The sequence below is a fragment of the Lepidochelys kempii genome, chromosome 7 (genome assembly GCF_965140265.1).
Source record: "Lepidochelys kempii isolate rLepKem1 chromosome 7, rLepKem1.hap2, whole genome shotgun sequence".
Lineage (NCBI taxonomy): Eukaryota > Metazoa > Chordata > Testudines > Cheloniidae > Lepidochelys > Lepidochelys kempii.
Genome location: NC_133262.1, coordinates 51,188,238 through 51,258,537, shown reverse-complemented (window position 1 = coordinate 51,258,537; position 70,300 = coordinate 51,188,238). Strand labels below are relative to the sequence as shown.

The 70,300-nt window shown below is 54.6% G+C and overlaps 1 protein-coding gene across 6 annotated transcripts; it reads right to left on the bottom strand.

The window, feature by feature from the left end:
• Positions 1-42,317: 42,317 nt before the first annotated feature.
• On the bottom strand, positions 42,318-67,942 carry CDHR4 (cadherin related family member 4). 6 transcript variants are annotated; one of them, XM_073352667.1, is made up of 20 exons: positions 67,841-67,942; positions 67,432-67,452; positions 64,650-64,852; positions 63,351-63,516; positions 62,898-62,986; positions 62,345-62,440; positions 61,857-61,960; positions 55,354-55,490; positions 54,792-54,975; positions 54,234-54,384; positions 53,689-53,785; positions 52,227-52,445; positions 51,479-51,618; positions 49,932-50,082; positions 49,244-49,458; positions 48,500-48,639; positions 48,266-48,307; positions 45,591-45,678; positions 44,867-44,900; positions 43,516-43,650 (listed from the first exon to the last, which is right to left on the bottom strand). In XM_073352667.1, the coding sequence occupies exons 1-20, from the start codon at positions 67,893-67,895 to the stop codon at positions 43,595-43,597; spliced, it is 2,388 nt and encodes a 795-aa protein (XP_073208768.1). In that variant the 5' UTR covers positions 67,896-67,942; the 3' UTR covers positions 43,516-43,594. The 6 variants fall into 6 exon arrangements, with proteins under 6 accessions (XP_073208764.1, XP_073208766.1, XP_073208765.1 ...); XM_073352663.1 differs by lacking the exon at positions 45,591-45,678 and having other exon boundaries at positions 42,318-43,650; XM_073352665.1 differs by lacking the exon at positions 45,591-45,678 and having other exon boundaries at positions 42,318-43,650; positions 49,932-50,040.
• Between the last annotated feature and the right edge of the window lie 2,358 nt (positions 67,943-70,300).

Sequence of the window (70,300 nt, the reverse complement as noted above, 5' to 3'; positions counted from 1 at the left end):
CCTGTCCCTGCTGCTACTCACCATTTTGGGAGTCTTGTGGCTTATGTGTGCTTGCCTAGGGTCAACCAGATACTGACAGTTGTGTGAGTACCAGCTGTGTTTTAAAGCACTGAAAGAGTGCTGTCTATGTAGCAAACAATACTGCTTCTGTAAAATGTTGTATTTAAACTTCACACAGATGACCTTGGGAGACCAGCCTCCCTCTTTGTTATCGGCGGCAGAGCGGTTGCGAAGAATTCGAAAACGGTGAAGAAGTAAGGAGGACTTTATGCGTGAGGTTATCATCCACTCCGCTGCTGAGAAAAAGGAATTGAAGGAGTGGTGGGACAGTGAGAAGACGGAATGAAAGGAGAACGCAGCACACCAGAAAGAAGCCACGGAGGGGCTCTTAACAGTCATGGAGCGTCAAGCGGACATGCTCCAGAGGTACTAGCTCTTCAAACCGAGCAGCTCCACGCCCACCTTCCCCTGCAGCCACTGTCGGAAAACTCTTTCCCAATGCACCACACACACACACACACACACACACACACATCGCCAACACACTCTTATCAACCTCCTGGATCCACTCTCTACCCGCAGCATTCCACTCCTCCCTCCTCAAAGTCCAGCAGTGTGGACTCCCAATACCCACTACACTCAACACTTGCCCAGGTTTGGGTATGATCCCTGGACATACACAAATCTGTAGCCGTGCTGAGACCCCCCTCCTCCTCTTGAGACCTTCCATACCCTCCATTCTCCCCCATCCTGCTCCCGACTGATGATTTTTTTCATTGGACTCTCTCTTCCGGTTGTTGTCTTTCAGTAAAAGAATTGTGTTTGTTTGAAAGCAATCTTTATTCTATTAAGTGAAAGCAAAAAGAGCACTGCAAAGTAACATAGATACAGCTATGTTAAGTTCCCTTCTTGCATCATGTGCACCAATCACCTCCTAGCATTACAAGCACTGCAATCTCGAGTATAGGTTTCAGCTTCAAATTGCTGCCTCAAAGCATCCCTGATCCTTATGGTCCCGTGCTGTGCCCTTCTAATAGCCCTGGTCTCTGGCTGTTCAAAGCTAGCCTCCAGGTGCTGAGCCTTTGCGGTTCAGCCCTGAGTGAAGCATTCACCCGTCCCTTCAAAAATATTATGTAGCGCACAGCACACGGCTATAAGCATAGGAATATGATCATCGGCCACGTCCAGCTTCCCATACACGGATTGCTGGGTCTGTTTGGAGGTTGGATCAGAAAACACTGCTGACCCTATACGGAGCCTGAATCAGACCCGGTACTAGGATCATAGCCCCCATAGGGTTGGGAGGGACCGCAAGGGTCACCTAGTTCTAGTCTGGGCCCTGCCAAGATGCAGGATTGACTCTGGCTGCCAAACTTTTGGGTCAGCATCAAAATCAGAACATTAAAAATTAGATTTAACACAAGCCCAGGCAGTCCAAATTCTGTGCGGTGCATTTATTACCACACCTGCTTGCACGCTACAGAGAGCTGCTAGTGAAATGTCAGTTACACGACAAATGAAAGTACTGTGCCATGGATCTGTGTGGCTCCCGGAAACAGCAGGATCTGGTTCCCCCTCTCTGGCTCTTACTAAGATGTAAGATGGCTCTTCATGCGGCCCCTACCACAAGCGCCGCCAATGGGAGCTGTAGGGACGGTGCTGGACAGGGCACATGCTGCTGCTTCCAGAGATGCTTGAGGTAAGCGCCACCCGGAGACTGCACCCCAACCTCCTCCAGTGCACCAACTCCCTGCCCCAGCCCTCATCCCCCTCCTGCACCCTGAACGCTTCATTTCTGGCACCACCCCAGAGCCCGCAGCCCCAGCCGTATCCTTCCCCCCCCCACACACCCCAACCCCCAATTTTCTGAGCATTAATGGCCCGCCATACAATTTCCGTACCGACATGTGATCCTCGGGCCAAAAAGTTTGCCCATCTCTGATCTAAACGAATATCTGACTATGTAGCTGTCGTGACAACGTTGAACTGGATCTGGGCTGTACATCCAGCAGCAGTGTTCAGATTTTTTGATTCAATCGCAGGCTTTAGGGTGCTGTAAAAGGTTTCACCATATAGTTCACCTCCTTGTTTGATGACCTTGAGAGGCCTATCCCAGGCAGCTTGCAACTTATTCTTCTTCACGGGGATGAGAAGCATCACCTGGTCCCCAGTGGCACAGGAGGGGCCCCCGCTTTTCTGCTTCCCTTAGGCCCTGACTTGGTTTCTCCTGTCCAAACCCATAAGCTCAGTGAGATTTTCCCGGAAAATCAGTACGTATTCCACCACAGATTCTCCATGGGGAGAGGGCTTCCCTTCCCCGTCGTCCCTCATCAAGTCCAAGGGTCCCCTCACTCTTCTCTCATAAAGCAACTCGAATGGGGAAAACCCTGTGGATTCCTGGGGAACTTCCCTGTATGCGAACAGCACGTAGGGTAAATACTTGTCCCACTCCTGCGGGTGCTGGGCCATAAATGTTTTCAGCATCATCTTTAGAGTCCCATTGAACCTCTCCATCAGCCCATAGGACTGAGGGTGACATGCAGTGGCCCAGGTGTGCCTGATCCCCACACTTCTCCCACAAGCACTGGAGCAGGGCTGACATGAAGTTGGACTGCTGGTCTTTAAGGACCTCCTTGGGGAACCCCACTCTGCTGAAAATGGTCAGCAGTACATCTGCCACGGTGCCTTCCTCGATAGAGGACTAGGCCACTGCATCGGGGTACCACCACCAGAATGTATTTCTTCCCAGCGCGGATTGCCTTGCTGAGGGGCCCCACTATTTCCATGATGAGAAGGCTGTATGATGGGCAAATGTCTCAGAGATGCTTTGCACTTAACCCAGGCCTTCCCCACCCTCTGGCAGGAGTCACAGGACCTGCAATACTGTTGGACAGCGTCCAAGACCCGAGCCAGTAAAAGTTCTGCAGCAGCCGCTGCCTGGCGTGCTGGCTGCCCTGATGCCTCAAAAGGGGAACATCATGGGCCAGACTGGGGAATCACAAACTGACTCCCGGCTTTACAAGGTTCAGTCTGCCCCCAAACCAGCCCATTCCCTTCTCTCACAGGAAGCTCTCCCAGCTGTTCTCCCCAGGGGTCCGGCACCACTGTGGCCAGCAAAGGCCCTCAGCTTCTTTAAGGAGGGATCCGCCTACAGCTCAATCTGGAATTCCGCTGCTGGGTTTGGGGCCACAGCCCTGGCTGGCTATGCATTGGTTTCCCCATCTTGGGACAGAGGCTCAGGCCCAGCCCTTTTGAACCCTACCCTTGGTGCTTTGCTCCCCACATTGGGAGGGTTCGCACTGCTGGCTCAGGACAGGGTGTCCCTCACTGGCTCTGACTCTGGGGAAGGATCAGGGTGCTCTGAGTGCCACCCGGCCAGTCCCCCAAGTCAATACCCATTAGTTCCTCCAGGAGTAGCTTATCATGCCCCCCAAACTCTTTGGGGGCCCTCCTTAGGCACCCCCCCCGTTCAGATGCATCCTTGCTACAGGAATCTTGTCGAGGGGCCTGAACACACCTCTCAGGGTCAGCTATGCATCAGGCACTCGCTGGTCTGGGTCTACCGCCTCTGGCCTGGCCAGTGTCACCTCTCTGCCTGTGTCCCAGAACCCCTGGACGCTCCTTCCGCCCACCTCAATGGGGATGAGCTCGCGATTTTTCCATGAGGCATGTTTCATTCTCACCCGGGGGATTGAGTACAGGTGCTCTGGAACTGGAGCCCCCCCTTCCCCTGCTCCTCTGCGCTGGCGTTCTCCTCTCCCTGACTCTGCCATGTTGACTGCGGCCCCCTGGACTGGTGGTGCCCCCTCTCGGTGGGCTTCCGCCCAGTTGACATTCTGAGGATTCTGCTTGGCCTGCAGTTCCTTCATCTTCAGGCATTGCGCCACTTTGTGTCTTTTTCGGCCACAGTAATTACATTTCAGGTCCCTCAAGTCCCACGAGTGGGGGGGTTGGCCCGCTCTGGCTCATGGGCACCCCTGAGTTGGGCTTCTTGGAGTCGCAACTTTGAGAGGTCTCTGGGTGACCCACCCTTCTGACTCCCCGATATCGGTCTCCTTCGCGCCCCCCCCCCCCATCTGCTGTCCACAAACTCATCTGCTAGTGCCCAGTGCTTTGGGTCCACTAACCACATCTTAAGGTCTGGAGAAGAGATGTCATACAGCTGCTTCAATCCCTCGGAGGTAGTGGCCCCTGTACCCTTCCCCCACTTGCGGAGATATTCCCACAGCAGGTTGGTGACCTCCTTGTAAGTGACACTTGGGGTCTTGCGTACACCCCAGAATCGTACACCTTGGGGATCAGTTCAAACTTCAGTAGCAAAGCCTGTTTGAACAGGTCATAGTTCCCCATCTCAATACCATCCATTTAGCTCAATCCCTCCTTGGCCTTGGAACCGAGCAGGGGGCGGTTACACAGCGGAGCCTGTCTGCAGGGTCAATCTGGATCAGATCACAAGCCTTGAAGGATGTGAAGGACGTGAAGTAGGCATTAATATCCCCCCTCCTTAAACTGGGGTGACAATTTGGTGTCTAGATTCTCTGCAGAACTGGCATCTTGGGTCCTTCTTCATTTACTCCCCTGGCAGGCCCTCTGTCCACCAGTCTCTGCTCCTCCAGTTCCAACTCCTTCGCTTTCAGCTCCTTCACTTTCAGCTCCAGCTCCAGACTCCACAGTTTCTGATTGGGGCGCCCCCGCACCGCGCTCCCCCCCCCCCGCTGACTGGGGAATTGACTCCCGGCTGCTACTTGTCACCATGCAAGGCACTAAATTTAGCCGTATGGAGTGGAAATCCATCAACTTGAACAAAAAAAATTGCACAGATACAGACAGACATCATCTTTCTCCCCAAGTGCAAACAGATGGACATCATACCAAACGGACTGAAGGTAAAAAATCCGTTGCAATCGACTTACTACACTGACTACGGTGAGAGACTGTGCCACACACTCTCAAAGAAACTGAGGAACCTATCTGATCAGCATCCTGTACAGCAAACAGAAGATCAAGAATGAGCTCTCAAAACTAGAAACTCTCATACAAAACCAACCTTGCACACAAAATTCCACGTGGCTGGACTTTACAAAAACGAGACAAGCCATTTACAACGCACAATTCACTTCTCTACAGAGGAAAAAGGACAGTAAACTATCTAAACTCCTACATGCTACAACAGTGGTTCCCTCAACTCACTTAACAATATCATTAATCGATCCAACCACACACTTAGCTCGGCAGAAGAGTCGGTCCTATCTCTTTCTGCCCCACCACTCCCAAGAACATGATACAGTTCTGCGGTGATCAGGAAGCCTACTTTCATGGTCTCAGACTAAGGAATATTTTCAACGCACCACTGAACAGTGCACTGACCGACAGGAACCCTCCTACGGGGTGGATTCCGCCTGATGGTGGATATGACAGACTGGACTTCTACATAGTATGCTTCCGCAGACGTGCACAGGCTGAAATTGTGAGCCACCCCTGTACTAGAGCCTGTGCTGCAGGGAGCGGGGCAGGACTTAGCAGTGCCTTATCTGAAAGTGTTGTCTTTGATGTCCTGTCCCTGGAAATGGTCAGGGGCTCTGTCCTTCCCCCACCCTCCCAGGAAAGCCCCAGTGTCCTGTTAGTTTTTGTTTTGTAGCAGAATAATAAAGGGACACTTCAGACAGCAGTGGGTCCATGCACTCCAACCGTGGTTTCTGCCTGTCGGTGTGTCCGTCTGCTCCCCCCACGGCTATCTGTTTCTTTGACTCTGGGAGCCAGTCTTACCCTGCTCTGCTATGAGACCCCACCCCCCACCCCACCCGTGGGCTGTTCACACACAGCCTCTGGCATGTAAGCTGCTCCAAGCTAGTTGCAATTGAATGATACTAGCCAATATCTCCGGTCCCAGACATAACCCTGGGAACTTCCGTCTTGCAGTGTCCAGTTATGGCCGCTGGACACTGCAAGCTTATATGAGTTCATCAAGTTAACAAAGAAATTGATATGTACCAGGCTTGTTATGCCAAGGGGAGTCTCTGCTACAAATGCACTGCTTCAGGTAGAATAAACAAATGTATTAACTATAAAGCTAGATCTAAAGTGATTTTAAGTCGAGGCATAACAAGTCAGAGTGGTTACGAAAATAAAATAAAATATAAGCACAGTCTAAACTCTCAACCCTTTAGATTGGGCAGCAACTAGATTAAGCAGTTTTTCTCACCCTACTGGATATTGCAGTCCTTAATATACAGATTTGTTCCTTAAACCTGGGCCAAACTCCTGTGTTGGAGTCTTGTGTTCTTCTCAGTGTCCTGCCTGGTTGCTTGCAGAAGAGGTGGGGCAGGAGAAGGGCCCAGTATGTGTCCATTCTCCCTGTTTTACACTCTCAGTCCATGTGCTTGTAGAACAAATGGAATGTCTCTCCAAGCAAGGTTGAGCAATTCCCCTGGTGGGGCCTCATGCAGGTGACTCATTGCATTGTAGCTCCCTTGCTTCTCACCCCCTCCCTCCCATGTTTGCACTGCGAAATGAAAGTTGGCGCCTGTGCGATGCTGGTAAACCCAGACTTTGACAAGCCCTTTATGGTGTTCACCGATGCCTCGTACACAGCGCTGGGTGCACGTGCTAATGCAGGTTGATGGAACGCGGGAGAGACACTCCATCATGTACCTGTACAGGAAGCTGCTGCCCTCGGAGCAGACTTATCCAGCAATAGAAAGGGAATGTCTGGCCATGGTGTGATCCCTTACAAATCTGCAGCCGTATCTGTTTGGGCGCCGCTTCACCGTGTACACTAACCATTCACCCCTGAGGTGGCTACACTAGATGAAACGGGCCAATGCCAAGCTCCTGAGGTGGGGTCTCCAGCTTCAGGATTATGACATGGAGGTGGTCCACTTTAAGGGGAGTGCCAAGATTGTAGCCGATGCTTTGTCCCAGAAATGCGGGACAGAACTTACGCAGGCCACTGGCCAAAGTGCCCTACCCAGTTCCGGTCTCTGAGGAGGAAGAGCTGTGACAAAGTGGGGTTTTATTCATCTTGTTTTGTTGCGTATGAGTTGGGCGTGTGATTTTTACTGAGGACCTCAGGGCAGGTGAGGCTACCCAGCCGTTTGCACCTATGTGACCCGGTGACACATTTTCCCTGGGAAGCAAGACAAAGAGACGGAGAAGGGGCAACAGGGGGGTGTTGGAAGCTGGCAGTCTGCATTAGGAGACTGGAAGAGGGCTAGTGCAGCGCGTCTGGCCCAGGACTTGAAAGATAGACTTGGCTGAAAGTCGCTGATTTCTGTGCTAACAAGTTCTGTCCTACGCTGTGTTACTGTCCACTAATAAACCTTCTGTTTTATTGGCTGACTGAGAGTCATGCCTGACTGCGGAGTTGAGGTGCAGGACCCTCTGGCTTCCCCAGGAACCCCACCCGGGCAGACTCACTGTGGGAAGTGCACGGTGTGGATGGGGATGCTGAATGCTCCAAGGTCAGACCCAGGAAAGGTGAAGATGTTTAAGCTTCTTGCCTGGAGACAGTATGCTCTGAGAGAGGAGGCATGCTCCCCCAGAGTCTTGGCTGGCGTCAGACGGAGTAGTTCCAGAGCATCGCCCCGGTGATTCCATGACACACCGGCAGACGTGACTCTCAGCCAAGCTGGTAAAAACAGAAGGTTTATTAGTCGACAGGAACGCAGCGCAGGACAGAACTTCTTAGCACTTCTTAGCTTCTCCCCCTGAGCCCCAAGCCAGCCGAGACTCGCTTCGAACTGCCTGGCCCCTGCCCTACCTGTTGCTCCTCCTCTGGCCTTTCTCTCGCTTCCCAGGCCAAGAGTATCCTCGTCGCATCCCCCTCCTGGGTCTCAACTTACAAAGGGGTGTCCATAACTTCCATACAGAAAGCTGGAGCATCTCCAAAATTTGCACACGTTTATTCCCACCACCTAGACATTGGTGCAATACACAGGGAAAGTTAGGGACACACAGCATTCATGTCAAACAGTAAGCCTCATATACAACATAACAAGGGGAAATCCCATCACATGTCTCCCCTCTTCCCCTCTTCGAGACCTAACTGAGCGGGGTCACTTTAGCCAGTGACCTGGGGAAGTTCAGGTCTCCCTCTCCGGCACAAAGCATCAGCCAAAACACTTTCACTCCCTTTAACCACTATGGACCACCTCCATATCGTAATCCTTTAATGACAGACTCCACTTCAGGAGCTTGGCATTGGCCCCTCTCATCTGATGCAGCCATGGCAGGGCGAGTAGTCTGTGCACACAGTGAAGCGCTGCCCAAATAGATCCGGCTGCAGCCTTGTAAGAGCCCACTCCATGGCCAGGCATTCCTTCTCTATGGCTGCATAGCCCTGCTCCCAGGGCAGCAGCTTCCTGCTCAGGTACATGATGTGGTGTTTCGCCCCCTTTGCATGGGCCTGCCTCGGCACCGTGCCAAGTCCTGTGTCTGGGGCATCGGTGAACACCATAAAGGACTTGTCAAAGTCTGGGTTTCCCAGCACCGGGCCCTTGACCAGATCCTCCTTCAGTGTGCAGAGAGCCCTCTGGCACTGCTCCGATCAGACCAGCTTGTCTGGCTTACCCTTCTTGGGAGCTGACACAGAGCTAAAGTGGGGCACAAGCCTCTGGTAGTGCCCCGCCATCCCAATAAAGCCCTGGGTCTGTTTCATAGTCTGGAGAGCAGGCCAATCGCTGGTCGCCCCGACATTGGCTGGCTCTGGCTTTAGGCAGCCGCTCTCTACCTTGTGGCTCAGGTACGACACCTCTGCCATCCCCACCTTGCACTTCCTAGCTTTTACAGTCGGCCCTGAATCCTGGAGGTAACTCAGCCCCCTAATCACCTGGGACACATGGTCCTCCCAGGTCTGACTAATGGCACAAATATTATCAATGTACGCTAGGGTAAAATTCTCCATCCCCATCAGTAATTGATCCGTCTGGCACCGGTAGGTGACCGACCCTTCCTTAAGGCTGAAAGGTAGGACTTGTACAGCCCCAAAGAGGTAACAAAAGCAGGTTTCAACCTGGCATCTGGATCGAAAGGCACCTGCCAGTAGCCTTTGGTGACATCCTTGGTCATGGGTACTGAGTCCCCCCCACTTGTCTAGGCTCTCATCAGGAGTAGGTATGTGCAGGCGCCAGACATGGTGATGGCATTGAGAGTCGGATCGACCCATCTTTCCTGTGGACCGGCACAAGTGACAGGCCCCCGGGGCTGGTGGATGGCTGGATCACGCCCTAAAGTCAGTATGTCTCCGACCTCTCCCACCAGGTCCTTGGCTGTTTTCCCAGTGACCCAGAATTGGGAGCATCTTACAGGAGGGTGGACTCCTGTCTCCACCTGGTGAACAGCTAGGTTAGCGAGGCCAGGCTGGTTCCAAAGCAGCTGTCGTTACAAATCATAGACGATTAGGGTTGGAAGAGAACTCAGGAGGTGATCTAGTCCAACCCCCGATCAAAGAAGGACCAACACAACCTAAATCATCCCAGCCCGGGCTTCGTCAAGCGGGGCCTTAAAAATGTCTAAGGATGGAGATTTCACCACCTTCCTCGGTAAACCATTCCAGTGGTTCACAACCCTCCTAGTGAAATAGTGTTTCCTAATATGGAACCTAGACGTCCCCCACTGCAACTTGAGACCATTACTCCTTGTTCTGTCATCTGCCACCACTAAGAACAGTTATGATCCATCCTCTTTTGAAGGCTGCTATCAACTCCCCTCTCACTCCTCTCTTCTGCAGACTAAACAAGTCCCGTTCCCTCAGCCTCTCCTCATAAGTCATGTGCCCCAGCCCCCTAATAATTTTCGCTGCCCTCCGCTGGACTCTCTCCAATTTGTCCACATCCTTTCTGTAGTGGGGGGGGGCCCAAAACTGGACGCAATACTCCAGATGTGGCCTCACCAGTGCCTAATAGCGGGGAATAATCACTTCCCTCGGTCTGCTGGCAATGCTCCTCCTAATGCAGCCCAATATGTGGTTAGCCTTCTTGGTAACAAGGGCACACTGCTCACTCGTATCCAGCTTCTCAGCCACTGTAATCCCCAGGTCCTTTTCTGCAGAACTGCTGCTTAGCCAGACAGTCCCCAGCCTGTGGTGGTTCATGGGATTCTTACGTGCTAAGTGCTAAGTGCATTTTTCCTTGTTGAACCTCATCAAATTAATTTTGTCCCAATCCTCCAATTTGGCTAGGTTACTCTGTACCCTATCCCTAACTGTGACGTGTTCATTCACAGAGACCTCCTTCCTTGGACTGTTACCTGATGTTACAGAAATTACCTCTGAGCCTGTTTTCCCTGCCAGCTTGGGACTTCCAGAACCCTACCTTGTTGAGCCAGACACGCTAGTCTGCTGCAACACAGACCCAGGGTCTGGGCCACACCCCCAAAGCTGCAGACTTTGAAAACAGCTCAGCAGGTTACCTGTCTCCAGCACCCACGTCCCAATAGGAGCCAAACCCCAAACAAATCCATTGTACTTGTTATAAAGCTTATACAGGGTAAATTCATAAATTGTTCACCCTCAATATCACTGATAGAGAGATATGCACAGCTGTTTGCTCCCCCAGGTATTCATCACTTACTCTGGGTTTATTAATAAACAAAAGTGATTTTATTAAATATAAAAGTAGGATTCAAGTGGTTTGAAGTAACAACAGACAGAACAAAAGAAGTCACCAAGCAAAAATAAAGCAAAAACACACAAGTCTAAGCCTAAAAGCATTAAGAAACGGATAACAGGTAATAGCTCACCCGCAGAGACATTCCAATAAACTTCTTTCACAGACTCCTTCCTAGTCTGGGCCCAATCCTTTCCCTGGTACAGTCCTAGTTAGTTCCAGCAGACATCTCAGGTGGTAAGAAGGGGTTTTCTCATGGCCGGCAGCCTCTTTTGTCCTATTCCACCCCCTTTTATAGCTTCTGCACAAGATAGGAATCCATAGGTACACACGCGCCATTCACATAGGGCCAGGGCAGAAGCCGCAGGCTTAGAGAACACTGTCCCTTGATTCCCTGCTCACCCTCAGCAGCGAGATATCACCCATAATGATCACCTCCTGTGGAAAGTGTGGAGACAGGAATGATTATCAGGCCCACCCTACAGTGCTGGCTCTCCCCAAGTGCCCAAGAGCCAAGTGTCCAGTGTACAGCAGGGTCCCGAAACAGTGATTTACCCTGTCCCTGCTGCTACTCACCATTTTGGGAGTCTTGTGGCTTATGTGTGCTTGCCTGGGGTCAACCAGATACTGACAGTTGTGTGAGTACCAGCTGTGTTTTAAAGCACTGAAAGAGTGCTGTCTATGTAGCAAACAATACTGCTTCTGTAAAATGTTGTATTTAAACTTCACACAGATGACCTTGGGAGACCAGCCTCCCTCTTTGTTATCGGCGGCAGAGCGGTTGCGAAGAATTCGAAAACGGTGAAGAAGTAAGGAGGACTTTATGCGTGAGGTTATCATCCACTCCGCTGCTGAGAAAAAGGAATTGAAGGAGTGGTGGGACAGTGAGAAGACGGAATGAAAGGAGAACGCAGCACACCAGAAAGAAGCCACGGAGGGGCTCTTAACAGTCATGGAGCGTCAAGCGGACATGCTCCAGAGGTACTAGCTCTTCAAACCGAGCAGCTCCACGCCCACCTTCCCCTGCAGCCACTGTCGGAAAACTCTTTCCCAAAGCACCACACACACACACACACACACACACACACACACATCGCCAACACACTCTTATCAACCTCCTGGATCCACTCTCTACCCGCAGCATTCCACTCCTCCCTCCTCAAAGTCCAGCAGTGTGGACTCCCAATACCCATTACACTCAACACTTGACCAGGTTTGGGTATGATCCCTGGACATACACAAATCTGTAGCCGTGCTGAGACCCCCCTCCTCCTCTTGAGACCTTCCATACCCTCCATTCTCCCCCATCCTGCTCCCGACTGATGATTTTTTTCATTGGACTCTCTCTTCCGGTTGTTGTCTTTCAGTAAAAGAATTGTGTTTGTTTGAAAGCAATCTTTATTCTATTAAGTGAAAGCAAAAAGAGCACTGCAAAGTAACATAGATACAGCTATGTTAAGTTCCCTTCTTGCATCATGTGCACCAATCACCTCCTAGCATTACAAGCACTGCAATCTCGAGTATAGGTTTCAGCTTCAAATTGCTGCCTCAAAGCATCCCTGATCCTTATGGTCCCGTGCTGTGCCCTTCTAATAGCCCTGGTCTCTGGCTGTTCAAAGCTAGCCTCCAGGTGCTGAGCCTTTGCGGTTCAGCCCTGAGTGAAGCATTCACCCGTCCCTTCAAAAATATTATGTAGCGCACAGCACACGGCTATAAGCATAGGAATATGATCATCGGCCACGTCCAGCTTCCCATACACGGATTGCTGGGTCTGTTTGGAGGTTGGATCAGAAAACACTGCTGACCCTATACGGAGCCTGAATCAGACCCGGTACTAGGATCATAGCCCCCATAGGGTTGGGAGGGACCGCAAGGGTCACCTAGTTCTAGTCTGGGCCCTGCCAAGATGCAGGATTGACTCTGGCTGCCAAACTTTTGGGTCAGCATCAAAATCAGAACATTAAAAATTAGATTTAACACAAGCCCAGGCAGTCCAAATTCTGTGCGGTGCATTTATTACCACACCTGCTTGCACGCTACAGAGAGCTGCTAGTGAAATGTCAGTTACACGACAAATGAAAGTACTGTGCCATGGATCTGTGTGGCTCCCGGAAACAGCAGGATCTGGTTCCCCCTCTCTGGCTCTTACTAAGATGTAAGATGGCTCTTCATGCGGCCCCTACCACAAGCGCCGCCAATGGGAGCTGTAGGGACGGTGCTGGACAGGGCACATGCTGCTGCTTCCAGAGATGCTTGAGGTAAGCGCCACCCGGAGACTGCACCCCAACCTCCTCCAGTGCACCAACTCCCTGCCCCAGCCCTCATCCCCCTCCTGCACCCTGAACGCTTCATTTCTGGCACCACCCCAGAGCCCGCAGCCCCAGCCGTATCCTTCCCCCCCACACACACCCCAACCCCCAATTTTCTGAGCATTAATGGCCCGCCATACAATTTCCGTACCGACATGTGATCCTCGGGCCAAAAAGTTTGCCCATCTCTGATCTAAACGAATATCTGACTATGTAGCTGTCGTGACAACGTTGAACTGGATCTGGGCTGTACATCCAGCAGCAGTGTTCAGATTTTTTGATTCAATCGCAGGCTTTAGGGTGCTGTAAAAGGTTTCACCATATAGTTCACCTCCTTGTTTGATGACCTTGAGAGGCCTATCCCAGGCAGCTTGCAACTTATTCTTCTTCACGGGGATGAGAAGCATCACCTGGTCCCCAGTGGCACAGGAGGGGCCCCCGCTTTTCTGCTTCCCTTAGGCCCTGACTTGGTTTCTCCTGTCCAAACCCATAAGCTCAGTGAGATTTTCCCGGAAAATCAGTACGTATTCCACCACAGATTCTCCATGGGGAGAGGGCTTCCCTTCCCCGTCGTCCCTCATCAAGTCCAAGGGTCCCCTCACTCTTCTCTCATAAAGCAACTCGAATGGGGAAAACCCTGTGGATTCCTGGGGAACTTCCCTGTATGCGAACAGCACGTAGGGTAAATACTTGTCCCACTCCTGCGGGTGCTGGGCCATAAATGTTTTCAGCATCATCTTTAGAGTCCCATTGAACCTCTCCATCAGCCCATAGGACTGAGGGTGACATGCAGTGGCCCAGGTGTGCCTGATCCCCACACTTCTCCCACAAGCACTGGAGCAGGGCTGACATGAAGTTGGACTGCTGGTCTTTAAGGACCTCCTTGGGGAACCCCACTCTGCTGAAAATGGTCAGCAGTACATCTGCCACGGTGCCTTCCTCGATAGAGGACTAGGCCACTGCATCGGGGTACCACCACCAGAATGTATTTCTTCCCAGCGCGGATTGCCTTGCTGAGGGGCCCCACTATTTCCATGATGAGAAGGCTGTATGATGGGCAAATGTCTCAGAGATGCTTTGCACTTAACCCAGGCCTTCCCCACCCTCTGGCAGGAGTCACAGGACCTGCAATACTGTTGGACAGCGTCCAAGACCCGAGCCAGTAAAAGTTCTGCAGCAGCCGCTGCCTGGCGTGCTGGCTGCCCTGATGCCTCAAAAGGGGAACATCATGGGCCAGACTGGGGAATCACAAACTGACTCCCGGCTTTACAAGGTTCAGTCTGCCCCCAAACCAGCCCATTCCCTTCTCTCACAGGAAGCTCTCCCAGCTGTTCTCCCCAGGGGTCCGGCACCCCTGTGGCCAGCAAAGGCCCTCAGCTCCTTTAAGGAGGGATCCGCCTACAGCTCAATCTGGAATTCCGCTGCTGGGTTTGGGGCCACAGCCCTGGCTGGCTATGCATTGGTTTCCCCATCTTGGGACAGAGGCTCAGGCCCAGCCCTTTTGAACCCTACCCTTGGTGCTTTGCTCCCCACATTGGGAGGGTTCGCACTGCTGGCTCAGGACAGGGTGTCCCTCACTGGCTCTGACTCTGGGGAAGGATCAGGGTGCTCTGAGTGCCACCCGGCCAGTCCCCCAAGTCAATACCCATTAGTTCCTCCAGGAGTAGCTTATCATGCCCCCCAAACTCTTTGGGGGCCCTCCTTAGGCACCCCCCCCGTTCAGATGCATCCTTGCTACAGGAATCTTGTCGAGGGGCCTGAACACACCTCTCAGGGTCAGCTATGCATCAGGCACTCGCTGGTCTGGGTCTACCGCCTCTGGCCTGGCCAGTGTCACCTCTCTGCCTGTGTCCCAGAACCCCTGGACGCTCCTTCCACCCACCTCAATGGGGATGAGCTCGCGATTTTTCCATGAGGCATGTTTCATTCTCACCCGGGGGATTGAGTACAGGTGCTCTGGAACTGGAGCCCCACCTTCCCCTGCTCCTCTGCGCTGGCGTTCTCCTCTCCCTGACTCTGCCATGTTGACTGCGGCCCCCTGGACTGGTGGTGCCCCCTCTCGGTGGGCTTCCGCCCAGTTGACATTCTGAGGATTCTGCTTGGCCTGCAGTTCCTTCATCTTCAGGCATTGCGCCACTTTGTGTCTTTTTCGGCCACAGTAATTACATTTCAGGTCCCTCAAGTCCCACGAGTGGGGGGGTTGGCCCGCTCTGGTTCATGGGCACCCCTGAGTTGGGCTTCTTGGAGTCGCAACTTTGAGAGGTCTCTGGGTGACCCACCCTTCTGACTCCCCGATATCGGTCTCCTTCGCGCCCCCCCCCCATCTGCTGTCCACAAACTCATCTGCTAGTGCCCAGTGCTTTGGGTCCACTAACCACATCTTAAGGTCTGGAGAAGAGATGTCATACAGCTGCTTCAATCCCTCGGAGGTAGTGGCCCCTGTACCCTTCCCCCACTTGCGGAGATATTCCCACAGCAGGTTGGTGACCTCCTTGTAAGTGACACTTGGGGTCTTGCGTACACCCCAGAATCGTACACCTTGGGGATCAGTTCAAACTTCAGTAGCAAAGCCTGTTTGAACAGGTCATAGTTCCCCATCTCAATACCATCCATTTAGCTCAATCCCTCCTTGGCCTTGGAACCGAGCAGGGGGCGGTTACACAGCGGAGCCTGTCTGCAGGGTCAATCTGGATCAGATCACAAGCCTTGAAGGATGTGAAGGACGTGAAGTAGGCATTAATATCCCCCCTCCTTAAACTGGGGTGACAATTTGGTGTCTAGATTCTCTGCAGAACTGGCATCTTGGGTCCTTCTTCATTTACTCCCCTGGCAGGCCCTCTGTCCACCAGTCTCTGCTCCTCCAGTTCCAGCTCCTTCGCTTTCAGCTCCTTCACTTTCAGCTCCAGCTCCAGACTCCACAGTTTCTGATTGGGGCGCCCCCGCACCGCGCTCCCCCCCCCCCCGCTGACTGGGGAATTGACTCCCGGCTGCTACTTGTCACCATGCAAGGCACTAAATTTAGCCGTATGGAGTGGAAATCCATCAACTTGAACAAAAAAAATTGCACAGATACAGACAGACATCATCTTTCTCCCCAAGTGCAAACAGATGGACATCATACCAAACGGACTGAAGGTAAAAAATCCGTTGCAATCGACTTACTACACTGACTACGGTGAGAGACTGTGCCACACACTCTCAAAGAAACTGAGGAACCTATCTGATCAGCATCCTGTACAGCAAACAGAAGATCAAGAATGAGCTCTCAAAACTAGAAACTCTCATACAAAACCAACCTTGCACACAAAATTCCACGTGGCTGGACTTTACAAAAACAAGACAAGCCATTTACAACGCACAATTCACTTCTCTACAGAGGAAAAAGGACAGTAAACTATCTAAACTCCTACATGCTACAACAGTGGTTCCCTCAACTCACTTAACAATATCATTAATCGATCCAACCACACACTTAGCTCGGCAGAAGAGTCGGTCCTATCTCTTTCTGCCCCACCACTCCCAAGAACATGATACAGTTCTGCGGTGATCAGGAAGCCTACTTTCATGGTCTCAGACTAAGGAATATTTTCAACGCACCACTGAACAGTGCACTGACCGACAGGAACCCTCCTACGGGGTGGATTCCGCCTGATGGTGGATATGACAGACTGGACTTCTACATAGTATGCTTCCGCAGACGTGCACAGGCTGAAATTGTGAGCCACCCCTGTACTAGAGCCTGTGCTGCAGGGAGCGGGGCAGGGCTTAGCAGTGCCTTATCTGAAAGTGTTGTCTTTGATGTCCTGTCCCTGGAAATGGTCAGGGGCTCTGTCCTTCCCCCACCCTCCCAGGAAAGCCCCAGTGTCCTGTTAGTTTTTGTTTTGTAGCAGAATAATAAAGGGACACTTCAGACAGCAGTGGGTCCATGCACTCCAACCGTGGTTTCTGCCTGTCGGTGTGTCCGTCTGCTCCCCCCACGGCTATCTGTTTCTTTGACTCTGGGAGCCAGTCTTACCCTGCTCTGCTGTGAGACCCCCCCCCACCCCTGGGCTGTTCACACACAGCCTCTGGCATGTAAGCTGCTCCAAGCTAGTTGCAATTGAATGATACTAGCCAATATCTCCGGTCCCAGACATAACCCTGGGAACTTCCGTCTTGCAGTGTCCAGTTATGGCCGCTGGACACTGCAAGCTTATATGAGTTCATCAAGTTAACAAAGAAATTGATATGTACCAGGCTTGTTATGCCAAGGGGAGTCTCTGCTACAAATGCACTGCTTCAGGTAGAATAAACAAATGTATTAACTATAAAGCTAGATCTAAAGTGATTTTAAGTCGAGGCATAACAAGTCAGAGTGGTTACGAAAATAAAATAAAATATAAGCACAGTCTAAACTCTCAACCCTTTAGATTGGGCAGCAACTAGATTAAGCAGTTTTTCTCACCCTACTGGATATTGCAGTCCTTAATATACAGATTTGTTCCTTAAACCTGGGCCAAACTCCTGTGTTGGAGTCTTGTGTTCTTCTCAGTGTCCTGCCTGGTTGCTTGCAGAAGAGGTGGGGCAGGAGAAGGGCCCAGTATGTGTCCATTCTCCCTGTTTTACACTCTCAGTCCATGTGCTTGTAGAACAAATGGAATGTCTCTCCAAGCAAGGTTGAGCAATTCCCCTGGTGGGGCCTCATGCAGGTGACTCATTGCATTGTAGCTCCCTTGCTTCTCACCCCCTCCCTCCCATGTTTGCACTGCGAAATGAAAGTTGGCGCCTGTGCGATGCTGGTAAACCCAGACTTTGACAAGCCCTTTATGGTGTTCACCGATGCCTCGTACACAGCGCTGGGTGCACGTGCTAATGCAGGTTGATGGAACGCGGGAGAGACACTCCATCATGTACCTGTACAGGAAGCTGCTGCCCTCGGAGCAGACTTATCCAGCAATAGAAAGGGAATGTCTGGCCATGGTGTGATCCCTTACAAATCTGCAGCCGTATCTGTTTGGGCGCCGCTTCACCGTGTACACTAACCATTCACCCCTGAGGTGGCTACACTAGATGAAACGGGCCAATGCCAAGCTCCTGAGGTGGGGTCTCCAGCTTCAGGATTATGACATGGAGGTGGTCCACGTTAAGGGGAGTGCCAAGATTGTAGCCGATGCTTTGTCCCAGAAATGCGGGACAGAACTTACGCAGGCCACTGGCCAAAGTGCCCTACCCAGTTCCGGTCTCTGAGGAGGAAGAGCTGTGACAAAGTGGGGTTTTATTCATCTTGTTTTGTTGCGTATGAGTTGGGCGTGTGATTTTTACTGAGGACCTCAGGGCAGGTGAGGCTACCCAGCCGTTTGCACCTATGTGACCCGGTGACACATTTTCCCTGGGAAGCAAGACAAAGAGACGGAGAAGGGGCAACAGGGGGGTGTTGGAAGCTGGCAGTCTGCATTAGGAGACTGGAAGAGGGCTAGTGCAGCGCGTCTGGCCCAGGACTTGAAAGATAGACTTGGCTGAAAGTCGCTGATTTCTGTGCTAACAAGTTCTGTCCTACGCTGTGTTACTGTCCACTAATAAACCTTCTGTTTTATTGGCTGACTGAGAGTCATGCCTGACTGCGGAGTTGAGGTGCAGGACCCTCTGGCTTCCCCAGGAACCCCACCCGGGCAGACTCACTGTGGGAAGTGCACGGTGTGGATGGGGATGCTGAATGCTCCAAGGTCAGACCCAGGAAAGGTGAAGATGTTTAAGCTTCTTGCCTGGAGACAGTATGCTCTGAGAGAGGAGGCATGCTCCCCCAGAGTCTTGGCTGGCGTCAGACGGAGTAGTTCCAGAGCATCGCCCCGGTGATTCCATGACACACCGGCAGACGTGACTCTCAGCCAAGCTGGTAAAAACAGAAGGTTTATTAGTCGACAGGAACGCAGCGCAGGACAGAACTTCTTAGCACTTCTTAGCTTCTCCCCCTGAGCCCCAAGCCAGCCGAGACTCGCTTCGAACTGCCTGGCCCCTGCCCTACCTGTTGCTCCTCCTCTGGCCTTTCTCTCGCTTCCCAGGCCAAGAGTATCCTCGTCGCATCCCCCTCCTGGGTCTCAACTTACAAAGGGGTGTCCATAACTTCCATACAGAAAGCTGGAGCATCTCCAAAAATTGCACACGTTTATTCCCACCACCTAGACATTGGTGCAATACACAGGGAAAGTTAGGGACACACAGCATTCATGTCAAACAGTAAGCCTCATATACAACATAACAAGGGGAAATCCCATCACATGTCTCCCCTCTTCCCCTCTTCGAGACCTAACTGAGCGGGGTCACTTTAGCCAGTGACCTGGGGAAGTTCAGGTCTCCCTCTCCGGCACAAAGCATCAGCCAAAACACTTTCACTCCCTTTAACCACTATGGACCACCTCCATATCGTAATCCTTTAATGACAGACTCCACTTCAGGAGCTTGGCATTGGCCCCTCTCATCTGATGCAGCCATGGCAGGGCGAGTAGTCTGTGCACACAGTGAAGCGCTGCCCAAATAGATCCGGCTGCAGCCTTGTAAGAGCCCACTCCATGGCCAGGCATTCCTTCTCTATGGCTGCATAGCCCTGCTCCCAGGGCAGCAGCTTCCTGCTCAGGTACATGATGTGGTGTTTCGCCCCCTTTGCATGGGCCTGCCTCGGCACCGTGCCAAGTCCTGTGTCTGGGGCATCGGTGAACACCATAAAGGACTTGTCAAAGTCTGGGTTTCCCAGCACCGGGCCCTTGACCAGATCCTCCTTCAGTGTGCAGAGAGCCCTCTGGCACTGCTCCGATCAGACCAGCTTGTCTGGCTTACCCTTCTTGGGAGCTGACACAGAGCTAAAGTGGGGCACAAGCCTCTGGTAGTGCCCCGCCATCCCAATAAAGCCCTGGGTCTGTTTCATAGTCTGGAGAGCAGGCCAATCTCTGGTCGCCCCGACATTGGCTGGCTCTGGCTTTAGGCAGCCGCTCTCTACCTTGTGGCTCAGGTACGACACCTCTGCCATCCCCACCTTGCACTTCCTAGCTTTTACAGTCGGCCCTGAATCCTGGAGGTAACTCAGCCCCCTAATCACCTGGGACACATGGTCCTCCCAGGTCTGACTAATGGCACAAATATTATCAATGTACGCTAGGGTAAAATTCTCCATCCCCATCAGTAATTGATCCGTCTGGCACCGGTAGGTGACCGACCCTTCCTTAAGGCTGAAAGGTAGGACTTGTACAGCCCCAAAGAGGTAACAAGAGCAGGTTTCAACCTGGCATCTGGATCGAAAGGCACCTGCCAGTAGCCTTTGGTGACATCCTTGGTCATGGGTACTGAGTCCCCCCCACTTGTCTAGGCTCTCATCAGGAGTAGGTATGTGCAGGCGCCAGACATGGTGATGGCATTGAGAGTCGGATCGACCCATCTTTCCTGTGGACCGGCACAAGTGACAGGCCCCCGGGGCTGGTGGATGGCTGGATCACGCCCTAAAGTCAGTATGTCTCCGACCTCTCCCACCAGGTCCTTGGCTGTTTTCCCAGTGACCCAGAATTGGGAGCATCTTACAGGAGGGTGGACTCCTGTCTCCACCTGGTGAACAGCTAGGTTAGCGAGGCCAGGCTGGTTCCAAAGCAGCTGTCGTTACAAATCATAGACGATTAGGGTTGGAAGAGAACTCGGGAGGTCCAACCCCCGATCAAAGAAGGACCAACACAACCTAAATCATCCCAGCCCGGGCTTCGTCAAGCGGGGCCTTAAAAATGTCTAAGGATGGAGATTTCACCACCTTCCTCGGTAAACCATTCCAGTGGTTCACAACCCTCCTAGTGAAATAGTGTTTCCTAATATGGAACCTAGACGTCCCCCACTGCAACTTGAGACCATTACTCCTTGTTCTGTCATCTGCCACCACTAAGAACAGCTATGATCCATCCTCTTTTGAAGGCTGCTATCAACTCCCCTCTCACTCCTCTCTTCTGCAGACTAAACAAGTCCCGTTCCCTCAGCCTCTCCTCATAAGTCATGTGCCCCAGCCCCCTAATAATTTTCGCTGCCCTCCGCTGGACTCTCTCCAATTTGTCCACATCCTTTCTGTAGTGGGGGGGGGGCCCAAAACTGGACGCAATACTCCAGATGTGGCCTCACCAGTGCCTAATAGCGGGGAATAATCACTTCCCTCGGTCTGCTGGCAATGCTCCTCCTAATGCAGCCCAATATGTGGTTAGCCTTCTTGGTAACAAGGGCACACTGCTCACTCGTATCCAGCTTCTCAGCCACTGTAATCCCCAGGTCCTTTTCTGCAGAACTGCTGCTTAGCCAGACAGTCCCCAGCCTGTGGTGGTTCATGGGATTCTTACGTGCTAAGTGCTAAGTGCATTTTTCCTTGTTGAACCTCATCAAATTAATTTTGTCCCAATCCTCCAATTTGGCTAGGTTACTCTGTACCCTATCCCTAACTGTGACGTGTTCATTCACAGAGACCTCCTTCCTTGGACTGTTACCTGATGTTACAGAAATTACCTCTGAGCCTGTTTTCCCTGCCAGCTTGGGACTTCCAGAACCCTGCCTTGTTGAGCCAGACACGCTAGTCTGCTGCAACACAGACCCAGGGTCTGGGCCACACCCCCAAAGCTGCAGACTTTGAAAACAGCTCAGCAGGTTACCTGTCTCCAGCACCCACGTCCCAATAGGAGCCAAACCCCAAACAAATCCATTGTACTTGTTATAAAGCTTATACAGGGTAAATTCATAAATTGTTCACCCTCAATATCACTGATAGAGAGATATGCACAGCTGTTTGCTCCCCCAGGTATTCATCACTTACTCTGGGTTTATTAATAAACAAAAGTGATTTTATTAAATATAAAAGTAGGATTCAAGTGGTTTGAAGTAACAACAGACAGAACAAAAGAAGTCACCAAGCAAAAATAAAGCAAAAACACACAAGTCTAAGCCTAAAAGCATTAAGAAACGGATAACAGGTAATAGCTCACCCGCAGAGACATTCCAATAAACTTCTTTCACAGACTCCTTCCTAGTCTGGGCCCAATCCTTTCCCTGGTACAGTCCTAGTTAGTTCCAGCAGACATCTCAGGTGGTAAGAAGGGGTTTTCTCATGGCCGGCAGCCTCTTTTGTCCTATTCCACCCCCTTTTATAGCTTCTGCACAAGATAGGAATCCATAGGTACACACGCGCCATTCACATAGGGCCAGGGCAGAAGCCGCAGGCTTAGAGAACACTGTCCCTTGATTCCCTGCTCACCCTCAGCAGCGAGATATCACCCATAATGATCACCTCCTGTGGAAAGTGTGGAGACAGGAATGAATATCAGGCCCACCCTACAGTGCTGGCTCTCCCCAAGTGCCCAAGAGCCAAGTGTCCAGTGTACAGCAGGGTCCCGAAACAGTGATTTACCCTGTCCCTGCTGCTACTCACCATTTTGGGAGTCTTGTGGCTTATGTGTGCTTGCCTAGGGTCAACCAGATACTGACAGTTGTGTGAGTACCAGCTGTGTTTTAAAGCACTGAAAGAGTGCTGTCTATGTAGCAAACAATACTGCTTCTGTAAAATGTTGTATTTAAACTTCACACAGATGACCTTGGGAGACCAGCCTCCCTCTTTGTTATCGGCGGCAGAGCGGTTGCGAAGAATTCGAAAACGGTGAAGAAGTAAGGAGGACTTTATGCGTGAGGTTATCATCCACTCCGCTGCTGAGAAAAAGGAATTGAAGGAGTGGTGGGACAGTGAGAAGACGGAATGAAAGGAGAACGCAGCACACCAGAAAGAAGCCACGGAGGGGCTCTTAACAGTCATGGAGCGTCAAGCGGACATGCTCCAGAGGTACTAGCTCTTCAAACCGAGCAGCTCCACGCCCACCTTCCCCTGCAGCCACTGTCGGAAAACTCTTTCCCAATGCACCACACACACACACACACACACACACACACATCGCCAACACACTCTTATCAACCTCCTGGATCCACTCTCTACCCGCAGCATTCCACTCCTCCCTCCTCAAAGTCCAGCAGTGTGGACTCCCAATACCCACTACACTCAACACTTGCCCAGGTTTGGGTATGATCCCTGGACATACACAAATCTGTAGCCGTGCTGAGACCCCCCTCCTCCTCTTGAGACCTTCCATACCCTCCATTCTCCCCCATCCTGCTCCCGACTGATGATTTTTTTCATTGGACTCTCTCTTCCGGTTGTTGTCTTTCAGTAAAAGAATTGTGTTTGTTTGAAAGCAATCTTTATTCTATTAAGTGAAAGCAAAAAGAGCACTGCAAAGTAACATAGATACAGCTATGTTAAGTTCCCTTCTTGCATCATGTGCACCAATCACCTCCTAGCATTACAAGCACTGCAATCTCGAGTATAGGTTTCAGCTTCAAATTGCTGCCTCAAAGCATCCCTGATCCTTATGGTCCCGTGCTGTGCCCTTCTAATAGCCCTGGTCTCTGGCTGTTCAAAGCTAGCCTCCAGGTGCTGAGCCTTTGCGGTTCAGCCCTGAGTGAAGCATTCACCCGTCCCTTCAAAAATATTATGTAGCGCACAGCACACGGCTATAAGCATAGGAATATGATCATCGGCCACGTCCAGCTTCCCATACACGGATTGCTGGGTCTGTTTGGAGGTTGGATCAGAAAACACTGCTGACCCTATACGGAGCCTGAATCAGACCCGGTACTAGGATCATAGCCCCCATAGGGTTGGGAGGGACCGCAAGGGTCACCTAGTTCTAGTCTGGGCCCTGCCAAGATGCAGGATTGACTCTGGCTGCCAAACTTTTGGGTCAGCATCAAAATCAGAACATTAAAAATTAGATTTAACACAAGCCCAGGCAGTCCAAATTCTGTGCGGTGCATTTATTACCACACCTGCTTGCACGCTACAGAGAGCTGCTAGTGAAATGTCAGTTACACGACAAATGAAAGTACTGTGCCATGGATCTGTGTGGCTCCCGGAAACAGCAGGATCTGGTTCCCCCTCTCTGGCTCTTACTAAGATGTAAGATGGCTCTTCATGCGGCCCCTACCACAAGCGCCGCCAATGGGAGCTGTAGGGACGGTGCTGGACAGGGCACATGCTGCTGCTTCCAGAGATGCTTGAGGTAAGCGCCACCCGGAGACTGCACCCCAACCTCCTCCAGTGCACCAACTCCCTGCCCCAGCCCTCATCCCCCTCCTGCACCCTGAACGCTTCATTTCTGGCACCACCCCAGAGCCCGCAGCCCCAGCCGTATCCTTCCCCCCCACACACACCCCAACCCCCAATTTTCTGAGCATTAATGGCCCGCCATACAATTTCCGTACCGACATGTGATCCTCGGGCCAAAAAGTTTGCCCATCTCTGATCTAAACGAATATCTGACTATGTAGCTGTCGTGACAACGTTGAACTGGATCTGGGCTGTACATCCAGCAGCAGTGTTCAGATTTTTTGATTCAATCGCAGGCTTTAGGGTGCTGTAAAAGGTTTCACCATATAGTTCACCTCCTTGTTTGATGACCTTGAGAGGCCTATCCCAGGCAGCTTGCAACTTATTCTTCTTCACGGGGATGAGAAGCATCACCTGGTCCCCAGTGGCACAGGAGGGGCCCCCGCTTTTCTGCTTCCCTTAGGCCCTGACTTGGTTTCTCCTGTCCAAACCCATAAGCTCAGTGAGATTTTCCCGGAAAATCAGTACGTATTCCACCACAGATTCTCCATGGGGAGAGGGCTTCCCTTCCCCGTCGTCCCTCATCAAGTCCAAGGGTCCCCTCACTCTTCTCTCATAAAGCAACTCGAATGGGGAAAACCCTGTGGATTCCTGGGGAACTTCCCTGTATGCGAACAGCACGTAGGGTAAATACTTGTCCCACTCCTGCGGGTGCTGGGCCATAAATGTTTTCAGCATCATCTTTAGAGTCCCATTGAACCTCTCCATCAGCCCATAGGACTGAGGGTGACATGCAGTGGCCCAGGTGTGCCTGATCCCCACACTTCTCCCACAAGCACTGGAGCAGGGCTGACATGAAGTTGGACTGCTGGTCTTTAAGGACCTCCTTGGGGAACCCCACTCTGCTGAAAATGGTCAGCAGTACATCTGCCACGGTGCCTTCCTCGATAGAGGACTAGGCCACTGCATCGGGGTACCACCACCAGAATGTATTTCTTCCCAGCGCGGATTGCCTTGCTGAGGGGCCCCACTATTTCCATGATGAGAAGGCTGTATGATGGGCAAATGTCTCAGAGATGCTTTGCACTTAACCCAGGCCTTCCCCACCCTCTGGCAGGAGTCACAGGACCTGCAATACTGTTGGACAGCGTCCAAGACCCGAGCCAGTAAAAGTTCTGCAGCAGCCGCTGCCTGGCGTGCTGGCTGCCCTGATGCCTCAAAAGGGGAACATCATGGGCCAGACTGGGGAATCACAAACTGACTCCCGGCTTTACAAGGTTCAGTCTGCCCCCAAACCAGCCCATTCCCTTCTCTCACAGGAAGCTCTCCCAGCAGTCCTCCCCAGGGGTCCGGCACCACTGTGGCCAGCAAAGGCCCTCAGCTTCTTTAAGGAGGGATCCGCCTACAGCTCAATCTGGAATTCCGCTGCTGGGTTTGGGGCCACAGCCCTGGCTGGCTATGCATTGGTTTCCCCATCTTGGGACAGAGGCTCAGGCCCAGCCCTTTTGAACCCTACCCTTGGTGCTTTGCTCCCCACATTGGGAGGGTTCGCACTGCTGGCTCAGGACAGGGTGTCCCTCACTGGCTCTGACTCTGGGGAAGGATCAGGGTGCTCTGAGTGCCACCCGGCCAGTCCCCCAAGTCAATACCCATTAGTTCCTCCAGGAGTAGCTTATCATGCACCCCAAACTCTTTGGGGGCCGTCCTTAGGCACCCCCCCCCCCCGTTCAGATGCATCCTTGCTACAGGAATCTTGTCGAGGGGCCTGAACACACCTCTCAGGGTCAGCTATGCATCAGGCACTCGCTGGTCTGGGTCTACCGCCTCTGGCCTGGCCAGTGTCACCTCTCTGCCTGTGTCCCAGAACCCCTGGACGCTCCTTCCGCCCACCTCAATGGGGATGAGCTCGCGATTTTTCCATGAGGCATGTTTCATTCTCACCCGGGGGATTGAGTACAGGTGCTCTGGAACTGGAGCCCCACCTTCCCCTGCTCCTCTGCGCTGGCGTTCTCCTCTCCCTGACTCTGCCATGTTGACTGCGGCCCCCTGGACTGGTGGTGCCCCCTCTCGGTGGGCTTCCGCCCAGTTGACATTCTGAGGATTCTGCTTGGCCTGCAGTTCCTTCATCTTCAGGCATTGCGCCACTTTGTGTCTTTTTCGGCCACAGTAATTACATTTCAGGTCCCTCAAGTCCCACGAGTGGGGGGGTTGGCCCGCTCTGGCTCATGGGCACCCCTGAGTTGGGCTTCTTGGAGTCGCAACTTTGAGAGGTCTCTGGGTGACCCACCCTTCTGACTCCCCGATATCGGTCTCCTTCGCGCCCCCCCCCCATCTGCTGTCCACAAACTCATCTGCTAGTGCCCAGTGCTTTGGGTCCACTAACCACATCTTAAGGTCTGGAGAAGAGATGTCATACAGCTGCTTCAATCCCTCGGAGGTAGTGGCCCCTGTACCCTTCCCCCACTTGCGGAGATATTCCCACAGCAGGTTGGTGACCTCCTTGTAAGTGACACTTGGGGTCTTGCGTACACCCCAGAATCGTACACCTTGGGGATCAGTTCAAACTTCAGTAGCAAAGCCTGTTTGAACAGGTCATAGTTCCCCATCTCAATACCATCCATTTAGCTCAATCCCTCCTTGGCCTTGGAACCCAGCAGGGGGCGGTTACACAGCGGAGCCTGTCTGCAGGGTCAATCTGGATCAGATCACAAGCCTTGAAGGATGTGAAGGACGTGAAGTAGGCATTAATATCCCCCCTCCTTAAACTGGGGTGACAATTTGGTGTCTAGATTCTCTGCAGAACTGGCATCTTGGGTCCTTCTTCATTTACTCCCCTGGCAGGCCCTCTGTCCACCAGTCTCTGCTCCTCCAGTTCCAACTCCTTCGCTTTCAGCTCCTTCACTTTCAGCTCCAGCTCCAGACTCCACAGTTTCTGATTGGGGCGCCCCCGCACCGCGCTCCCCCCCCCCCCCCCCGCTGACTGGGGAATTGGGTTGATAGACTCCCGGCTGCTACTTGTCACCATGCAAGGCACTAAATTTAGCCGTATGGAGTGGAAATCCATCAACTTGAACAAAAAAAATTGCACAGATACAGACAGACATCATCTTTCTCCCCAAGTGCAAACAGATGGACATCATACCAAACGGACTGAAGGTAAAAAATCCGTTGCAATCGACTTACTACACTGACTACGGTGAGAGACTGTGCCACACACTCTCAAAGAAACTGAGGAACCTATCTGATCAGCATCCTGTACAGCAAACAGAAGATCAAGAATGAGCTCTCAAAACTAGAAACTCTCATACAAAACCAACCTTGCACACAAAATTCCACGTGGCTGGACTTTACAAAAACGAGACAAGCCATTTACAACGCACAATTCACTTCTCTACAGAGGAAAAAGGACAGTAAACTATCTAAACTCCTACATGCTACAACAGTGGTTCCCTCAACTCACTTAACAATATCATTAATCGATCCAACCACACACTTAGCTCGGCAGAAGAGTCGGTCCTATCTCTTTCTGCCCCACCACTCCCAAGAACATGATACAGTTCTGCGGTGATCAGGAAGCCTACTTTCATGGTCTCAGACTAAGGAATATTTTCAACGCACCACTGAACAGTGCACTGACCGACAGGAACCCTCCTACGGGGTGGATTCCGCCTGATGGTGGATATGACAGACTGGACTTCTACATAGTGTGCTTCCGCAGACGTGCACAGGCTGAAATTGTGAGCCACCCCTGTACTAGAGCCTGTGCTGCAGGGAGCGGGGCAGGACTTAGCAGTGCCTTATCTGAAAGTGTTGTCTGTGATGTCCTGTCCCTGGAAATGGTCAGGGGCTCTGTCCTTCCCCCACCCTCCCAGGAAAGCCCCAGTGTCCTGTTAGTTTTTGTTTTGTAGCAGAATAATAAAGAGACACTTCAGACAGCAGTGGGTCCATGCACTCCAACCGTGGTTTCTGCCTGTCGGTGTGTCCGTCTGCTCCCCCCACGGCTATCTGTTTCTTTGACTCTGGGAGCCAGTCTTACCCTGCTCTGCTGTGAGACCCCACCCCCCACCCCACCCGTGGGCTGTTCACACACAGCCTCTGGCATGTAAGCTGCTCCAAGCTAGTTGCAATTGAATGATACTAGCCAATATCTCCGGTCCCAGACATAACCCTGGGAACTTCCGTCTTGCAGTGTCCAGTTATGGCCGCTGGACACTGCAAGCTTATATGAGTTCATCAAGTTAACAAAGAAATTGATATGTACCAGGCTTGTTATGCCAAGGGGAGTCTCTGCTACAAATGCACTGCTTCAGGTAGAATAAACAAATGTATTAACTATAAAGCTAGATCTAAAGTGATTTTAAGTCGAGGCATAACAAGTCAGAGTGGTTACGAAAATAAAATAAAATATAAGCACAGTCTAAACTCTCAACCCTTTAGATTGGGCAGCAACTAGATTAAGCAGTTTTTCTCACCCTACTGGATATTGCAGTCCTTAATATACAGATTTGTTCCTTAAACCTGGGCCAAGCTCCTGTGTTGGAGTCTTGTGTTCTTCTCAGTGTCCTGCCTGGTTGCTTGCAGAAGAGGTGGGGCAGGAGAAGGGCCCAGTATGTGTCCATTCTCCCTGTTTTACACTCTCAGTCCATGTGCTTGTAGAACAAATGGAATGTCTCTCCAAGCAAGGTTGAGCAATTCCCCTGGTGGGGCCTCATGCAGGTGACTCATTGCATTGTAGCTCCCTTGCTTCTCACCCCTCCCTCCCATGTTTGCACTGCGAAATGAAAGTTGGCGCCTGTGCGATGCTGGTAAACCCAGACTTTGACAAGCCCTTTATGGTGTTCACCGATGCCTCGTACACAGCGCTGGGTGCACGTGCTAATGCAGGTTGATGGAACGCGGGAGAGACACTCCATCGTGTACCTGTACAGGAAGCTGCTGCCCTCGGAGCAGACTTATCCAGCAATAGAAAGGGAATGTCTGGCCATGGTGTGGTCCCTTACAAATCTGCAGCCGTATCTGTTTGGGCGCCGCTTCACCGTGTACACGAACCATTCACCCCTGAGGTGGCTACACTAGATGAAACGGGCCAATGCCAAGCTCCTGAGGTGGGGTCTCCAGCTTCAGGATTATGACATGGAGGTGGTCCACTTTAAGGGGAGTGCCAAGATTGTAGCCGATGCTTTGTCCCAGAAATGCGGGACAGAACTTACGCAGGCCACTGGCCAAAGTGCCCCACCCAGTTCCGGTCTCTGAGGAGGAAGAGCTGTGACAAAGTGGGGTTTTATTCATCTTGTTTTGTTGCGTATGAGTTGGGCGTGTGATTTTTACTGAGGACCTCAGGGCAGGTGAGGCTACCCAGCCGTTTGCACCTATGTGACCCGGTGACACATTTTCCCTGGGAAGCAAGACAAAGAGACGGAGAAGGGGCAACAGGGGGGTGTTGGAAGCTGGCAGTCTGCATTAGGAGACTGGAAGAGGGCTAGTGCAGCGCGTCTGGCCCAGGACTTGAAAGATAGACTTGGCTGAAAGTCGCTGATTTCTGTGCTAACAAGTTCTGTCCTACGCTGTGTTACTGTCCACTAATAAACCTTCTGTTTTATTGGCTGACTGAGAGTCATGCCTGACTGCGGAGTTGAGGTGCAGGACCCTCTGGCTTCCCCAGGAACCCCACCCGGGCAGACTCACTGTGGGAAGTGCACGGTGTGGATGGGGATGCTGAATGCTCCAAGGTCAGACCCAGGAAAGGTGAAGATGTTTAAGCTTCTTGCCTGGAGACAGTATGCTCTGAGAGAGGAGGCATGCTCCCCCAGAGTCTTGGCTGGCGTCAGACGGAGTAGTTCCAGAGCATCGCCCCGGTGATTCCATGACACACCGGCAGACGTGACTCTCAGCCAAGCTGGTAAAAACAGAAGGTTTATTAGTCGACAGGAACGCAGCGCAGGACAGAACTTCTTAGCACTTCTTAGCTTCTCCCCCTGAGCCCCAAGCCAGCCGAGACTCGCTTCGAACTGCCTGGCCCCTGCCCTACCTGTTGCTCCTCCTCTGGCCTTTCTCTCGCTTCCCAGGCCAAGAGTATCCTCGTCGCATCCCCCTCCTGGGTCTCAACTTACAAAGGGGTGTCCATAACTTCCATACAGAAAGCTGGAGCATCTCCAAAATTTGCACACGTTTATTCCCACCACCTAGACATTGGTGCAATACACAGGGAAAGTTAGGGACACACAGCATTCATGTCAAACAGTAAGCCTCATATACAACATAACAAGGGGAAATCCCATCACATGTCTCCCCTCTTCCCCTCTTCGAGACCTAACTGAGCGGGGTCACTTTAGCCAGTGACCTGGGGAAGTTCAGGTCTCCCTCTCCGGCACAAAGCATCAGCCAAAACACTTTCACTCCCTTTAACCACTATGGACCACCTCCATATCGTAATCCTTTAATGACAGACTCCACTTCAGGAGCTTGGCATTGGCCCCTCTCATCTGATGCAGCCATGGCAGGGCGAGTAGTCTGTGCACACAGTGAAGCGCTGCCCAAATAGATCCGGCTGCAGCCTTGTAAGAGCCCACTCCATGGCCAGGCATTCCTTCTCTATGGCTGCATAGCCCTGCTCCCAGGGCAGCAGCTTCCTGCTCAGGTACATGATGTGGTGTTTCGCCCCCTTTGCATGGGCCTGCCTCGGCACCGTGCCAAGTCCTGTGTCTGGGGCATCGGTGAACACCATAAAGGACTTGTCAAAGTCTGGGTTTCCCAGCACCGGGCCCTTGACCAGATCCTCCTTCAGTGTGCAGAGAGCCCTCTGGCACTGCTCCGATCAGACCAGCTTGTCTGGCTTACCCTTCTTGGGAGCTGACACAGAGCTAAAGTGGGGCACAAGCCTCTGGTAGTGCCCCGCCATCCCAATAAAGCCCTGGGTCTGTTTCATAGTCTGGAGAGCAGGCCAATCGCTGGTCGCCCCGACATTGGCTGGCTCTGGCTTTAGGCAGCCGCTCTCTACCTTGTGGCTCAGGTACGACACCTCTGCCATCCCCACCTTGCACTTCCTAGCTTTTACAGTCGGCCCTGAATCCTGGAGGTAACTCAGCCCCCTAATCACCTGGGACACATGGTCCTCCCAGGTCTGACTAATGGCACAAATATTATCAATGTACGCTAGGGTAAAATTCTCCATCCCCATCAGTAATTGATCCGTCTGGCACCGGTAGGTGACCGACCCTTCCTTAAGGCTGAAAGGTAGGACTTGTACAGCCCCAAAGAGGTAACAAAAGCAGGTTTCAACCTGCCATCTGGATCGAAAGGCACCTGCCAGTAGCCTTTGGTGACATCCTTGGTCATGGGTACTGAGTCCCCCCCACTTGTCTAGGCTCTCATCAGGAGTAGGTATGTGCAGGCGCCAGACATGGTGATGGCATTGAGAGTCGGATCGACCCATCTTTCCTGTGGACCGGCACAAGTGACAGGCCCCCGGGGCTGGTGGATGGCTGGATCACGCCCTAAAGTCAGTATGTCTCCGACCTCTCCCACCAGGTCCTTGGCTGTTTTCCCAGTGACCCAGAATTGGGAGCATCTTACAGGAGGGTGGACTCCTGTCTCCACCTGGTGAACAGCTAGGTTAGCGAGGCCAGGCTGGTTCCAAAGCAGCTGTCGTTACAAATCATAGACGATTAGGGTTGGAAGAGAACTCAGGAGGTGATCTAGTCCAACCCCCGATCAAAGAAGGACCAACACAACCTAAATCATCCCAGCCCGGGCTTCGTCAAGCGGGGCCTTAAAAATGTCTAAGGATGGAGATTTCACCACCTTCCTCGGTAAACCATTCCAGTGGTTCACAACCCTCCTAGTGAAATAGTGTTTCCTAATATGGAACCTAGACGTCCCCCACTGCAACTTGAGACCATTACTCCTTGTTCTGTCATCTGCCACCACTAAGAACAGCTATGATCCATCCTCTTTTGAAGGCTGCTATCAACTCCCCTCTCACTCCTCTCTTCTGCAGACTAAACAAGTCCGGTTCCCTCAGCCTCTCCTCATAAGTCATGTGCCCCAGCCCCCTAATCATTTTCGCTGCCCTCCGCTGGACTCTCTCCAATTTGTCCACATCCTTTCTGTAGTGGGGGGGGGCCCAAAACTGGACGCAATACTCCAGATGTGGCCTCACCAGTGCCTAATAGCGGGGAATAATCACTTCCCTCGGTCTGCTGGCAATGCTCCTCCTAATGCAGCCCAATATGTGGTTAGCCTTCTTGGTAACAAGGGCACACTGCTCACTCGTATCCAGCTTCTCAGCCACTGTAATCCCCAGGTCCTTTTCTGCAGAACTGCTGCTTAGCCAGACAGTCCCCAGCCTGTGGTGGTTCATGGGATTCTTACGTGCTAAGTGCTAAGTGCATTTTTCCTTGTTGAACCTCATCAAATTAATTTTGTCCCAATCCTCCAATTTGGCTAGGTTACTCTGTACCCTATCCCTAACTGTGACGTGTTCATTCACAGAGACCTCCTTCCTTGGACTGTTACCTGATGTTACAGAAATTACCTCTGAGCCTGTTTTCCCTGCCAGCTTGGGACTTCCAGAACCCTGCCTTGTTGAGCCAGACACGCTAGTCTGCTGCAACACAGACCCAGGGTCTGGGCCACACCCCCAAAGCTGCAGACTTTGAAAACAGCTCAGCAGGTTACCTGTCTCCAGCACCCACGTCCCAATAGGAGCCAAACCCCAAACAAATCCATTGTACTTGTTATAAAGCTTATACAGGGTAAATTCATAAATTGTTCACCCTCAATATCACTGATAGAGAGATATGCACAGCTGTTTGCTCCCCCAGGTATTCATCACTTACTCTGGGTTTATTAATAAACAAAAGTGATTTTATTAAATATAAAAGTAGGATTCAAGTGGTTTGAAGTAACAACAGACAGAACAAAAGAAGTCACCAAGCAAAAATAAAGCAAAAACACACAAGTCTAAGCCTAAAAGCATTAAGAAACGGATAACAGGTAATAGCTCACCCGCAGAGACATTCCAATAAACTTCTTTCACAGACTCCTTCCTAGTCTGGGCCCAATCCTTTCCCTGGTACAGTCCTAGTTAGTTCCAGCAGACATCTCAGGTGGTAAGAAGGGGTTTTCTCATGGCCGGCAGCCTCTTTTGTCCTATTCCACCCCCTTTTATAGCTTCTGCACAAGATAGGAATCTTTTGTCTCTCTGGAGCCACACCCCTCCTTCTAAATGGAAAAGTACCAGATTTAAGATGGATGTCATTACTAGGTGACATGGTCACAAATAACTATAAGTCCCCTAGTCTCCATTTCCCATGGGCTGGCCCACACGTACACAGGAAGGCTTTCAAGTAACTAAGGCCATTTACAACTGATTTTTTTTCTGGAGCACCTTTAATAGCCTCCACTTAATATGTTTACATCTGTGAAACAAGTTTATATTTTATTCTTCTAATTCCAGATATAGAAATAATACATGCAAAAAAATAGGATGAACACACTTAGTAGATTACAAGCTTTCTAATGACATAATACAAGGGGTATTTAGCGAAAAGCATATTCCAGTTATGGCCTATTCATAAGCATATTTCCGTAAAGCATATGGAGTGCAACATCACACCTACCTCCAGGGTATCTACCTCTCCCCCCAGCTTAGTGTCATGCGCAAACTTGTTGAGGGTGCAATCTAGCCCATAGTCCGGATCATTAGTATTGAAGAAAACCAGACCCAGGACCGACCCCTGGGGCACTCCGCTTGATACCTGCTGCCAACTAGACACTGAGCCGTTGCTCAGTACCCATTGAGCCTGACAATCTAGCCAGCTTTCTATCCTACCAGGCAGAGAGGGGAATTGATTCCAGCAAGGGACCGGCTCCTGTCTCAGGGACTCACCAAGGGACTCACCAAGGGATCTTCCCCCTTCTCCCACTGGCCACACAATGGCCAGTACCAGCCTCTCCCTTTCACAATACAGCTCCATCATGTTTACCTGATCCCCTTGGTGGCTGTGAGCCCGGCTGGGCAGTGCTACCACATCATTTTCCTCCTTCAGCTGCTTGATGAACTTGAAGGGCCTGTCCGAGGCAGCTTGCAGCTTATTCTTCCTCACCAGGATAAGAACCTTCACCTTGTCCCCAGTGCCGTAAGCTGAGTGGTCGTACCAGACCTTCTGCCTCCCTTGGGTCCTGTCATAAATATAAAGGGACGCCACTTATATAACCACTTTTCTGTATACAGTGCTTTAAAATGACTCCTGGCCAGGGGCAAAGTTCTTTTACCTGTAAAGGGTTCAGAAGTTGATACCTGACCCAAAATAACCAATGAAGGGACAAGATACTTTCAAATCTGGAGGCTGTTGTCTGTCTGTGTGATACCTTTGCCGGAAATAGATCAAGGATGCAAGCCCTCCAACTCCTGTAAAGTTAGTAAGTAATCAAGCTGGAAAATGTGTTAGGTTTTCTTTGTTTTGGCTCGTGAAATTCGCTGTGCTGGAGGAAATGTGTATTCCTGGTTTTGTGTCTTTTTGTAACTTAAGGTTTTGCCTAGAGGGATTCTCTATGTTTTGAATCTGACTGCCTGTAAGATTATCTTCCATTCTGATGTTACAGAGTTGTTCTCTTATCTTTTTTTGTTCTTCTAATAAAGTTCTGTTTTTTAAGAATCTGACTGGGTTTTTTTTCTCGGTCTGTGCTCATCTTATTTAATCTCAGACCTCTCCAGGAAAGGGGGTGTAAGGGGTCTGGGGGGATATTTTGGGTAAATAGGAGGCACACCATACAGGGCCAGACAACAGTTTTCTCTATCCCAGGATCTCACCGCCCCAGGAATGTCCCATCACCATCCTGAGTGTCTCTGGTTTAAGTTTAGAAGTTTTAGTTTAAGTAAGTTTTAGTAGAAGTTTAGAAGTTTTTGAAGTTTAAGTTTAAGTTTACCTAGGGAGGTGGTAGAATCTCTTTCCTTAGAAGTTTTTAAGGTCAGGCTTGACAAAGCCCTGGCTGGGATGATTTAATTGGGGATTGGTCCTGCTTCGAGCAGGGGGTTGGACTAGATGACCTCCTGAGGTCCCTTCCAACCCTGATATTCTATGATTCTATGCTGCTATGATTCAAACGGTAGGAATGGGATCTGATCGCTGCATGGGGAGCGGAATCCGTGCTATCAGAACTCAGTTCCGGTTTTCGAAATGCCAAAACATTTGTCAAAATCTCTCAGGGCATGAAGGACAGAGGCCATAACAGGGCCCTGAAGGAGTGCCACGTGAAACTTAAAGAGCTGAGGCAAGCCTACCAGAAAAGCAGAGAGGCAAATGACCGCTCTGGGTCCGAGCACCAAACATGCTACTTCTATGATGAGCTGCATACCATTTTAGGGGTTCAGCCACCACTATCCCAGCCATGTTGTTTGACTCCTTCAATGGAGATGGAGGCAACATGGAAGCAGGTTTTGGGGGACGAGGAAGATGATGATGCTGAAGTTGTAGATAGCTCACACCAAGCATGCGGAAAAAACGGTTTTCCCGACAGCCAGGAACTGTTTCTCACCCTGGACCTGCAGCTAGTACCCCCTGAACCCATCCAAGGTTGCCTCCCGGACCCGCCAGGCGGAGAAGGGACCTCTGGTGAGTGTGCCTTTTAAAATACTTCACATGGTTTAAAAGCAAGCATGTTTAATGAATAATTTGCCCTGGCATTTACGGCTCTCCTGGATTTACTCCCAAAGCCTTTGCAAAAGGTTTCTAGGGAGGGCAGCCTTATTCTGTCCCCCATGGTAGGACACTTTACCACTCCAAGCCAGTAGCACTGGCAGTGTATGTTTGCTGGCATTCAAACAACATCCGTTCTTTATCTCTCTGTGTTATCCTCAGGAGACTGATATCATTCATGGTCACCTGGTTGAAATCGGGTGCTTTTCTTAAGGGGACATTCAGAGGTGCCCGTTCCTGCTGGGCTGTTTGCCTGTGGCTGAACAGAAATGTTCCCCACTGTTAGCCACGGGGAGGGGTGAGGGGCTAGCCATGTGGTGGCGGGAGGCAAAATGCGACGTTGGAACGAAAGCACATGTGCTGTGTATGTAATGTTAACAGCAAGGTTTACCGTGAAAGAGTGTACCCATTGTTCTATAAAATGTGTCTTTTTAAATACCACTGTCCCCCTTTTTTTTTCTCCACCAGCTGCATGTGTTTCAAGGGTCACAGGATCTTCTCCTTCCCAGAGGCTAGGGAAGATTAGAAGGCAAAAAAAATGCACTCACGATGAAATGTTCTCTGAGCTCATGCTGTCTTCCCACACTGACAGAGCACAGACGAATGCGTGGAAGCAGACAATGTCAGACTGCAGGAAAGCACAAAATGACTGGGAGGAGAGGTGGCAGGCTGAAGAGAGTAAGTGGCGGGCTGAAGAGAGGGCTGAGGTTGAAAGGTGGCAGCAGTGTGATGAGAAGAGGCAAGGATTCAATGCTGAGGCTGCTGGAGGATCAAACTAATGCGCTCCAGCTTATGGTTGAGCTGCAGGAAAGGCAGCAGGAGCACAGACCGCCGCTACAGCCCTGTGTAACCAACCGCCCTCCTCCCCAAGTTCCATAGCCTCCTCACCCAGATGCCCAAGAACGAGGTGGTGGGGCCTCCGGCCACCCAGCAACTCCACCCCAGAGGATTGCCTAAGCAACAGAAGGCTGGCATTCAATAAGTTTTGAAGTTTTAAAGTGCTGTGTGTCCTCGTGGTTATATAAAAGTGGTTATATAAGTGGCGTCCCTTTATATTTATGACAGGACCCAAGGGAGGCAGAAGGTCTGGTACGACCACTCAGCTTCCCTCCTCCACCACCCCTCCCGGTCCTTTTCTCTTCCACCACCCCTCCCAGGCTACCTTGGCAGTTAGCTCCCTATTTGTGTGATGAATTAATAAAGAATGTATGAATATGAAGCAACAATGACTTTATTGCCTCTGCAAGTGGTGATCGAAGGGAGGCAGGGAGGGTGCTTAGCTTACAGGAAAGTAGAGTGAACCAAGGGGCGGGGGGGTTTCATCAAGGAGAAACAAACAGAATTTTCACACCATAGTCTGGCCAGTCATGAAACTGGTCTTCAAAGCTTCTCTGATGCGCACAGCGCCCTCCTGTGCTCGTCTAACCACCCTGGTGTCGGGCTGCACGTAACCAGCGGCCAGGCGATTTGCCTCAACCTCTCACCCCACCATAAACGTCTCCCCCTTACTCTCACAGATATTGTGGAGCGCACAGCAAGCAGTAATAACAGTGGGAATATTGGTTTCATAGAATCATAGAATCATAGAATATCAGGATTGGAAGGGACCCCAGAAGGTCATCTAGTCCAACCCCCTGCTCGAAGCAGGACCAATTCCCAGTTAAATCATCCCAGCCAGGGCTTTGTCAAGCCTGACCTTAAAAACCTCTAAGGAAGGAGATTCTATCACCTCCCTAGGTAACGCATTCCAGTGTTTCACCACCCTCCTAGTGAAAAAGTTTTTCCTAATATCCAATCTAAACCTCCCCCACTGCAACTTGAGACCATTACTCCTCGTTCTGTCATCTGCTACCATTAAGAACAGTCTAGAGCCATCCTCTTTGGAACCCCCTTTCAGGTAGTTGAAAGCAGCTATCAAATCCCCCCTCATTCTTTTCTTCTGCAGACTAAACAATCCCAGCTCCCTCAGCCTCTCCTCATAAGTCATGTGTTCTAGACCCCTAATCATTTCTGTTGCCCTTCGCTGGACTCTCTCCAATTTATCCACATCCTTCTTGAAGTGTGGGGCCCAAAACTGGACACAGTACTCCAGATGAGGCCTCACCAACGTCGAATAGAGGGGAACGATCACGTCCCTCGATCTGCTCTCTATGTCCCTACTTATACATCCCAAAATGCCATTGGCCTTCTTGGCAACAAGGGCACACTGTTGACTCATATCCAGCTTCTCGTCCACTGTCACCCCTAGGTCCTTTTCCGCAGAACTGCTGCCTAGCCATTCGGCCCCTAGTCTGTAGCGGTGCATTGGATTCTTCCGTCCTAAGTGCAGGACCCTGCACTTATCCTTATTGAACCTCATCAGATTTCTTTTGGCCCAATCCTCCAATTTGTCTAGGTCCTTCTGTATCCTATCCCTCCCCTCCAGCGTATCTACCACTCCTCCCAGTTTAGTATCATCTGCAAATTTGCTGAGAGTGCAATCTACACCATCCTCCAGATCATTTATGAAGCTATTGAACAAAACCGGCCCCAGGTCCGACCCTTGGGGCACTCCACTTGACACTGGCTGCCAACTAGACATGGAGCCATTGATCACTACCCGTTGAGCCCGACAATCTAGCCAGCTTTCTACCCACCTTATAGTGCATTCATCCAGCCCATACTTCCTTAACTTGCTGACAAGAATACTGTGGGAGACCGTGTCAAAAGCTTTGCTAAAGTCAAGAAACAATACGTCCACTGCTTTCCCTTCATCCACAGAACCAGTAATCTCATCATAAAAGGCGATTAGATTAGTCAGGCATGACCTTCCCTTGGTGAATCCATGCTGGCTGTTCCTGATCACTTTCCTCTTATGCAAGTGCTTCAGGATTAATTCTTTGAGGACCTGCTCCATGATTTTTCCAGGGACTGAGGTGAGGCTGACTGGCCTGTAGTTCCCAGGATCCTCCTTCCCTTTTTTAAAGATTGGCACTACATTATCCTTTTTCCAGTCATCCGGGACTTCCCCGGTTCGCCACGAGTTTTCAAAGATAATGGCCAATGGCTCTGCAATCACAGCCGCCAATTCCTTCAGCACTCTCGGATGCAACTCGTCCGGCCCCATGGACTTGTGCACGTCCAGCTTTTCGAAATAGTCCCTAACCACCTCTATCTCCACAGAGGGCTGGCCATCTCTTCCCCATTTTGTGATGCCCAGCGCAGCAGTCTGGGACCTGACCTTGTTAGTGAAGACAGAGGCAAAAAAAGCATTGAGTACATTAGCTTTTTCCACATCCTCTGTCACTAGGTTGCCTCCCTCATTCAGTAAGGGGCCCACACTTTCCTTTGCTTTCTTCTTGTTGCCAACATACCTGAAGAAACCCTTCCTGTTACTCTTGACATCTCTTGCTAGCTGCAGCTCCAGGTGCGATTTGGCCCTCCTGATATCATTCCTACATGCCCGAGCAATATTTTTATACTCTTCCCTGGTCATATGTCCAACCTTCCACTTCTTGTAAGCTTCTTTTTTATGTTTAAGATCCGCTAGAATTTCACCATTAAGCCAAGCTGGTCGCCTGCCATATTTACTATTCTTTCGACTCATCGGGATGGTTTGTCCCTGTAACCTCAACAGGGATTCCTTGAAATACAGCCAGCTCTCCTGGACTCCTTTCCCCTTCATGTTAGTCCCGCAGGGGATCCTGGCCATCCGTTCCCTGAGGGAGTCGAAGTCTGCTTTCCTGAAGTCCAGGGTCCGTATCCTGCTGCTTACCTTTCTTCCCTGCGTCAGGATCCTGAACTCAACCAACTCATGGTCACTGCCTCCCAGATTCCCATCCACTTTTGCTTCCCCCACTAATTCTACCCGATTTGTGAGCAGCAGGTCAAGAAAAGCGCCCCCCCTAGTTGGCTCCTCTAGCACTTGCGCCAGGAAATTGTCCCCTATGCTGTCCAAAAACTTCCTGGATTGTCTATGCACCGCTGTATTGCTCTCCCAGCAGATATCAGGAAAATTAAAGTCACCCATGAGAATCAGGGCATGCGATCTAGTAGCTTCCGTGAGCTGCCGGAAGAAAGCCTCATCTACCTCATCCCCCTGGTCCGGTGGTCTATAGCAGACTCCCACCACTACATCACTCTTGTTGCACACACTTCTAAACTTAATCCAGAGACACTCAGGTTTTTCTACAGTTTCATACTGGAGCTCTGAGCAGTCATACTGCTCCCTTACATACAGTGCTACTCCCCCACCTTTTCTGCCCTGCCTGTCCTTCCTGAACAGTTTATGACCATCCATGACAGTACTCCGGTCATGTGAGTTATCCCACCAAGTCTCTGTTATTCCGATCACGTCATAGTTCCTTGACATCACCAGGACCTCCAGTTCTCCCAGCTTGTTTCCAAGGCTTTGTGCATTTGTATATAAGCACTTGAGATAACCTGTTGATCGCCCCTCATTCCCAGTATGAGGCAGGAGCCCTCCCCTCACAGACATTCCTGCCTGTGCTTCCTCCCGGTATCCCGCTTTCCCACTTACCTCAGGGCTTTGGTCTCCTTCCCCCGGTGAACCTAGTTTAAAGCCCTCCTCACTAGGTTAGCCAGCCTGCTGGCAAAGATGCTCTTCCCTCTCTTCGTAAGATGGAGCCCGTCTCTGCCCAGCACTCCTCCTTCTTGGAACACCATCCCATGGTCAAAGAATCCAAAGCCTTCTCTCTGACACCACCTGCGTAGCCATTCGTTGACTTCGACGATTCGACGGTCCCTACCCAGGCCTTTTCCTAAGGTTCAGGATAATTAGGGTGGCTGGTGGATGATGTTTGGGGCTGGACAGTCTCGGGAGGGTGGCAGTTGGTGTTTGGCTCAGAACAGTTGGGGGTATTGGGGGGCTGATGTTTTCTTCAGGACAGTTGGGAGGGGACTGGTGGCTGGCAGTTTCCTCAGGACAATCAGGAGTGGAGGTTGGTGGCTGGTATTTTGCTCAGGACAGTTGTGGGGGCTGGCGGACGGTGTTTGGTTCAGGACAATTAGGGGGGCTGGAGTATGGTGTTTGGGGCTGGACAGTGGTGGGGGGTGGCAGTCAGTCTTTGGCTCAGAACAGTTGGGGGGCATTGGAGGGTGGTGTTTTCTTCAGGACAGATGGGGGGGTTGGTTGCTGGTATTTTGCTCAGGACAATTGGGGGCGGGATTTGCAGCTGGTGTTTGGGTCAGTACTGCTGGGGGGCTGGCGGCTGGTGTTTTCCTCAGGACAGTTGTGGGCAGGTAGGTTGCCAGTGGTTTCCTCACAATAATCTGGAAGGGGGGTTAGCAGCTGATGTTTGGTTCAGGACAATTGGGGGCGGCTGACTGACAGTCGGGGGCTGGCAATTGGCATTTGGCTCAGAACAGTCAGGGGGGCAGTGCGGGCTGGTGTTTTGCTCAGGGCAATGAAGTGGGGGTTGGCAGCCAGTGTTTTGCTCAGAACAGTTGGAAGTGGGGGTTGGCAGCTGGTGTTTGGCCAAGGACAGGCTGAGGGGGGAGGGGTTGGCAGCCAGTGTTTTCCTCAGGATAGTCGGAGAGGGGTGGTGGTGGCTGGTGCTTAGCTCAGGACAGTTGCAGGGGCTGGCGGCTGGTGTTTGCCTCAGGACAGTATGGGGGGGCTGGCGGATGGTGTTTTGCTCTGGACACTCTGAGGGGGAGGGTTGGGGGCCAATGTTTTGCTCAGGGAAGTTGGGGGGCACTAGCAGCTGGTGTTTGGTTCAGGACAATTGGGGAGGCTGGCAGACGGTGTTTGGCGCTGGACAGTCGGGGAAGGGGGTGTCACGGCCAGTGTTTTTCTGAGGGCAGTCGTGGGTGGTGGTGGCTGGTATTTTGCTCATGACAGTTGGGGTTGGGGGTGTGTGTTGGTGGCCAGTATTTTGCTCAGGACAGTTGGGGAGGGAGGGTTGGCGGCTGGTGTTTTGCTCAGGAGAGTTGTATGGGCTGGCAGCCAGTATTTTTTTTCAGGAAAGGGGGGGTGCTGGAGGTCGGTGTTTTGCTGAGGACAGTTTGCGAGGTGGGTCCTGTTGGCTGGTGATTGGTTCAGGACAGTCTGGGGGCGCAGGGGGGCTGATGTCTGGTATTTTGCTCAGGACAGTTGGGGGGCACTGGTGGTTTGCTTAGAGAGTTGGGGGGATGGTGTGACGGATTCAGTCACAGAGACCCCCTTGGGACTGTCACCTGATGTGCTCAGATTAATTCTGAGCCCATTTTCCCTGCCAGCCTGGGACTCCAGAACCCTGTCTTGTTGAGCCAGACACACTACTATGCTGCAATACAGACCCAGGTCTGGTCCACACCCCCAAAACTGCAGACTTTAACCAAAAACTGCTCAGCAGGTCACCTATCTCCAGCACCTAGACACCCAGTTCCCAATGGGATCCAAACCCCAAATTAATCAGTCTTACTCTGTATATAGCTTACACAGGGTAAATTCATAAATTGTCCGCCCTCTATAACACTGATAGAGAGAGATGCACAGCTGTTTGCTCCCGCAGGGATTAATCACTTACTCTGGGTTAATTAATAAAGATAAGTGATTTTATTAAGTACAAAAAGTAGGATTTAAGTGGTTTCAAGTAATAACAGACAGAACAAAGTAAGTTACCAAGCAAAATAAAACAAAACATGCAAGTCTAAGCCTAATGCATTACGAAACTGTTTACAGGTAAATCTCACCCTCAGAGATGTTCCAGAAAGTTTCTTTCACAGACTAAACTCCTTCCTTGTCTTGGCCCAATCCTTTCCCCAGTATTGTCCTTCTTAGTTCCAGCAGGCATCTTAGGTGAAAAGTTGGGGGAGGGGCGGTGGTCAGTGTTTGGCTCAGAACAGTCAGGTGACATTGGCTGGTGGTGTTTTTTTCAGGACAGTCAGGAGGGGGGGTTAGCAGCTGGTGTTTGGTTCACGACAATGCGGGGGGACTGGTGGACAGTATTTGGCACTGGATAGTCAAGAGGGAGGTTTGGGCGGGGTCAGTACTTTGCTCAGGATAGTTGGGGTGGCTGGTAGCTGTTGGTTTGCTCAGGGATGCAGAGGGGCTGGTTTGTGCCAGGCGCTGCTGTCCCGTGCATTGTGAGCCAGTTGGCGAAGCCTGTTTGTTAGATTTTAAAGCTAAAATCCAACTGGCACCTCAGCAGATTCCTCCCCTGCATGCCATTCTCCGCACCTCTGGCCTGAGCCACAGCCCTTTGTGTTGGCAGTGCCCACATGGCTCTTCCCGTTTTCCAGTCACTGCTCGGTGTAGTGAACGACACAGGTCACGGCTGGCCCCTTATACCCTCTGCTCTCCTCTAGCCGGGCCTGAATGGCAGCGAATCCTGCACTTAACTTGGTGCCCCTTTTACCCAGGATGACTTCACTTCTGTTGGGTGGGACCAAGCCTCCTGGCTCTGGAGTTGTCCTGGCAGGACCCCTCAGTGTGCCAGCCCCTTTAGGCTCTTGCTGCCTAGGGTAAGACACGCAGCTTCACCACCACCTGGGTCCGACCCTTGGAGCCTCTAACCCCCGTTTCTGTGAGCTCCCTGCAGCAAGTAGTTCTGTGATGGGCACTGAGGGAGACCTGCACTCCCAGAGGAAGCACTGCACCCCCGGCACTGTGGTGACTTAGACAGCGCGGTAGAAGCAGGAGGGTTTATTGGGTGTCTGGGACCCTATGCAGATGGTCCTTGGTTAGTGCACAGAGTAGAAAGTTACAGCCTGGCCCATTCTAGATGGCCTGTCCGCAGAGGCTGTGCTGGGCGGACTCGAGGGGGCGGGCAGTGCCCGTTCAGACCCAGTGCAGGGGGAAAGTGTGTGTGTGGGCAGGGGAAGCTGTGTCCACTCAGACCAAGGGGGGGCGGTGCCTGCTCAGACCCAGCGGCGCGCTCCGGTGCTGCTGTTGAAGAGGTAATCCTGACCTGTAACTTGAGATAGAAAGCACGGTGCACGTCATCCTGGGCAGGGCCCACCTCCCTCTTGGGCTCTCGCCAGGGTCAGCCACCAGGCTCTGCACACAGGCTGTGGGGCTGGAAGGGCTGTAACGTGGGTGGGGACATGAGCGACCAAAAGGGGCCAAGTGGGAGTGGCACTTTGTCCCTGCCCCAAGGGCCCGCGCTCAGATGTGGCATGGCCGCCCCTGTGGTGCCATGGGGCAGGCAAGGGCTCAACTATCTTAGTGCCCCAGATGTGCTCAAGTTCTCCAAAGTAGGGGGGTGACGGGCCCTTTGCCCACCCCTACCCACATGCACAGCTGTTCCCTGACAGCCCAAGAGGGGGCAAGACTCTGGTATGGGGTGGCGCCTCGCCTGCAAAGCCCTGGTTCCAGCCATGCCCTCTTGCTTAGTGGGGGAGGGCAGGGAGCTGGCACTCCAAGGAAGGAGGTGTTGGAGGGCAGGGGGCCAGCACTGGCTGGGAGGAGGTGGGGGGAAGCCAGGGGGCCTGGCACTGGCTGAGAGGAGGTGGGGGAGGGCCGGGAGCCTGCACTGGCTGGGAGGGAAGGGGGCTGGCACTGACTGGCAGGAAGTGGGGGAGGGCAGGGGATGGCACTGGCTGGGAGGAGGTGGGGGAGGGCAGGGGGCCTGCTCTGCCTGGGAGAGGGCCAGCACTGGCTGGGAGGAGGGGGTGGAATGCAGGGGGCTGGAACTAGCTGGGAGGTGGTGTGGGGAGGACTGGCTGGCAGGAGGTAGGGGAGGGCTGGGGCTGGCACTGGCTGGCAGGAGGTGGGGGAGGACAGAGGGCTTGCACTGCACTGTCTGGGAGAAGGGGAGATGCAGGGGGCCAGCACTGGCTGGTAGGCAGTGGGGGAGGGCTGGGGCCTGGCACTGGCTGGGAGGACGAGGGGAGGTCAGGGGGCTGGCACTGGCTGGGAGGAGGTGGCGGGAGGGTAGGGGGCCTGCACTGGCTGGGAGGGGTGGGAGGGGAGTGGAGGGGCACAGCACTGGCTGGGAGGAGGTGTGGGGAGAGGAGGGAAGGGGGCTGGCACTGACTGGCAGGAGGTGGGGGGAGGGCAGGAGCCTGGCACGGTCTTGGAGGAGGTTGGGGAGGGCAGAGGGCCTGCATTGGCTGGAAGAAGAGGGTAGAATGTAGGGGGCCGGAACTGGCTTGGAGGAGGTGGGGGAAGGGCCCCGGCCTGGCACTCACTGGGGTCCTGGGCACGGCCATCAAACTGCTCCTGCTGTGGAGAGAAGAGCAGAGAGCGGCTGTTCAGTGCAGAGCCCCAAACTCCACCTGAGAGCCAGAGCTGTACGGATAAGGCAACACCGACTTCCCCCAGCAGGGGGTGCTGTGAAAGTGGGGCAGGCACACTGGGGGGCACAGCCAGCAGGGGGTGCTGGGGGAGCAGGGCAGGTGCACTGGAAAGCAGAACCAGCAGGGGCTGCTGGGGTGCGGGTCAGGCACACTCGGGGGGACAGCCAGCAGGGGGTCCTGGGGGAGCAGGGCAGGTGCACTGGAAAGCAGAACCAGCAGGGGCTGCTGGGGTGCGGGTCAGGCACACTGGGGGGCACAGCCAGCAGGGGGTGCTGGGGGAGCAGGGCAGGTGTACTGGAAAGCAGAACCAGCAGGGGCTGCTGGGGTGCGGGTCAGGCACACTCGGGGGGACAGCCAGCAGGGGATGCTGGGGGGCGGGGCAGGCACACTGCGGGGACAGAGCCGGCAGCGGGCGCTGGGGGCAGGGCAGGCAAGCAGGGGAAGGTGCCCAACTTCTTGGGGGAGCTGTCATGGGCCATGCCAACTGCAGGCTGTGCCAGGCTCGGGGGGCGAGGTGGCAGTAGGGGCCTGGCAGGTGCACAGGCTGGGTGCAGTGCTCTGGGGACAGCCTTGGCAGGGCTCCTGCCTGGCACATGCTCGGATGAGGAGTCTGTACCAAGCTGAGGATGCTGGCGCGGCCTGTCTCCTTGTCCAGCTCTCCCGGGGCTGTGTTGTTCTTTGCCACATGTGGGTCTGACAAGGCCCTGAGGGGAGTGAGAGGATAGTCAGGGCATGGACCCCAAAGAGCCAGGCACCTACCACCTGTGCTGGCATGTGCCCCTCCCACAGCCTGAGCACCCTCTGCTGGATGCCAAGGCACTGTAGCTAGGCACTGGAGCTCCCAGCCTGGCAGCGGGGCAGCCCCTGCCATCAGTGCCTTCAGGATACGGAGCACAAGGAGCTTCCTCGGGTGAGGCTTGGGTCCCATGCCAGGCAACAGGCACCATGGCAGGCTGTGGTGCACACGGCTGGTCATTCTGAGAGGGGCATAGGGAAACAGCATGGTGCGGTAGGGTGCCAAGCCCCCCAGGAGCTGCAGGGCCCTATGGGAGGCAGGTGCCATTCATTGTGGGGCTGTCCCAGCCTCTGCTCTAGCAGGGCAGCCTAGCACTCAGTGCCCACATGTGGCCAGAGCTAGCTCTCAGGTCTCCAGCAGCACAGCACCCCTACCATGGCAAAGGGTCCAGGGTCAGTGCCAACCCATGGCAAAGGCGCAGCCCCTCCCAGATTGATCTGCTGTCTACCAGCAGTCCCAGCTTAGCATGTCTAGCCCCAATGTGGCCCAGCCCCGGAGACGGAGCGGACCTCCCCCCCCAGAAGGATACCAATCAGCTCTGTGTTCTTGGGGAACCAGGGCGCAGTATCCAGCCTGTCTGACTCATGAAGGACACCCCCTCGCCCCAGCCTCTGTTTGAACCAAAACCGATCGGAGGAAAGATTTAGGGCTTGGCTACACTTACATTTTATAGCACTCTAACTTGCTGGCTCGGGGGGGAGCATGTGTGTGTGAAAAATCACCCCCCTGAGCGCAGCAAGTCAGAGCGCTTTAAAGTGCTAGTGTAAACAGGCTCAAAGCACTGGGAGCCGTGCTCCCAGTGCTCAGAGCTAATCCGCTCATGGAGGTGGATTACCAGCATTTTGACAGTTTCCAGGGTAGCCATGCCCAACAGAGAGTAATGAAAAGGCAGTGGGAGACACACCTAAACCCCTCCTGACAAGGGTGACAGTATTAAGGCAACTCCCCTAGCCTCAGCTGCATCAAAGATGGGACAGGGAGACATCTTCATTAGCATACAGAATGAAGAACAGATTACCACATTGAACTCTGGGACCAGAAAAGCAGGGGAGCACTGCATCACGGGGGATCCCTGCTTCAGATGTTAATGAACCCACGCCTGCACACACCCAGCTCAGCAGTTATCAGACCAATTCTAGTAATGAATCCTTGATTGACATCCAAAATACTGAAGCTGCCAAATTGCATTGTAAACTCCCTTGAATGAACACCACCCATAGCCAGGAATGATCAGTTCCTATTGTCTAGCCTAAAGAAAACCCTTGAGGCATTAGTATACCCATAAACAAATCTAGTGTTCTCCCTTGAACCACAGTTCCCTACAAAAACCCCTACTCACACTCAAGTACGTGTTCTGATGCCTGGATCCAAACTCTGTATGAGTTCCACTGGGACTACTTCTCCTGCCTGATTGTGCTGGGGGCTCTGCCTCTCTCCAGCACTCAGGACCCTGAGCTACCACCATCACCTGGGAACCCCGACCAGTTCAAGCTTCATGGAGTGGTAAGACCCCAGCTCGCTCTCTCTCTGTTTTCTTTTCTACCTCAGGTATAACTTTTTAACCCTGACTTGTTTGATTAGGCATAGTTTTCTATACCTGACTTTTGTAATCTTTAATAATGTAACTGTTGTGTTTGTTTAGGCTCTCCTTGTGTAGTTATCACTATTATTCAATATATAACTTTTATGGTTAAGCTGGTTGCTTCCCTCTGTCTCTCTCTGAACTTTATTCTTTTGTTTTTTTGGCTCCCCCATTTACTCTGCAGCAACGCTCCTCTTACCTAAGCTAAAGATCCCTGTAGCGCCCAAAAATACTGTGGGGTTTGCTCATCAAGTGGGTTACTACTTTTCAATTGTAACGTGAAAGTGGGGATAAGGACATGCTGAACCTGTGACATATGAGGGTGGCAGCCTGGAAGTGCTGTTTGACCCAGCCTGCTCAGGTGTACTCTATTCCAGTGCGGTACTTGTGGCTTGGAAGTGCTGCTTGGCCCAGTCTATTGAGTCCAGGGGCATAAAAGGGTGGCAGCTTGGAAATCCTGCTTGACCCAGCCCACTGAGTCCAGGACCATAAAAGGGGTCAGCTTGAGGGTGCTGATTGACTTGGTCCATTCAGACTTGCTCTGTTAATGTGTATGTGTGTGTGTTCATCTGATTCTGGGGCTGGAGGAGCCCAGTCCTGGGGAACCTAGGTCCTGAAGGATAGTTCCCTTGAGAGGGGACTTGCAGAAGGGAGAAGTAGAGCTCCTTTTGAAAACACAAGTGACATAAGCAGTACATTGATAGAATTATAGACACCTCCCATCCCCAAAGAGTAACCCTAATAAATGAACATACCCCATAGTAACGGGCAAATCTGGTAACAGGAAGGGCCCTGGCCCAGGACTGGCTCCAATGGGGTCCCCAACACCCAGCTTTAGGGCTGGGTCCCCTACGCTTCCTCAGGCTGGGCCAATGCCCCAATGGTGCCCAGGGGTGCGTGGAGAGGCTCTCACCTGTCCTGTAGGAGTGGCTGCGCTGACTTGCCCGGAGCAGACCTGCAATGAGGAGCACAGGGGAGTGGGGAAGGGCAGGGGTCTGCGCCCCTGTTGCCCTACGGGTCAGGAGCAGGTGGGCTGCTGCCCCTGGCAGAGCCCTGAAAGCCCCTCCTAACCAGGTGGACCCTGGCCATGGCAGGGTGTGTCCTGCCTGGCAGCCCTGCCCACGCCACCCTGCATGTCAGCACTCACCTGCACAGGAGTTTCCAGGCCAGCCACGCCAGCACCACCAGCAGCAGCGCCACAGAGACAGTCAGCACCACCACAAACCAAGGCGAGGGTGCCCAGAACCACTCGGTGTGGGTGACGACTAGCGGCCCCTTCCGCAGGGTCTGCCAGCAGAGAGCAAAGTGATGGGAGGCCTGGCAAGATGGGGTGTGGGCATGGTGGGCAGGGAGCTCTGCGGGCTGTGGGCAGCAGTTTCATGGGACAAAGCAGCTCAATGCACTTGCAACACGGGGCACTGGGCCCCAGCGCAGCTTGGGGCACCATGTCACAGGAGGGCTGCATAACCTCCCTGTGCCCAACACCCTGCCAGAAAAGGGGGGGCCAGGAAAGTCTGGCACAGTGTAGGCTCTAGGGTGACTCCAGGACACAGACTGGAGCCCTAGGAAAGGAGACTACCCCCACCCCCACCCTCACCCACCCCAGCACAAGCTCAGGTCAGCCCAGTCTGCCAGCGGGTACCTCAACCACAGGCTCATCCCTGTCCCCTTGCCAACGCCGGGGGCCGTGCCCACAACAAATGGGGATAGGAGCAGCCCTCCAGAGGGGACATGGACGGGGCGGGAAGCAGAAACCATGGGGCAGCCAGGTTGGGGGGCTGGAACAGGCTGGGGGTGGGGGAGTTACCCTGGGCCATAGGGCTCCCTCAGGAGAACAGAGCAGGCTGATGGGGGGGATGAGTTGGGGGCACCCCAGAGCTCCCTGGCTCACCGTGTGCATGGTGGTGGTGCTGGGCGTGGCAGTGGCCCAGGGTGTCACATGCACAACCAGCGTGGCTGTGGTGCTGTGGCGTGGCGCACTGAAGCTGTCTGTCACCTCCACCAGCAGCTCGAAGGTACGGGGCTCATTGATGCTGTCGGGTGGGTCGGAGAAGGCAGAGTGCAGCAGGGTGCTGCCCGCCAGACGGAAGTGCCCATTGGTGTTGCCTGGCAAGGAAAGGCCTTGATGAGCCTGGGCTCCACCGCCCATTGGGGTAGCAGTGGGGAGGGGATGCTGCCCCACACCCTGAGTGCGGAGAGCCCCCACCACAGAGCCCCCTTATTTCCACTGCAGACACTACCTCCGAGGCCCTGCCAGGTCCCCACAGAGTGCGAGTGAGCCATGAGCCCCTACGAGCCCCAAACCCAGCCTCCTCCCTCCCCCCCTGACAGGTAAGGTAGGGGCACAGAAACACCCAGTTATGCCCCAGCCTCCCCGCCCCCCCCCGGGCTAGGCCAGAGGCATAGAGACGCCCTCCCCCAACAGGTAGGGCAAGGGCACAGAGATGCCCAGCTCCCCCTCTCAGGGCTACGCCATGGGCATGGAGATGCCCCGCTCCCTCTCCAGGGTTAGGCCAGGGGCACAGAAATGCCCCCCTGCCCTGTGCTAGGCCAGGGGCATGGAAACGTGACCCACTCACCTCCCACAAGGGTGTAGGTCAGGGGCAGCATGGTGCTCTCATCCTTGTCGGAGCACTGCAACTGCGCGAGGGGCAGGCTGGGGTCCCGGGTGGAGTAGATGAAGAACTCCTGGAAGGGGGGCATGCAGCGCGGGGGCTGGTCGTTGGTGTCCTGGGGGCACACAGAGGCCTGTGCTGGGAACAGCCACCCCAGGGCTGTGGCGTGGGTGGCATTGCAGTGGCACTCGGGGCCCAGGGCGGGATCAGAGTTCCCCAGGCTAGGCAGGTCAGCCCCGGGCCAGGGCAATGGGCCATCCCTGAGCCAGGCACATTCCCAGCTCTCCTTCCTGCGAACTAGGCCGCAGGACAGGACCTAGGCACCAGGGCAGCATGACATCCCAGAAACACAGTGATAGCACGCTAAGCCAGGGCACTGCCCTCTGTTGGCAGGGCCAGAGCAGTACCATGTGTGTCACAACCCTATAATGTGCTCGCAACCAGCTTGGATTCACCTCTCACTCCTGCCAGGCAGATCTGTGCTAGAGGAGGGAGGTGGGGTGGGAGCCCCATTGCTGGTGGGCACAGGCAGGGCCGCACTGGGCAGTACCCTGCGGCACCCCAGGGGCAGCCCCATTGCAGGTGGGCACGGGCAGGGCCACACTGGGCAGCACCCTGTGGCACCCCAGGGGCAGCCCCATTGCCAGTGGGTGTGGGCAGGGCCACGCCGGTAGCAGCCTGTAACCCATGTTTCTATTGGTTCCACCGAAGAGCTGTGGATGGCACAGTGCCCATGGGCTGCTTCTTCCCTGCCCCCCAGCTTCTATCAAGCCCACCGTGGGGGGCAGAGGGGCCCCATGCTGCTCTCTGTCTCTGGTCAGAGCTGGGGAGCTGGCTGCCAATAGACTGGGTGGGCTGGGCCCCGAAGCTGTGAAGAGCCCATCCCTGCACAGCACCACCACAGCCTCCTGCAGCCTCATCACCAGCCTGGTCTGGCCTCTCCACCCACCGGGGTTCCCATCACAGCCACATGGCAGAGCCTCATCCCTCCACTTCAGGAGGCAGGCAAGTCCGTGAGCCCCCCCGCGCACCGGGCATAGGTTTACAGAGGGCTCCCGGCTGGGCCTTTGGCAGGGTTGGCCGGGGACGCCAGGGCTCTAGGTGCCTGGCTGCTGTCATGGCTCATGGGAAGAGTGGGCTGATTCGAGAGATAACCAGGGAGGCTTCCGCAGAACTACCCCCACACCCCCTACCTGAGCACTGTGGAAAGGCAAAGCACCCCTGTGCTAATAAAGAGCACGCTGCCCTCCTGTGGCCAGGGGCTGAACCCAGGCATCCAGGGCTCCTAGCAGATACCTGCACGGGATTTGATCTGTTTTCTCCTTGGAATCCTTGGAATGGCACAGACCGAACCGCCAGGCCGAGGACAGGCTTAGCTGGCAGAGCAAGCGCTCCAGAATTAGGGAACGCCAGAGTTAAGGTGGCCTGAGTAACCTTAACCAGACCCCTGGTGCACATGCATTGTGGGACCGGCCCCGGGGCTGGCCAGGAAGCGCGCAGCGGAGCATCACCTGCACTTGGATGGTGATGTCACACAGTGCACTGCGCTGGTGATGTGGGTCTGCATCATTGGCCATGTCCCGCAGCTGCACGGTCAGGATATAGACCTGCTTGCTCTCGTAGTCCAGGGGACTGAGCACATGAATTTCACCTGCATGACATAGGAGCAGCAATGCAGAAACATCCTGTGGAGACACCCACAGCGTGGGCTCCTCAAGAGAGGGACTCAGGGTCCAGGCTAGGGTCAGGTGGGGAGGGGGCTGCCTGGAGGGCAGGGTGGGGGAGCAGTGGAGGGGTAAGTGTGGTTGTGGGGTAAGGGGTCAGGGTGGGGATGGAGTAACGGGGGCGGGTGGAGGGAAAACGGGTGGGTGGGGTAATGGGGGTGGAAGCAGGGCATGGTGGGGGTGGGGTAATGGAGTCAGGGTGGGGTGGGGCAACGGGGGCAGGGCAGGGCGGGGCAATGGGGTCAGGGCAGGGTCGGGTAATGGGGTCAGGGCGGGGATGGAGCAACGGGGCGGGTGGAGGGGTAACAGGGGCAGGACAAGGTGAGGGGGGTAATGGGGTCAGGACAGGGATGGAGTAATGGGGCGGGTGGAGGAGTAACAGGGGCAGGGCAGGGTGGGGGAGGGGTAATGGGGGCGGTTGGAGGAGTAAGGGGCAGGGTGGGGGAGGGGTAATGGGGGCGGGTGCAGGGGAACAGGCTCAGGAACAGGTGGGAGAGGCTAGCACAGGCCCATGCAGACTGGCATGGTGGCTTACCGGTCCGGGGGCCAATGTAGAAGGCAGGCGGGCTGGCACCGGTGCCCCCAGCAATGCTATACTCAATGTTGTCGAAGGGGTAGTCAAGGTCCGTGCCATTCACCCGGCCCACTGTGTCGCCGAAGGCAGCATCCTCTGGCACACTGAACATGGCACTGGCTGGGCACGCAGGTGAGTGCTCGTTCTTCGGAGTCACCGTCACCAGCACAGGCACATGGGCTGCATCACAGAGGCCGGGGGGATCAACTATGTGGGGCCGGGTTGTCTGGGGATGGAGGGTGTGACGAAGTGGGGATTTTCCCTTGTTCTGTTGTGTGTGAGTCTTACTGTTGAGCCTATGTGAGTTTTACTGTTTTGCATGAATACTGTGTGTGCCTCAGTTTCCCTGTGTGCTGCACCAATACCTCGGTGGTGGGAATAGGGGTCTGTGACTTTGGCAGAGACCTGTGGGGCAGGTAAGGCTGCTCCAGCTGTCTGCATATATGCTATGACCAGTGCCCTTCGTAACCTGGGACCCAGGAAGGGGGCGCCGCCAGGTGACACCTTTTGCCCAGGAAGCAGGACAAAGGGGAGGAGAAGGCCCAGGACTCCCCAAGATGGACTTGGCTGAAAGTCACTGATTTCTGTGCTAACAAGTTCTGTTCTACACTGTGTTCCTGTCGACTAATAAACCTTCTGTTCTGCATGCTGGCTGAGAGTTACGTCTGACTGCGGAGTTGGGGTGCAGGGCCCTCTGGCTTCCCCAGGAGCTCTGCATGGGCAGACTCGCTGTGGGAAAAGCACGGTGTGGAAGAGGATTCTGAATGCTCCAAGGTCAGATCCAGGAAGGTCAAAGCTGGGTAAACTTCTTGCCCCGGAGACAGTATGGTCAGAGAGAAGAGGGTCCCCCAGAGTCCTGACTGGTTTCACAGGGAGTAGTTCCAGAGCATTGCCCAGTGACTCCGTGACAGAGAGGACCAGCCTCCAGGGCCAGGCTATCTGGGGATGGGGAGGAAACAGCTCCCGGGGGCCGGGCTATGTGAGGGGACCAGCCCCCAGGGGCTGGCCTGTCTGGGGTCGGTGGGTAGATCAGTCCCCCCCAGGCCAGACTGTCTGGGGGTGTGTGGGGACCATCCCCTGGGGCCGGGCTGTCTGGGGATAGGGGAGGGATGGGGGGCTGTCTGGGAATGGAGGGGAACAACCCCCCCACACACACACCCACACACCCGGGCTGGGCTCTTGGGGGCTGGAAAGGGTGTTTTTTGCTGACAGCTCCGTGGGCAGTAAAGAGGGGCCTTGCGACCCCACTGTATTCTGGAAGTTGTGTCCCCTATGGCTGCACTTTCTGGCTAAGGGTTACACTGGGATTGGTGCTGCCCTCAGATACCTGGAGCTGCCCAGCACCCACTGCCCCTGCCCTGCCTGTACGACTGGACTGAGGGGCCTGGGCCAGGCCGGGGGTCAGCAGAGCGGGGGCACTCACTGCTCAGGGGGGGCTGCCCGTTGTCCGTCACCAGGATGGTGGCCACGTACTGGAAGCGGGCACTGGCAGCTGAGTCGTAATCCAGGGTCTCGTTGACCTGCGGGATTCAAACCCAGGCAGCTCGGATTTGCAGGGGTTGGACACTGAAACTCCACAGCCAGGGCTGCCCACTGAGCCTTGCCACCCCATGCCTCCCCCTGAACCGCACATGAGCCCTGCTGGGGAGAGAACCCCGAGTCCTGGCTCCCAGGCCCCTTCCCTCCCCACTCTAACCACTAGCCCGCACTCCCCTTCCAGAGCTGGGGATAGAGTCCAGGAGGCCTGGCTCCCAGCCCCGCTCCCCCAGTTCTAACCACTAGCCCCCATCCCCCTCCCAGAGCTGGGGATAGAGCCCAGGCAGTTCACAGCTGAGCTCCCTGCGGGTTGCCAGGTGGGGCAGTCCGGATCCCACAGACCAGGCCCCAGCAGTGCCCCATGGTGCCCTGCTGGCTGCAGAAGGCGCTGGCACTGGTCGGGTGTGCCCTGCCCTTGCCCGCTGGGCTCACCTGCAGCTGTGGGCCCTGCATGCGGAAGCTGTAGCGCGAGTGCTGGTCACCCTCCACCTGGTAGCGCAGGGAGCTGTTGCTGGCATCTGGGTCCGTGCATGTCAGCATCACGAGAGTCCAGCCGATGGGGGTGTCCTCAGGTACTTGAGCCCTGGCAGAAGGAGGGCAGGGGTAACCAGTGGGGGAAGGGGCCAACAGGACTTGGGCAAAGGGAGGGGGACTCTCTCCTGCCCTTGTGCCAAGCGTGCCCTCTGCAGCCTTGCCACACTATGGCCAGCACTCAGGGTCCGTCTGCATGACACTTCAACCAGGGCCACCTGCAGCTAGGATCTCACCTTGCCCCAGGGGCAGCAGCCCCTTCCACAAGGGGAGCTACAGGGACCTGGCCAACGTTGCAAAGTAGAGTGTGTCACAGCTGGGGATAGAACCCAGAATTCCTGGCTCCATGCCCCTGCAACCCCCACCCACTAGGCCTCACTGCCCTCCCAGAGCCGGGGCAGAGCCCGGGGCAAAATCTGGCTCCCAGCCGTGCTGGGGGGTGGGGGCAGAGAGCCTTACAGCAAGACAGCGGGGGAGCAGTGGGGTGCCAATGTGTTGGTGGGGAGCACGGTGATGTTGAGGCCCATGATGTCGCTGTCGCTGGGGTGCAGCATGTCATAGGCCCGCACCAGAAGCTGGGTGTGCGCCACTTCTGGGGAGCGCTGCAGGTCCAGTTCGTAGGTGTTGCGGAGCTCGCCAGTCACTGCCGAGGACAGGAGGGTGTCACCATGTGCCCAGCACCAGGCTGGGGCCTCTGCAGCCCTCGGCACCCCCAGGCAGGGACAGGGACTGAAGGGAAGGGCTGCTCTCAGGGAAACTTGCCAGCGTCACGGCCCCACCATGTTAGGGGGTGGGGGGGCAGAGACATGTCTGTGGTCATGCTCCTGGCACGTTATGTGGTAGGGCAGAGACATGTCCCTGGCCATGGCCTTGCCACAGTGGTATTGGGGGATCCCAGAGATGCCCCCCAGCCACGGCCCTGCCACAATATTGGGGGATCTCAGAGATGCGTCACCGCCCTGCCATGCTATGAGGGAACCCCAGGGCCATATGCCCGGCCTGGGGCAGCAGCGTGGCTCACCTGTATCAATGGTGTAGAGCCCATGAGCAGCCGGGGCGATGATCTCGTAGCGCACATTGTTCCCCTGGGCCTGGACCTGCGTGACAAGCTGCATGGCGCCTCTCTTCTCCAGCACGGCCACACTGCGCCACGCTGCCCTGCCCACCACATGGCAGAGGTCAGCCCAGCTACCGCCGGCCTTGCCACCATCAGGCACCCACTCAGCCCCTGCCCCAGGCACCCTTGTCCCCCTCACGGCCCCCAGCAGGACGGGGCTGCCACGCGCTGTCCAAGAGATGCCCCGCCGGCATGGCTGACAGATCTGCTGCCCAGCTGCACTGCACTGCCTGCGTCAGCCCTCTGCTGCCTGCCCCTCCAGGCCTAGCCCTGCGCCCTACGCCTGGGAACTTTACCCTGCACCCCACATCCCTGCCCCCTGCACCCTTGTGCCCCAAAGCTGCCCCCTCTGCCCTAATCCTGGGAACATTAGCCCACACCCCTGCCCTCTGGTCCCCCAAATCTTCCCCCTATGCCCTGGGAACATCTATCTCCCTGTGCCTGTGGCAGCTCTGTGCCACACATCCCTGCTCTCTGTGCCCCAAATACCTTTGCCCCACACCCCTGCCCCTGAGCACATCACCCTGCACTGCACACACCCCACACCCCAAATCCCCATGCCCTACAACTCTGCCCCCTGCACCCTAAGCCCTGGGAACATCATCCTGTGCCCTCACCCCTGTGCCCCAAATTCCTGCTCCTGTGCCCCTCACCCCTGTCCCCTGTGTAGTAGTAGGATTTATTGTTTGTATTTTGTATAATTTAGAATGAAGGATAAAGAATAATAAGATAATAGTGTAGCCATGATTGTTTTTCTTCTGCATTGCAATTTGATGTTCCTGTTCAAAATGTTCTGTGTAAATCAATTCTGTTTTGTGTGTGAATGAGGAATGTGTGTGTTAAGAGATAAGTGTGAAGGCCCTCACCGAACCAGACGTTCTAGGGAGGATCCTAAAACAGATGCAAGGGTGCTAGAAGGATGCAACACACCCCTACTGAAATGTCAGAGGAGGGCAGATTGATGACTCTAAAGATGAGACAAGCACCTATCAATGGGGACAGGATAGCTGTGATCAAAACCAGCATGGGATAACTCCCTGAGAGACTTGATGAAAGAACAAGATAAAGGATGAGAAAAACAATTTAAGAAAACAAGCACTTGTCAAACAACAATTGATTATAGCATGACGGTGCAAAACTCATTGGTCCCAATGAAGGAAAATCACTATATATACAGGGTGCCTTGCCATGAAACTTTGGGTTCATCCTGCCAAGACTTCCCCAGAGCATCATGTCGCAACCAGCAGAACCCGGCTCCTCCCTACCCATAATCAACCTAGGGCCATTAGATTGATCCGGACTGTGGACTGGTAACTATAACGTCGACTTGCGGGACAGAATGTGTGTGTGTGTGATTGAATGCATATGCTAATTGTTGTATCTTCAATAAATGCGGTGTATTGCCTTTTCCCCTGAAAAAGAGCTTGTGTGCTTCTTATAAGCATAACACCTGCACACATCACCCTGTGCTCCACACTCCCGCGCCCCAAATCCCCAGGCCCTACAACTCTGCCCCCTATGCCTTGGGAACATCACCGTGTCCCCCAAATACCTGCACCCCACAGCACTGCCCCTGTGCACATCACCCTGTAACCCACACCCCCTGTGACATAGTGGGGATTTTCTTTTGTTGTTTTGTATATGAGCCTATGTGAGTTACTATTTTGCATGAATATTGTGTGTGCCTCAGTTTCCCTGTGTATTGCACCAATGTCTAGGTTGTGGGAATATGGGTGTGTGACTTTTGCAGGGGCTGCTCCAGCTGTCTCCATGGATGCTATGGCTGCCCCTTTGTAACCTGAGACCCAGGAGGGGGATGCAACCAGGTGACTCTTGGCCCAGGAAGCGAGACAAAGGCTGGAGGAGGAGCAATGGGCAGTGCAGGGGTCAGGCAGTTGGAAGCGAATCAGTCTGGCTGGCTGGAGGCAGTATGCTCAGAGAGAGGAGGCATGCTCCCCCAGAGTCCTGGCTGGCTTTGTATGGAATAGTTCCAGAGCATCTCCCTGGTGATTCCGTGATGACTGGTGTCAGAGGTGGGATAAACTGCACCTCGTGGACAGAGCATCCTGCAGTACGTGACTGGGGAGCAGTAAAACAAAGGGGGCATGCTGAAGGCTCCGAGAGGTGCAGTTCCAGGAGGTGGAGGAGCCTACGGCTTAATCCTGACAGAGAGTGGACCCCCGAGAAGGGCTGTTCCCAGGGACTGTGGGGAGCTGAAAGAGCATAGGCCTGTGAATCCATGACCATTTGGGAACACTGTGGAGATGGCCTATAATCATCTCCTTATGAAGAACATTGTAGAGCTGTGCAGAGAGAAACGGCTGCATATTGGAAAGATCACTAAGACACAGCTGATTACTCACTTGGAAGAGGAGGATTGCTCTAAGGAGCCGGTTCCTGACCCAGCTGAGGCCATGAGAGAGGCTGGGAGCAGCCAGGCAGCCCCAGGGCCCGCACTGGTTCCTGACCCAGCTGGGGGTGTGAGAGTGGCTGGAAGCAGCCAGGCAGCCCCAGGGTCCACATTGGCTCCTGACCCAGCTGGGGCCGCGAGAGAGGCTGGGAGCAGGCAGGCTGAGACCTCTGCCATCGTCCCCAACCAGCAGGGGGTCTCCACCAGCTCCCTGTTGGTGGATCTGAGACAGATGGAATTGGAGTTGAGATTGAAGGAGTCAGAGGACCATTAGAGACAGGGAAGGCATGAAGCAGAACAGCAGGAGAGACAGAGGCAGCATGAAGTGGCGATGGTTGAGCTGAGAGGCAGAGGAACCAGTCCGGGGTGAGTGGGGATAGACCCCGGGGTGCCAATTCTGCAGGGAACCTCGACACTAAATTGCTGCCCCAGGTTAAGGAGCGGGGAGAAGTAGATGCCTGTCTCGCTGCCTTTGGGAAGGCTGGCAATTGGAACCAGGCTGGCCCTGCGGAAAAGCTCTGGTGTCTAGCCCCCTTCCTGGGTCCCAAGGCCATAGAGCTGTTTAGTCTGATGGGCAGGGTGGCAGACTAGCTCTCACCCCTGGCCGCAGCATATGTCTGCGTGTCCTCTCCTGGGCTCAGGCCCCTAGGACCCCCAGTGGGAGTGGAAGGTGGTGGTCAATGGGGAGACATTCCTGGAGTGGCAAGATCCTGGGACAGAGAGAACTGTTGTCAGGCCCCAGGTGGTGCTGCCTCACCAGATGCTGAGGGGCTGTGTGACCTGGGTGAAGGTCCAAGGAATGAAGCCCCTCACCATGCCTGTGGCCCAGATCCCTGTACAGACAGGAGGGGTCGGGCTGGCTGGTAGTAGGGGTTCTCCAAGATATCAGCTGTGACCTCCTCTTGGAGAATGACTGTGTCTATTTGGGACAGGATCCAGGCCCTGCGGCCGAGGATTTGAATTTGAATCCAGGGAAACAATCGGCTGAGACTGAAGCAGTCAGTGAAAATGCAAAGCTCTAAGGAGCTGCTAAGCTCAGGTTACCTGCCTGTCTGTAACCAGAGCCCTGGAGTTGAGTGGGACAGAGAGATGGTCCCCACCCCACTGCACAGGGGGGAGGTGGCTCACACTGGCTCTGACCCCATTTGAGTGTGGGGAACCACAGCCAGGGCGGAACAGCTGCCAATCAGGGCTGCCTTGTTCAGAGGTGCAAATGGCCTGGGACAAGGGTACAGCAGTCTTGAGACATCTGCCTGTCATAGAGGAGAATAAGCTGCAAGGTGCCTGGGATGGGCCCTTCAAGGTCATCAAGCAGATGAATGAGGAGAACGATGTGGTGGAACTGCCCAACTGGACTCACAGCCACTGAGGGGACCAGGTCAGTATAATGGAGCTGTACTGTGACAGGAAGAGCTTCTACTGGCCATATGTGGCCAGTGGGAGAAGGGGGAAGATCCCCTAGTGGGTCTATTCCCTGAGACAGGAGCTGGCCCCTTGCTGGAATCAATTCCCCTCTCTGACCAGCTAACCCCTGCCCAGCAGGCAGAGATGCAAGAGACAGTGCATTTGTACCAACAGCTGTTTTCCAACCAACAGCTGTGTTCCAAGAGGCCTGGGCTCACTAACCAAGCTGTCCATTGAGTGGAGATGGGACCCAGCCCTCCCATCAGGTGTTTCCCATTCAGAGAAATGGGGAACACAGCACAGGCCCTGGAGGGAGAAAGGTCAGAGACATGCTGGCTTTAGGGGTGATCCAGCCATCCACCAGCCACAGGGGCCTCTCCCGTGGTGCTGGTCCCTAGGAAAGATGGGTCGATCCGATTCTGTGTGGCCTATCAGAAGCTCAATGACATCACCATGTCTGGTGCCTGCCCATTACTAGGACTGATGAGATCCTAGACAAGTTGGAGCGGGACTCGGTACCCCATCACCAGGGATCTCACCAAAGGCTATTACTGGCAGGTGCCTTTGGATCCAGATGCCAAGTTGCAACCTGCTTTTACCACCCCCTCTGGGACTGTACAAGTCCCTGGATCTACCTTTTGGCCTCAAGGAGGCGCTAGTCACCTACCAGTGCCAGATGGATCAATTACTGACGGGGATGGAGAATTTTACCCTAGCGTACATTGATGATATTTATGTCGTTAGCCAGACCTGAGAGGACCAGGTGTCCCAGGTGAAGATGGGGCTGAGTCACCTCCAGGATGCAAGGCTGACTGTAAAAGCTGGGACGTGCAAGGTGGGGATGGCAGAGGTGTTGTACCTGGGCCACAAGGTACAGAGCAGCTGCCTAAAGCCAGAGCCAGCCAATGTGGGGGCTATCAAAGACTGGCCTGCTCCCCAGACTAAGAAACAGACCCAGGCCTTTATTGGGATGGCAGAGCACTACCAGAGGCTTGTGCTCCACTTTAGCTCTGTGTCAGCTCCCATCCCTGAGCTATGCAAGAAGGGTAAGCCAGACAAGCTGGTCTGGTCTGGGCAGTGCTAGAGGGCTCTCTGCATGCTGAAGTAGGGTCTAGTCAAGGGCCCAGTGCTGGGAAACCCAGACTTTGACAAGCTCTTAATGGTGTTCACAGATGCCCCAGACACAGGGCTGGGCGCAGTGCTGAGGCAGGCCAATGCAAATGGGGAGAAACACCACATCTATACCTGAGCAGGAAGCTGCTGCCCCGGGAGCAGGGCTATGCAGCCATAGAGAAGGAATGCCTGGCCATGAAGTGGGCTCTTAAAAGGCTGCAGCCGAATCTATTTAGGTGGCACTTCACTGTGTACACAGACCACTACCCCTGCCGTGGCTGCATCAGATGAGAGGGTCCAATGCCAAGCTCCTGAGGTGGAGACTGTCCTCCCAGGATTATGAGAAGGAGGTGGTCCATCTTAAGGGGAGTACAAATGTTATAGCTGATGCTTTGTCCCGGAGAGGGAGGCCTGAACTTCTCCAGGTTGCTGGCTAAAGTGACCCCGCTCAGTTTGGTCTCGAAGAGGAGAGAGATTTGACACAGTGGGGATTTTCCCTTGTTATGTTGTATGTGAGCCTATGTGAGTCTTATTGTTTTGCATGAATGCTGTGTGTGCCTCAGTTTCCCTGTGTATTGCACTAATATCTAGGTGGTGGGAATAAGCATGTGTGACTTTTGCAGGGGATGCTCCAGCTGCCTGCACAGATGCTATGGCTGCCCCTTTGTAACCTGAGACCTAGTAGGGGGATGCAACCAGGTGACTCTTGGCCCGGGAAGCGAGACAAAGGCCAGAGGAGGAGCAATGGGCAGGGCAGGGGTCAGGCAGCTGTAAGAAAGTCAGACTTGGCTGGCTTGGGGCGCAGTGGGAGGACCAGACCCCTGGCTCTGGGCTCCCCTCCCGCCCAACATAGACTTGGCTGAAAGTCACTGAATTCTGTCTTATGCTGTGTTCCTGTTGACTAATAAACCTTATGTTTTACCAGCTGGCTGAGAGTCACATCTGACTGCAGAGTTGGGGTGCAGGGCCCTCTGACTTCCCCAGGAACTCCATCCAGGCGGACTCACTGCGGGAAGCGCACAGTGTGGAAGGGGATGCTGAATGCTCCGAGGTCAGATCCAGGAAGGTGGAAGCTGTGTAAGCTTCTTGCCCTGGAAACAGTATGCTCAGAGAGAGGAGGCTCCCCCAGAGCTTCATATGGAGTAGTTCCAGAGCATCGTCCCGGTGACTCCATGACACCACCACACCCCAAATCCCTACAATCCACAACTCTGCCCCCTGTGCCCTATGCCCTGGAAACATCACCCTGTATCCCACACCCCTGCGCTCCACACCCCTGCCCCCCAGCACCCCTGTGCCCCAAGTCCCCAAGCCCCACAACTCTGCCCCCTGTGCCCCAAATACCTGCACCTCACACCCCTGCCCCCATCACCCCATACCTCTGCCCCCTATGCCCTACACCCTGGGAACATTACCCCACACCCCTGCCTCCAGCACCCCTGTGCCCCACCCCTCCATGCCCCACACCCTGTGCCCTTACATGAAGTTGATGTGGGGGCGGTGGACAGGCAGCACCGTCACTGTCACGGCCCCACTGCAGTTTCTCCCGCTCCTGTCAGTAACCAGGATCTGCAGCCTGAACGCCTGGAGACACAGGTGCTGGGTGAGGCTGGGAGGACCCTGGCCTGGGCCATGCTGCCAGCTCTGGTGCTGCGTTGTGGGCGCATGGGTAAAGGCAGAGAGGGAGTTTGTGGGCTGGGGGCGCTGAAGCCCCATGGGCACTGATCAGCTCTCCCCAGATGGTTGGAGAGAAGGGGGAGCCCCAGAGCCATGGGGGTGCGGGGAGGGAGCCATGGCCCAGGGAGAGGAGTTGGGGTGCTTTGGGAGGGGCCTGGGGGTAGATGGAGTACCCGAGGATGGGGGGCTCTCGGGGAGGGCATGCCCCAGAAGCAGGCCTGGGGGTGACGGGCTTACCCTGGGAAGGCAGGGCTGGAGGATGCCCAAGCGGGGCCAGACCCCAGCACTCACCTGGCCGGCATGGGCTGGGATGAAGCCTGATCCTGGTGCCAGCACCTGCCCGGCGCGGTCGATGGTGAGGGGTGTGTCATTGTCTTTGATGGTGAACTGCCATGGAGAGAGGGGCTGAGCCAGAGAACCAGATCCCCCTTACCGAGACCCCCAGTCCAGAACAGCACCTCCCCCACCACTGGGCCCCTTGGATCCTCCCCATCCTCACAGCCCTCCGCTGCCACTGGGCCCTATCATATCCCCCCTGCCTCCACAGCTTCTCCCCCGCCACTGGGCCCTGGTGGATCCCCCAGCCCCCACAGTCCCTCGCCCACCACTGGGCCCTGTTGGATCCCCCTGCCCTACAGCTCCTCTCCCGCCACTGGGCCTCGGTGGATTTCCCTGCCCCCAAAGCCCCTCCCGCGCCACTGGACCGCATCGGAGCCCCCCGCCACCACAGCCCCTCTCCCGCCACTGGGCCCTGTCAGACCCCTGCCCCCTAGGCTTAGACTGTGCAGGGTCATCCCATAGCACTCGCCCGGGGATGGGAGGCCAGGCCCTGCTCCATGCTCACCCTCAGTCCGCTAGCTGGCCGCTGCAAGACCACAGTGTAGATGGGCATCAGGGGTGCCACGTCCTCTGAGACTTGCACCAGCTCCCCCACTGCAGCAAAGCACAGAGTCAGGCGGAGTGGGCTCAGAGGCTGCTCTCCCCAGCCCTGGACCCACCTCCCCTGGCTCTGCACTGGGTCCCACTGGCCAAGAGCAGAAAGAGCCAGGAGGCGAGTCCTGTTAGCACCAGAGGTGCCCGCTCTGCCCTGGAAGGGCTCCCCATCCCAGCCTGGATCCCCAACTCCCCTGGCAGCGCTGGGTACAGAGCGCTGGGCAGGCAAGAGCGCAGGGCCTGGGTGGGGCAGAGCACAGGGCCTGGGTGGGGCAGAGCACTGGGGCTGGGCGGGGCAGAATGCAGGGCCTGGGCATGGGAGAGCGCAGGGGCTGGGCATGGCAGAGCGCAGGGTGGGCCTTACCTTGGCTAGCAAACCTGGCCATGCACTGGGGGGGCCCATCCACTGTGTGGACCTGGACGAAGAGCTGGCCTTTGGCAGGCGTCTCCCCTGGGCAGGTAGCCTCCAGGGTCAGCGTGTACTGATTGACTTGCCGAGCGTCCAGCGCCGCACTGGGGCTCAGCGTGATCTAACAGAAACCCCAGCACTCAGCAGGCTCTGACACTGAGCACAAGCTACGCCAGCCTTCCCCATGCAGCAGGCCCTGCTCCCTACCCTGCATAGAATGGGGCTCCGCCTCCTCCCAATCCCACATGGAACGAGGCCCTGCCCCCAACCCTGCATGTAACAGGGCTCTGCCCCTGACTCTACGGGGCCCTGCCCCCCCAATCCCTCATATAACTGGGCCCTGCCCCCGCATGTAACGGGGCCCTGCCCCCCAATCCGGCATGCAACGGGGCCCTGCCCAGAATCCTGCATGTAACAGACCCCTGCCCCTGACCCCGCATGTCACGGGGCCCCTGCTCCCTGACTCTCATTGTAATGGGGCCCTGCCCCCCCAATCTCTCATGTAACGGGGTCCCATCCCCACATGTAACAGGGCCCTGCCCCCGCATGTAACAGGGCCCCACCTGCCCAATCCTGCATGTAATGGGACCCCACCCCCGATCCCGCTTGTAATGGGGCCCTGACCCCACATGTATTGGGGCCCTGACCCTCACCCCCACATGTAACAGGGGCCCCTGCCCTAGACCCTGCATGTAATGAGGCCCTGCCTCCCCGGCCCTGACCCCGCATGCAGCGAGGGCTCCTGTTCTGGACTCTCCAGCCTCACACCCAGCCCGCAGCCCCCTCCTAGTCCTCCTGTGTCTCCCTCTTTGCCCTCCTCTCACCCCTGGGTGCCATGCAGGGAATGGGCCTGCTCCTCACCAAGAGCAGAGCCCTGGGCCCCCTTGGCACCATGGGGAGCCTATGGTGGACGCTGTGCAGGCTCTGCTTCCTGCGGCTCTGCTGCTAGCCTGCTGTCCTGGGACCCTGGTGCCTGAGTCTTCACTGCCCAGCATCATGTGCCGCCCTCAGGGGGCGCAAATACCCCTCCCACACCCCTGGGGGCAGGGTGACGGTGCATCGGCCCTTTGTTCCCATTGCAGACGCTGCCCCCACTGAGCACAGGCCTCCAGGCCAGCCTTGCCCTGGCTTAGTGCTGACGGTGTCTGGGGTCTGCGCCTGCCAGCACGGCCCCACAGGGCACTGCCAGGCTGGGATGCCCCGCCGGCTGGGGCCTAGGTCTGTCCTCCTGGGGGTGTGGGCTGCAGCACGTACCTGCACGCTGTAGTGGGGAGTTGGGCTGGCACGGTGGGCAACGATGGATTGGTTAAAGAAGTAGGTTGGGGGGGTGCTCTGCAGGGTGAAGACAGGGGTGGGGATGCTGGTCTCGTTCTGGCAGGTCAGGTTGAACTCCACGATGATCGTGCCTGGTCCCGCACTCTCCATCACGCTCACTGTGGTGGGCAGGCCGGACAGCACTGGCACAGAGAGGCACGGAATAAGCCCGCCCAGCCCCCGCCACAGCGGGGATCCACAAAACCCCCAGATCATCAGGGACAGCTGGGTGTGTGTGGCTGCACCTGTGCCCAGGGGTGCCTGCGCGCACAAGGCCTGGGTCAGGCCACCCCACACCTGTGTGGGCTGTACAGTTAATGACAAGTGAGAAGAGGGGATAGCACTGTATGGGGATGTGGGAGGGCCAGGGGGACGGAGTGAGATGGGGACCACTGTCCAGGGCGGTGGTGGAAGAGAGGAAGCACTGTCCAGGGGTGCGGAGGGAGATGGGGAGTGCTGTCCAGGGGTGCGGAGGGAGAGGGGGAGCACTGTCCAGGTGGAGGGAGGGAGAGAGGGAGCGCTGTCCAGGGGGAGGAAGGGGGATTGCTGTCCAGGAAGACGGAGGGAGGGGGGAACACTGTCAGGGGGAGGGAGGGAGAGGGGGAGTACAGTTTGAGGGGGACAGAAGGGGAGGGGGAACACTGTCCACAGGGCTGGAGGGGGTGGGGGAGTGCAGTTGGAGGGTGTGACATTATGAGTGTAATACATCTCACTGAAAGGTGACACAGAGTCAGAAAGAGTTAATTAACTCACAGACTGACATGACCCATGGCCAAACTTTAAAGAGTTGTTAGGATCATGGGTAGTGATCAATGGCTCCATGTCTAGTTGGCAGCCAGTATCAAGCAGAGTGCCCCAAGGGTCAGTCCTGGGGCCGGTTTTGTTCAATATCTTCATTAATGATCTGGAGGATGGCATGGATTGCTCAGTCAGCAAGTTTGCAGATGACACTAAACTGGGAGGAGAGGTAGATAAGCTGGAGGGTAGGGATAGGATACAGAGGGACCTAGACAAATTAGAGGATTGGGCCAAAAGAAATCTGATGAGGTTCAACAAGGACAAGTGCAGAGTCCTGCACTTAGGACGGAAGAATCCCATGCACTGCTACAGACTAGGGCCCGAATGGCTTGGCAGCAGTTCTGCAGAAAAGAACCAAGGAGTTACAGTGGACGAGAAGCTGGATATGAGTCAGCAGTGTGCCCTTGTTGCCAAGAAGGCCAATGGCATTTTGGGATGTATAAGTAGGGGCATAGCGAGCAGATCGAGGGACGTGATCGTCCCCCTCTATTCGACATTGGTGAGGCCTCATCTGGAGTACTGTGTCCAGTTTTGGGCCCCACACTACAAGAAGGATGTGGATAAATTGGAAAGAGTCCAGCGAAGGGCAACAAAAATGATTAGGGGTCTGGAACATATGACTTATGAGGAGAGGCTGAGGGAACTGGGATTGTTTAGTCTGCAGAAGAGAAGAATGAGGGGGGATTTGATAGCTGCTTTCAACTATCTGAAAGGGGGTTCCAAAGAGGATGGATCTAGACTGTTCTCAGTGGTAGCAGATGACAGAACAAGGAGTAATGGTCTCAAGTTGCAGTGGGGGAGGTTTAGGTTGAATATTAGGAAAACCTTTTTCACTAGGAGGGTGGTGAAGCAATGGAATGCGTTACCTAAGGTGGTGGTGGAATCTCCTTCCTTAGAGGTTTTTAAGGTCAGGCTTGACAAAGCCCTGGCTGGGATGATTTAGTTGGGGATTGGTCCTGCTTTGAGCAGGGGGTTGGACTAGATGACCTCCTGAGGTCCCTTCAAACCCAGATATTCTATGATTCTATGAAGATATGTAAATGAATAGAGCTTTGAAATGCAAGCCTGCATTGTTAGAGATAGAAGGGTAACTGTTTGCTCAGGTCTTGTGGTGTTAGCAAACAAGTCTTGTCTATTACTATGGCTTTGATTCAAAGATTAAAAAAAAAAAGGAGTATTAGTATTTAGGAAGACACTTGAGTGAAATAGTATTATTGTCTATATGTCTCTTTGAAGGTTGTGGTAACCTGTATCTGAACTGTTTAATGGATAAATTACCCTATGCTAATCGCCATGATGTTTGGGAGAAGGAAAGTTAAGCCTATTGTTTTCTCAGGCCAAAAGGCTGCTGGAAATGTATAAAAACCCTGGGACATGATCCATCTTCATCTCAGATCTGCTTTGGGTTTCAAGAAGGGGAAACCCTAAGCCATAAGAATTGGGATCCCCAGTCACTAACTGGAGTCATCCTGAATATGGACATTGGACTATAACCTATGGACTATTTCTAAAGGAACATTTGGCAACTATAAACTCACAATCTCTGCTATGTATCTGGAGGGAGAGGGGGCGCACTGTCCGATGGGGTGGAGGGGGAGCACTGTTCTGGGGGTGGAGATGGAAGGGGAGTGCTGTCCGAGGGGGCGGAGGTAGAGGGGGAACACTGTCCAGGGGTGGGTGGGGGAGGGGGAGTGCAGTCTGAGGGAGAGTGGGAGCGCTGTCCAAGGGTATGGAGCGGGAGCACTGTCCGAGTGGGTGGAGAAGGGAGGGGGAGCGTAAACCTGGCATACATGCACATGGGCACCCCCGCGGACACACACACACACCTGGGTGGGCGCACGCACCCCCCCCCCCCCCGCGCACACACCTGGGCAAGCCGGGCACTAGGGCTGCTGGTGGCAGTTCCTGGCCACTCAGTTCTTACCTGTGGCACTGACGAAGGCCCCTGGAAGCAGAAGGAGACACTGTTATCTGGGATGGGTCGTGCCCATCACTGGCCAGCCAAGACTTGCGGCTGCTCCCAGGCCCTGGCACACCTCCCTGGGTGGGCACCTCCTCAACACTGATTGCACCCTGGGGAGACCCTGTCGATGCAATGGGACATTGGCTGCGCTGGCTCCCTGGGGTGGGGGACTGCTGCTGCCATGGGGCTCAGGCGGTGCTGGCTCCTTGGGGCAGGAGGGCTGCCAGTGACACAGGGTTTTGGCTGCGCTGGCTCCCTGGGGCAGAGCCATGCTCTCTGCCTTCCCTCAGCACCCTGGTAAGGGAGGCTGGCAGGTGGATTCTCCCTGTTACTGGGTGGGTGGCCCATCACTGGGTACCGAGCTGCCTACCTGTGGCACAGAGGGCCAGGAGCAGCAGGAAGGACTGGTGCCCACGTGGCCCCATGACTCCCCAAGGGGCAGTGCCGAGACTGGATGCAGCTCAGCTCAGCTCAGCTCTGCTTCTTGTTTGGGAAGCCAGAGCAGGTTGCCAGGCTGTTGCTATGGATGCTGGGCAGCGCCAGGTGCAGCACTCATACACCCGGGCCCCAGCTGCGCTCAGGGACACGCCTCCCACTCACACAGAGACAGCCCCAGCCAGGGCACCCGCCCTCAACCTGGGGTCTGTGCCTTCCACCCCATGAGCCTCCCCCAGCCCAGCCGAGCCCTGGTGTCTGCACCATCCGCCCCAGGGGCCTCCCCCCGCCCAGCCGAGCACTGTGGTCTGTGCCCCCCACCCCAGGGGCTCCCCCAGTCCAGCTGAACCCTGGGGTCTGCTTCCCCTGCTCCAGGGGCTCCCCCAGCCCAGCCCAGCCCAGCCCAGCCCAGCCCTGGGGTCTGAGCCCTCCACCCCAGGGGCTCCCCCAGCCCAGCTGAGCCCTGAGGTCTGCTTTCCTGCCCCAGGGGCCTCCCCCAGCCCTGAAGTCTGCACCACCCACCCCAGGGACCTGCACTAGCCCAGTTCAGCCAAGCCCTGGGGGCTGTGCCCCCACAACAGGGACTCTTCTCCCATGAGCACAGGTTGAGCCCTGTGATGAGGGGCCCTTCTTCTCCTCCCCTGACTGTGCCCCAGGCCCATCCAACTCCTTGCAGAGACTGCTGGGTGGCAGGTTGATGGGGAAGCTTGGGCGTGGGGCAGGCCCACACTGATCCTTGACTCCCAGAGCCCTAGGAAAGCTCTGCCCAGCCCCTGCCCTCAAGCAAGCCTCCCTTGTGGGACTGCCCGTCCCAAGTAGCCCTCTTATGGGGCCCACTACTCTCCTAGCTAGGCTGCACCAGTGCGCATGTGGGGAGGTATATAACGGGCTTGGGGCACCATGTCCCCTCCCATCAGACCAGAAGGAGCTGCCCCTGGCTAGGCCTTTGAATCAGTTCAGCTCATGCTTGGTTTTTTGGCTCCTTCCCCATCAACGCCCAGCTGGGGCGAGGCAGGGCCCTGTGGGGCTCCAGAGCCAGGCTGGCCCATGACCCTGCCACGAGCATAGGCGCCAACTCTGCACCCACCGGCAGCTGCCCGCCTCCCCGCCCCAGCTCACCTCCACTCCGCCTCCGCCCCGAGTGTGCCGTATCCCCACTTCTCCCCCTAGCTCCCAGCACTTCCCACTGCGAAACAGCTCTTTCATGGCGGCAAGTGCTGGGAGGAAGGGGGGAGGAGGGGGAACGCGGTGTGCTTGAAGAAGACGCGGGGCCGGGGCCGGGATTTGGGAAAGGAATCCAATAGGGGCAGGGAGGGGGTTGGATTGGGGCAGGGATTTTGGGGAAGGGGTTGGGATGGGGGCGGGGCAGGGGTGGGGAGGGGTCGAGCACCCACCGGCGCAGGGAAAAGTTGGCGCCTGTGGCCACAACAGACTGAGCTGTGCCCAGGAGAGGAGAAAGAGCTGGCTTCTGTAAGAGGCTGGTTGGTCTCTCTGGGGATTGAGGGATCAGAGAGGCAGAGCCCGAGACGAGGCTGGTGGGCTGCCCTGGCGTGACCAGCATGGATGATACTGAAACCTGCTGTCTAGGTGCTGGCTGAAGGATGGCCCAGGAACTCTGCACCGGACTAAGAGCACTCCTCTGTTTGAAACCGCTTCCTGGGAGCACTGCCAGTACTGCTTGGCTGCCTTAGTCCAGGCAGAGGGAACAAGTTTCTCCCAGGAATCTGTCTCAGCTGCACTCGTGCAGAGCTGATGGGGTGAAGCAGGAAGGCCTCAGTCCAGAGTCTTGGGGCCAGGAGATGGTTGTGATGAAGTGGGAATTTTCTGTAATATTTTTATGCGTCCTAGTTGTTCCTCCGTTTCCCCTCTATGTGGCATTGTTACCTATTGGGTGGAAAGGGGCTGTTTTCTCTCAGGGAAGATGGAAAGACCTAGATCTGGGTGTCGCCTGACTATCTCAGTCTTAGGTCCCATATCAGTGCTAATTTTGAGAATACAAGGGCAGATCCAATTGCCCAGACCTTGACACTTAGCAAGCATTGCACCAGAGGGAGAAGGACTTCCCTGCCTCTCACCACCAAAGGAGACAAAAGCCTGGGGCAGCATCAGGTGGGGATGTGACGACATGGGGATTTTCATTTGTTACGTGGTATGTGAGCCAATGTGAGTCTTTCTGTTTTGCATGAATGCTGTGCGTGTCTCAGTTTCCCTGTGTATTACACCAATGTCTAGGTGGTGGGAATAAGGGGGTGTGACTTTTGCAGAGGCTGCTCCAGCTGCCTGCACCAATGCTACAGCTGCCCCTTTGTAACCTGAGACCCAGGATGGGGATTGTCAGGGTTCCTTCCCCACTCTGAACTCTGGGGTACAGATGTGGGGACCTGCATGCAAAACC

Excerpts from the sequence above, each read along its gene's own strand:
- CDHR4 (XM_073352663.1), bottom strand. The coding sequence starts at position 67,895 with ATGGGGCCACGTGGGCACCAGTCCTTCCTGCTGCTCCTGGCCCTCTGT. Across the intron at positions 52,446-53,688 it reads CGGGCAGCCCCCCCTGAGCA|CCCATGTGCCTGTGCTGGTG; the intron begins GTGAGTGCCCCC and ends TCTGTGATGCAG. Across the intron at positions 48,308-48,499 it reads GCCTGGAAACTCCTGTGCAG|GTCTGCTCCGGGCAAGTCAG; the intron begins GTGAGTGCTGAC and ends TCCTCATTGCAG.